We start from the raw sequence: 72,089 nt of genomic DNA on the forward strand, positions 1-72,089 counted from the left end.
AAATAATATGTGTTCTCTAATGACTATGCTTAAAGTTCTATATATTTCCATTGAATGAAGTTCATGAATTTTGTTCTCAAATTTTCTTCATACATAGTAAATTTTGCTTATTCAATCTGTCAATTACTGGAAAAAAAGTCAGCTTCCTATTATGATGATGAGCTCATCAATTTTGCCTTATCATTCTATCATTGTTGCTTTGTGTATTCAAAGGCTGCATAAATATCATAATTGTTTTATTGTCCTGCTTTATCATTCCATCATTATATAATTATCCTCTTTTATTCAATAAAAATGAAAACTGTATTGTCTGATATTAATATATTGTACTAGTTTTCTTATGATTGGCATTTTTATTGTATATATATTTTTTAATTTTAATTTCATTTTTCATTTACTTTTAAATCATTTTCAGTTCCTCTGTTTTACAAATAACTCTTCTAAATGGTATTTTGTTTTGTAGCCAAACTGAGAGTTTCTGTCTTTTAAGTGGCAGGTTTGGTACATTTATAATAATTTTATTTACTGGATATGCTTTAATTTATTTTTATTTCATGATATTTTCTACTTACTCTAAATTTTCTTTCTGTTTTCTTCTTTCCTGCCTTCCAATAGGTGGAGGCCTACCATCTAATGTCTATTCTCTTAGTGCTTACTCTTTATTTTGGAACATACATAACAATAACAATAAATCATATGTATATGTATATATACATATATGTGTTTATCTTCATCCTCACTAATAACAATATATTTTAACTTCACTTTCTGTCATCATTCATGTTACTATGTCTACATGTGACCATTTAGGATTAACCATTATTATTCTGGTTTCACAAAATAAAGCTATATCCTTTGTATATGAACAAAGCTGTAATGATTTATTTGCTCATGGTCATTTTTCTACATCTCTTTCCTGCCTTTTAGGTTTTATTCTTTAAGTCTCATTCTTTCTGAAGTACATTCTTCATCTAAAACTGCCTTGGCTTAACCTTCATTCTCAATGGTAGCGAGATAGAATTCTCAGTTACTTTCTTTCAGCTTTTGTAAATAGTATTCCATTGTCTTCTGGAGTCCATTGTTGCAGTTAAGGAAACTGCTGTAAATCTGTCATTCCTTTATAATGTCATTCCTTTAGCAATTGTCTTTTCGTTCCTGTTGCTATTATGATTATCTTTGTTTTTGAAACTCTACGGTCCCCTAATAGGAGGCTTTGTTGAAATAATGCTCAAGCTTCATTGTATTTCTGAATTGTATTTCTAAGATTTCTTGCCATTTATCAGGTAGTATTTTTATATCTCTTTAAATATTACCTCTGCCTGATCCCTTTATTCTGTGTTTCTGGAACTATCTGTCTGTCTACACACATATACACATATATAAATACACATGTGCATATGAAGTTCTGGTGTTTATGGTACACACACACATGGGTGTGCACACACACTTTTTTCATATATCTGTCTCTCTGTCCTGCTTTTCAGGAATTTTCTCATATCTTGCTTCCATTTCATTAATTTGTTCCTCAACTGCATTTAATTTGTTGCTTAAAAAATCCAATGATTTTATTTCCAATAACTATCATTTTATTCCAGAAATTATATTTGTTGTTTTTATTTGTTTATTCTTTTATCTTGAAATTTTAAAAATCTTTATTATTTATTTTCTTTCATACTGATGTTTAGTGTCTTAAATGCTTAGAAAGCTAGTAATCATTTTTTTAACCAAAGAATGCATGCTTTATTTCCAGTAAGCCAGAATGTAGGAGACTGCCATTTTCCTATAGCCCCATTTGCTCATGTGAAGTTTTTTCTAAGCCGTTTCATTTCTGTTAAGCAATGTCTTTTTTTAAATGGCCTTAAAATTAGGGTGATCCACCTTTCTCATTTCCTGATATTTTATATACTTAAACTTTCTGTTCTCCTCCTGTGGCTGTTTGATTTTACATTTAGATTATAAAATATTTCCAACTTGCCAGAAGTATTCAGTTATTCTTTTTTTTATTTGTTTTCTTTAGTTATACATGACATAGATTATTCTATGACATACTATGACACATTCCCTTTCCTCTACTGATCTTTCTGTTATTTACTTATAAAGTTTTTTTTTTAATTAGTGTCTTGTGGATGTATATGAGGGTGAGATTCACTGTGGTATATTCACATATACATATAGGATAGTTATGTCAGATTCATTCCACTGACTTTCCTTATCCCATCCCTTCTTGCTCCTTTTCATTATCCTTTATGCACTCCTATGATATTACTTCTATTCTTTCTTTATCCCCCCCACCCTTATTTTGGATTGACTTCTGAATATCAGAAAAAAACATTTAACTTTTGAATTTTGGAGGACTGACTTATTACATTACATGTAATATATACTACATAGCATGATAATCTCCAGATCTATCAATTTACCAACAAATACCATAAAGTCATTTTTCTTTATAGCTGTGTAATAGTCCATTGTGTATATTTACCACATTTTCTTTATCCACTCATCTGTTGAGGGGTACCTAGTTTGGCTCCATAACTTAGCTGTTGTGGATTGTACTGCTATAAACATTGGTGTGGCTGTGACACAGTAATATGCTTTGAATATATACCAAGGAGTGGAATAGCTGGGTCAAATGGTGATACCATTTCTAGTTTTTTGAAGAATCTCCATACTGCTCTCCAGAATGGTTCTACTAATTTGTAGTCCCACCAACAATGTATGAATGTATCCTTTTCCCCACATCCTTGCCAACATTTACTTGTTTTCTTGATAATTGCCATTCTGCCTGGAGTGAGATAAAATATCAGTGTAGTTTTAATTTGCATTTCTCTAATTGCTAGAGATGTTCAACATTTTTTCATACATTTGTTGACCATTCATATTTCTTCTTTTAAAAAGTGTCTGTTTAGTTCCTTTGCCCACTTATTGATTGGGTTATTTGGTTTTTTGGTGTTAAGTTTTTTGAGCTCTTTGCACTTTCTGGATACTAATGCCCTATCTAAGGAGCAGGTGACAAAGATTTTCTCCCATTCTGTAGGTTCTCTCTTCATGCTCTTGATTGTTTCCTTTGATATGAGGAAACTTTTAAATTTGATGCCATCCCATTTATTGATATTTAATTTTGCTTCTAGCATTTTAAGTGTCTTATTAAGAAAATCAGTTTCTGAACCAACATGTTAGAGTATTGGACCTACATTTTCTTCTAGCAAGTGCAGGGTTTTTGGTCTAATTCATAGATCTTTGGTCCACTTTGAGTTAAGTTTGTGCAGGATGAGAGATAGGAGTTAAATTTCATTCTACTACGTATGGATTTCCAGTTTTCACAGCACCATTTGTTAAAGAGGCTATCTTTTCTCCAACACATGATTTTGGCAACTTTGTCTAATAAATATAAATGTATTTATGTATATTTGTCTCTTGTGTTTTCTATTCTGTTCCTTTGGTATGCCTGTTTTGGTGCCAGTATCATGCTTAGTTCAGTAGTATAATTTGAGTCTCAATATTGAGATGCCTCCTGCTTCACTTTTCTCTCCAAAGATTGATTTGGATATTCTGAGTCTCTTATTATTCCAAATGAATTTCATGACTGCTTTTTCTATTTCTGTGAAGAACATCATTGGAATTTTGATGAGAATTGAATTGAATCTATATAGTGCTTTTGGTAGTATAGACATTTTGACAGTATTAATCTTGCCTATCCTAGAACATGGGAGGTCTTTCCATCTTCTAAGGTCTTCTTCAATTTATTTCTTTAGTAGTCTATAGTTTCCAGTGTAAAGATCTTTCACCCCTTTTGTTAGATTGATTCCCAAGTATTTTTTTATTGAGGCTATTGTTAATGAGATAGTTTTTCTAATTTATTTTTCAGCAGATTCATCATTGGAATAATAGAATGGTTTATGGGTGTTGATTTTGTATCCTGCTATTTTGCTGAATCCATTTGTGAGCTCTAAAAGTCTTCTAGTGGAATTTTTTTGTCTTCTAAATATAGGATCATGTCATTGATAAATAGAGATAATTTGAGCTCTTCTCCTATTTGCATCCCTTTAATTTCCTTCTCTTGACTAATTGGTCTGGCTAGAGTTTCGAGTTCTATGTTGAATAGGAGTGGTGAAAGTGGGCATCCTTGTCTTGTTCCTATTTTTAGCTTTAACAATATTGAGGTATGTTTCTTCTATCTCTAGTTTTTCCAACGTTTTAAGCATAAATGGGTACTGTGTCAAAATCTTTTTCTGCATTTATTGAAATAATCATGTAATTCTTATCTTTAAGTCTATTTATGTGATGTATTACATTTATTGATTTCCATATGAACCAACCTTGCATCCCTGGGATGAATCCCACTTGATCATGGTGCACTATTTTTATATGCGGTTTGCCAATATTTTATTATGAATTTTTGCATCTATGTTCATCAAGGATATTGGTCTGAAGTTTTCTTTCCTTGATGTGTCTTTGTCTGGTTTTGGTATCAGGGTGATACTGGCTTCATAGAATGAGTTTGGCAAAGTTCCCTCCTATTTGTTGGAATACTTTGTGGAGGATTGGTATTAGTTTTTCTTTAAAGGTCTGGTAGAACTTTTTAAGGTCTGGGTTGAGAAATCAATTGAAATCTGGATTGGTTTACCTCTAAATGTGAAAGAAAAGAAAAAGAAAGTTGTTTTTCTCGATCAACTTTTAAAAATCTATCCTTATTCTGTATGTTAGGCATTTTCAAAATAACGTGTCTTGGAGTAGATCTGTTGTGATTTTGTATACTTGGAGTTTCATATGCCTCCTGTATTTGAATTTCCATTTCATTCTTAAGGTTTGGAAATTTTTCTGATATTATTTCATTGATAAGATTGTGCATTTCTTTTTTTTTTTTTTTTGTAACTTTATTTTATTTATCTATTTCTATGTGGTGCTGAGGATCGAACCCAGGGCCTTGCATATACAAGGCAAGCACTCTACTGCCGAGCCATAACCCCAGCTCCAGATTGTGCATTTCTTTAGTTTTGTGTTTTAGAGCTTTCATCTATCCCAGTGAATCTTAAATTTGGCCTTTTAATGTTATCCCTGATTTCTTGAATATTCTATTCATGGTCTCTTAGCATCTTTTCTCTATGGTTGATCCTTATTTTCAAGATTATATACATTGTCTTTAAGGCCTAAAAATCTGTCCTCAAAGTGGTCCAATCTATTGATTATGCTTTCCATTGAATTTTTAATTTGATTTATTGATTCCTGCATTTTAAGGATTTCCATTTGATTGTTTTTCAAAATCTCTTTGTCTTTACTGAAGTGAGTTTTCACTTCCTATATTTTTCTCTGATATCACTCCTTACATTATCTTTTAGCTCATAAAACAGTTTAACTATAATTTTTTAAAATTTCATCTTTGACATTTCCTCCACTGTGGTGTCAAAGAAGTCTATTGTTAAAGCATTATGGATTGTTTGAAGTGGTTTGTTCCCTTGCTTTTTCATATTGTTTGTATGTCTATCCATCTATCAGTATAGTTCTGACTTCTTTAAGTGAAGGACTACTATGTGTGAGCTTCTTTTTCTTAAAAGTTCTGGGTTGGATGGATATCTATATAATGCTATTTTAATACAATATGTGACCTCTGCTGATCCCAATATCAGCTCCACTTTAAGAGATACCACTGAGCCCTATTTAGTGTAATCACTTATGAGCCAAGGGTCATACTATTCAACATCATAAGAACAAAAACTTGTTGTATTTGTTCTTCAAATTCAGGTATAAAACGGTAGTAAAGTTCTGGAACAGGTCAAAAAATTAGTAGCTGAATTTAGTAAACGCACTATGATCTTAAGTGAGTGCTAAAAGGAGGGAAGAAGAAAGTTTATGCAAATGGGGGAGAGAAAAAAGAAGGAAAGAAAAGAGAGAACAGGAGAGAGAAGCTATAAAGGGATCATTTATATCAAGGTAGAAAGGAGGAATCGATGAATGGATATTATTTGAGGTAGTAGCTAACAGTGCAGGAGGATGAGTAGGTGGTAAGAGAAGCAGGTAAAACTACAGCTAAGAAAGCAAAGATAAGAGGATTGATTTCCATTAATGCTTTAAGCCATTAGATGAAATACATTCAGATGGGTTGGAGGTACAATGTTGGCTATTGGGTTAACAATTATCAATCTAAGGAGTTATTTATATGATCAAAGCTTACATTAGAGTTGTTTTTAGTATCAGAGGGTGCAGTATTGTGAGTCAACTGATTCAAATGTTGCAGAAGTTCAGGATGCAGGCTCTGACGTGGCCCCTCTATTTGCTCCAGGTCACTAGTGTACCTGTTACCCTCTGCTAGATTCTTTCTGCAGTAATGAAGATCCTGGTAGCTGTCCATGTGCAGAACACCGGTTTTGAGTTTTCTGCAGGTGTTCTATGGTGCAGTGGTATTTCTCCTGCTGCCTCCACTCTCTGAGGTGCTATAGTGAAGAGAGTCTCAGATGGTTCACCAGGACTCTAGTTTTCACTGCCTGGCTTGTGAATGGTGGACATTGATTCCCTCTGCTTAGTAAGTCTGGTGCAAGACCCCACAAATATCCAAACAATGCCCTATCACTTGCCAATCGCAATCATAGTTCAGGCTACGCACCTGTTAAGGCTGGTATCTGGACCTTTCTGCTGCATAGCCTCTGGCAACTTCCCACTGGGCCTGTATGTCACTGGATATTCAGGCAACTTCCCTCTGGTACAATGGTGTGATCCTGGAGACTGTCCCTAGGCTTCCCACGGTGCTTCCCCAGGTGCCCATGGGCAGGGCCTGGTGACTCAACTTTCCTCTGTTCAAGACCAACACTGCTTCATTTTAGCCTGTGTCTGAGGCTACAACCCTTGCCTGGGTCGCCAAGACTGAGTGGAACTAGAACTGTCCCTCCCTGGCCCAGGTTCCCTCCAGCCCACTGAGATCCCCTTGTTTGTGGGGGACAGAGGCAGAAGAGGGGAGGTTCCAAGATTTATGGTTCATAGTGGTCCTTCTAGAAGCTCTTTCTGGATGGATTCTTAAGAGGGCCCACTGCAGGGGGCTTCCCTCTGTTTTAACCTGAAGCTCTTTGGGCATGGAAAGATGCTGTGCTGATTTAAGAGGGTGACTTGTTGGTGGGCTGCGGATTCCACAAGATGGCTGCGCCCCACCCCCCAGCTTTCTTTTCATGATTTGGTTTTAAGCAATTTGTGCTGTTTTAAGGAAGCTTCTGCATTTTAAATTTTGTCTTTTCAACAGTTTCTCAACAGTTTTTAAGTGGGTGAGCTTAAGAGAGTGTTCACTCCTCCTCTCTCTCTGTCTCCAATGCCCTCCCCGGCTCATTCACAGGTTCAGGTGAGGGCACTCTGGGTTTTGATTTCTACTTGGTAACCTATCTCCCAGTCTCTCTAGGTCTCCGACTATGTAGCATCAAGTCTTAGAGCATTTATTTTGTCACCGACCTCTCAAATCTGCTTTAATTTGCTGCCTCTTTTCTGTGATATGAGGAGATCAGACTAGCTGCCTAGTTTGCTTCCACCATCTTCAACAATCCTAATAATCTTTTTTATTGCAACTCCTAACTTTCTTTCAGAATAGATCATTCCTTCACTTATTTTATAATTATTATTGTGAGCTCTCTTGTTGCTTCATGCCAAGGTTTCATTCTTAAAATTCTGCCTTAAGCAAGGTCAAGACTTCCTTACCATTCTACTGTGGATGTTAGAGCTTATGTTCCCAAATTAACAGGACCAATTATCTGCTGTGTGCATGCACACATACACACTCACCCGCTATAACCTCACTCTGCTTTGGTTTTCAATTCTTTCTTCACTTTGGGTCTCTCTGGATTTCCCTTTTTCTTGAAAATTCAGCTACTAATTTGAGTTTTTAACTATTACACCTGGAGCAAGCATTCTAAGTGTTTTTATGTGGGAAGTTCTATGCATTCTTAATCTTCCCTCTTGCTGAAATGAACATATAGCATGTAACATTATTTAAACTCATCAAATGAATCATTCAATGAGTGGATCAGTGATAGGGAAACATCACTGCATATGTCATGTGAGAGGCAGCCTGCTTCACACAAATACCTGAGCCCTTCAAGTTCCATAGACGTTACTTTAAATTTTAGCTCTGCAAAGTTGAATACCTAAGTAACCCCAGATAACTTACAATCCCAGAGACTTGATCTTTTCACCTATAAAATGCACATTTTGACATTTCAAATTTCCTACAGATGTCAAATCTAAATGCATGCACTGAGATTTATTTGGGATGAAATATTTCAAATTTGTGTGACACAATTCCATGCCTTTTGCCAAAGAATGGGAATTACTTTGCCTTGTCTTGAAGACTCAGGGTCATCCCTTCCAGCCTCAATGACCATGCTGAGAAGGAAGAGGAGGATATATGCCAGGACCAGTGTGGCCTGTGGGATTTTCATCAGAAGCCTAAGACCCCAGTGCAGCATCCAGGACAGCCTCACAGTTGGCATCTACCCTTACGATGCTCATGATAAAGAGAAGTTCCCAGGAGACCTGTGGAAATGGAACAAGTACAAACCAGGTTCCACCAAGGCCTTCATCTACATCCTCTCAGGAATCTTCAGGACAGTGCTGAGAACTGACTACGTTATCCCCACTTTACATGTGAGGAAACATTATACAATGCCTGCCACCATACCAAGATAATTGAGGAAGCCTAGAATAAGAGCTTCATCACCCCACCTCCACCAGGCAGAATTAATCTCTCCCTCCTCAGCACTTGCAGAAGGTTTCCTGCTTTCTGGATACAGAACTTTATCTCACTGAACTCACTTTTTGGTCTAGTGTCTATTCTTGCCCTTAAAGTTTCTTGAGGGCATCAATTGTCTTGTATTCGTCTTTGAATCCCAAGCCACTGGACAAGGTGGATCAAATGGATAATTATTAAATGAATGAAACTCAGACCTCCTGCCTTCAAATTCAGTATGCTTTCCTCTGTCCCATGCTATCTCCTGGTCATCAGCACAGGAAGCACCAGAACCCACCCTCAAATGTTCCCAAATCCACATTCCTCCTCAATGATCAGGGTCTAGCTGGGGTTTTACCCCTGGGTAGCGGAGACTAAAGCCTTATCCATTCTTATTTCTCTGACTAGATGAGCACGGTGTCTGGCATGGGGCTGGACATATTTTAGATGCTCAGAAAGCCTGGGTGATTGAAACGGATGGGCATTTGATCTGAGGAGCCTCAGACATAGGACAGCACTGGCTCTGGGAATCACAGCTCAGGCAATGACATACATCAGGACCTCTTTAATGAGAAATTATGGAAATGCACTGCTGGGAGCTGTCTTGATTAACAACAACCTGATGGTGATTGCAGCTTTGTGGACTCCCCCTTCCGTCCTCCCCTCTCCTTTCCTCCTTGACACCTAGAGGCAGAATGAGCCACCTTTGACAAGGCTTTCTTTCTCCCAATAATGCTGCTGACAGACTCAGTTTGGTAAGAGCTGAGCTAGAGGGGTTGGCAGCCCTTCAGCAGGCATGTGGCTCCCTAATGGGCAACCTAAATCAGTGGTAATTGAGATCTTACGGCACCTGTCCTGCCCCAAGTTCTCAGGAAAGATGAGCTGAGCTTCTAAGTAAACAAAAGAAAATCAGGTTGGATATTCTTCCAACACCACTCTCTCCATCCTTCTCCCAAAGCCAGTTTGTCCGAGCAGCTATATCCTGACTAGAGAATAAAGATGGGCTCCCTGTACCCATTATCACCCCTGAGATCCAGCCTCCAACCTAAGAGCAAGCTGGACCTGAGTCCCCCAAGAGAAAGAGGGGTACATCCATTTTGTGTGCACAAGGACTTCTGAGCAGTATGCTCAAAAGGCACAAAAAAGAACTGGATTCCAGTTTTTGACTTCCCAAGCCAAAGCTCCATCCCCCAGCCCAGAGCCAGGCACAACCTGACAGCTTCCTGTCAGACTGTCCCTGGATTCCCCATCCCTGTGCTTACTTATCACATCTTCATTCAGCAAACATTTATTAATGTGTGTGAGGTCCTGAAAGTCTGTGTTTCCGAGTCCTTCCTTTCCTTCCCTCCTCTACACACACACATACACATACACACACATGCGCGCACGCACGCACACACACACACACACACCCCATAATAATTTTGAAGTTAAGTATTTTATGAAAAGATTTTTCAAAGAGGTTTTCTCACCTTGCATGACTCATCATTTTAGTTGGTAACTTTGGGTTTCTCTGGTCCCCAGCTTCTCCAGAGAATCATTAATAAAATGTAAACAAACATTTAAATCATTTGGGAGCTCACTATTTGAAAGCTCTAGGGGTGAGCTTCTTGTAATGACATGATCAGTGCTTGCATTGTCTGCGGAACAAATCCTCCTTAACTAGGAGGACTCTGAATAGAGCTCCTACTTGAGGGAACAGAGCTATTAAGCTTTACCTGGCAAACAAGATGGGGCAGATGGAATATCCATCCTCCTTAATAGAACTTAACTAGTTCACAGGGGTATCAGAAACCCTAAACCCAAAAAACAGCTCCTGGTGCTTGGCTCTGCTTCTCCTATCTAGCCCTTTTTCACCCAAATGAAAAATTCTCAGAATGTGACCCCAAAACCAGCAGCATCAACATCACTTGGAAACATGAAAGTACTAATTCTCAGACATCACCCCAGACCCACAAAAGCAGAAATCCTAAAGCCGTGCCAGCAATTTGTTTAATCCAGCTCTCCGGGTGATTCTGATGCCCCAGGTTTGAGAACCTGTGCCCTAGATAGAAGTGCACTCTTACTAAGATCTGCAAGGCCCACCACAGAGATACCACCAGCCCATCCAAGCTTTTGTGTATTATAAATAGGGCCTCCTCTGGGAGGACACAGCCACAGGCATGTACTTACAAAGCGGAACCAGAGCTGTATTTTAGCCTCACTGACTCCCAGTGTCACACCCTGTGCAGTGAAGTCACACAGCCACACATAGCAGCCTGCCCTCTGGCCCCCTCTCCAGCCTCTCATCCCCCCACTTGCCTCCTAGTATTCCAGCCATACCAAACATCTAACAATTCCCTGAGCACATCATGGCACTTCATGCCCTTATCTGAGCTGGTCTCTCCCTCTACCCAGAATGTTTTTTCTCCATTTTCCACCTGGAAAATGACTACAATCTTTACATGTCAGTTTGGTAGTCTCTCCTTCCAGAACATTTGTTGACTGCAGGAGAGTTGTATTCCACTCCTCTTAGCTTCCTTATCACATTGTGTTCATCTTTCATTTTGTCCTTACTTTGCTACATTTTTTAAGAGTTGGTTTCTTGTCTCCAACCCCCTCAAGGGCAGGATGTATGTCTGTTTCATCTTTGTATTGTAATGCCAGATTCATGGGACCCCAAAAGACCTCCAGGAGCTGAATCCGATGCAATCACACAAGAGTCTTTATTGCAAGCTCGAGCCTGGACTTAACAGCTGTTTCCAATGCAGCGGTCCCAGGGAGTGAGTCCCGGTCCAGGGAGTGAGTCTCCAGTGAGATTTTATAGGTTTTGGGGGGATACTCTGTGCATCACAACATCACACAGTAAATCATTTCACACCACAGGAAAAATCAAACAACAACTCTTAACATTGATTAGTACATTCACTGGCGGGAACAAGTTGGGTAGGGGTGATTGGTTAGTACAAGAGGGGGATTCCTTTGAACTGATTGGTTTAAGCCACGAGGGGTGCACGTGCTAAACTACATGGTTTCCCAACATGTTATCAACCACCACACTGGGGGGGTCATCTAGCATCCCAGGTATTTTCCCTGTCTCATGCTGACTGGTGGTTGCTAGGGGGTTGCTATGGGTCCTCACTTAGCCTGACTGAGTCAGGGACATTTGGCGCTGCAGATCTCTCCTGTTATTTGCAGACAAACAACACAGATGGCTATGTGCCTATGTGTTCTGTGTGTTTTTTCAAGGACAAGGGTCATGCTCCCTCCCTCTGGACAGGCCTTGAGGTAGAAGCTGTTTTCAAAAATGGAATCATATCAGTTTCTCAGTATCCCAATATCAGCACAGTCCCTGGCATTTTCATTCCGTGACAACATCTACAAAGTGTCAGTGCCGTACCAGGTTCTCAGCACCAGAGACATAGTAAAGATGGTGGCTGACAAATCAACCTTGTGAACTCCATTCACAGCTAAGTGAACAGCAGAAGGGGAGGGAAGAAAAAAAGGAAGAAGCAAGACCCTTGCAGAAGTACGGGATGTCATTCTTTTTACGATGATTTAGGATGATTTAGAAGCTTCCTCAAAAGCATAATGACTTCCTCCAGCTCTGAGAAGATGAATTTCTTTCCTGTAAACCCCTCTTCAGATTCATTCACAAAGCTGAAAAGTCAAGACGAGTCCCAAGCAGAAAATGAATCTCTAATCAAGAGGCCTCTCCTCCGGGGGGCTTGGCTCAGTCCCAGCCATTGAAGAGCCATCTTGCAGTCCAGAATATTCAGTGCCTTCCCCAAGGTGGTTGCTTCCTGGAGCATGAACAAGGACAAGAGCAGATTTAGGAGACTCGATGCTTCCCCTCCTTGTGAGGAAGGATCTAATCACTCTGTCAAGATCAAATCAGATTGGCATGCCCCTCCTCAATTAGAAGCTTATCTAATTATAAGTTGTGAATAGCAAGTTTCTGCTCACTTGCATAATGCAATAATAGGGCGGGGGAGGTCCTTGTGGAAGCCATTTGACTTTCTACACCCAGTGAGCCATGGAGGTTAATATAACAGATGTTTCCACCGACATGCAAAAAACATGGATTTTTCTCAAAATAAAAGAGCATGTTTGAATGTGGAAGGAAAGATGAAGCCAAAGAGGTTGTGACAATCAACCAGAGGAGAGATGGTGATGCCTGCACCAGGGCAGAGGCAGAGAGGATGGAATGGTCATTCTAGGACATAAACAATGTTTGGGATATAGAACTAGATGTCTAGGAGAGAACAAGAGGAATCAGGAGAAAGATGGAGTTAAGTCTAGTCTTGGTCCTGAAGATGCTGCAGAAATAGCTAGAACAGATCTTCTGATAGGATAGACTTCACTAGCATGCTCTCCAGCCTGAGCCTAGACACACACACACACACACACACACACACACATACACACACAATCATCACAACAAACATTGACAGATACACATAAATACATTTACTCACTTAAAACAACATTTTGAAATAATTATTCAGAAAATGAAAGCAAAAAAATACTTCAGTGATAATTTTCAGAAAAAAAATAGGTTATTTTATTGCAATGTCTTACCTGTGATAATGAACCCCCTACAGGTATAAAATATATTAGATTTGCATGGTACATCTTACTTTTCAAAGAAAATTCACAAATGTTATGTAACTAAAACCTCATAGGATTTTTTAGTTTGGTTTTGTTTTGTTTTACTTTTTCTTGTTGTTGTTTTGTTGTTTTGGTTCCTTTTCTTCTTCTGTTTTGTTTTGTTTTTTCATTTCCAAATGCATTTTGTGGTGGGCACTATCTGTTAGCTCCCAGAACTATCCCAGTCCTTCTGAGGTTTCACGTGACCAGGAGCCAGAATTAAAAGATTGTATTTTCCAGAGTCTGTTTTCAGAAGTCTCTTCTGAGTCCACCAATAAGAGACATTCTCATGAGATGAGGAAGGTCAAAGAGTAACAGGCCATTATTGGTCCTCAGACATTGATAGACAGGAGGTTGGACAAAGGCTTCCCTAAGTCCTCCTGGGAATCATCCATCACCTTAGTGCTTCTGGAAGATGAGATCATTATGATGCTTTTTGTTATGATTTTGGATGTGAGATGTCCCCCAAAAGCTCACATGTGAGACAACACAAGAAAATTCAAAAGAGAAACAATTGGATTGTAAGAGTCTTAACCCAATCAGTGAGTTAATCTCTTGATAGGGATTAACTGAGTGGTAACTGAAGTGATAGAGTGCGGCTGGAGGAGGTTGGCATTGGGGTGTGGCTTTGGGATATAACTCTCTCTGCTTTCTGATCAACATGTGAGCTGATTCCCTCTGCCACATTCTTCCACCATGATTTTCTGCCTCACCTCAAGCTCCGAGGAATGGAGTTCACCTTCTATAGACTAAGACTTCTAAACTGTGAGCCCCTAAATAAACCTCTTCTCCTCTACAATTGCTCTGGTCAGATCTTTTAGTCACAGCAGCCAAAAAGCTGACTAAAATAGTTTTTTTGTAATTTTTATAATTCCCTGATTTTCTGAAACCATCTACAGTTTGTCTCAACCTTTGCTCTTCCAACTCTTTCAAATACTTTGTAAACATAAAGTTCCCTCTATTAATTCCTTTCTGCATGTGATATCTTGGGCATTTTTCCTGACTCATACACTTTCATACATTACACACACTTAAACATCTATGAATATTTTAAACTAACAGTTAAACAACATCACAACATCTACACAAATAAACTAATAGTAACACTTCACTTTTCTACAGTGTCATCAGATTTGTGTATTTGTTTACACTGTCTGTATTTGTTTGCTAGGACTACTGTAATAAAGTAACACAGATAGAGCAGTTTAAATCTGTTGTTTCATAGTTCTGGAGGCTAGAAACCCAAGATCACACTGTTATCAGGGTTGTTTCCTTCTAAGGGTGTGAGGGAGAAGTGCCAGGCCCTTTCCTAGCTCCTGGTGGTTTGCTGGCAATCTTTAGCACTCTTTGGATTCTGTTGCATCACATAGATCTCTGTCTTCATCTACCACAGCATTCTCCTTCTGTGTATGTCTCTCTCTGTTCAGATTATCCCAGTCACATTTGGAGGTACTAGAATTGGACTTCAACATATCATTTTGGGGACTCAGAGTACAACCTATAACACTCTCCAATTCTGGATGGAAATGCCGAGCAGAAGTCAATTGGATGTAAAGCTGAGGAATGTAGGGGGGATTTTGGATAGAGATTTGGATATCCAAATCTTGAGAGTATTGGCAAAAAGCGGTTGTAGAAGTCACTAGAAAGTTCATTCAGAGAAAATGAGTAAAAAAAGAAGAGGTCTGAAAGCAGAATCTCAGGACACACTGGCATGTAATTTAGGGGGCTGAGGAACAGGAGGCTAAGAAAAAACAGTTGAAGAGGCAGAAGAAAAGCCTTCCTGGGAAGGGCTCTAACTCATTCAGCTTGCACCATAGGCACCCACCTGGATCAAGCCCAGGGCCATTGGTCAAATAGTCCAGATTTGCAGTCAAAATTTGAGGACTGGGGTAGGCTGAGACTGGAGGATCATGAGTTCAAAGACAGCCTCAGCAATGGCAAGCCGCTAAGTAACTACCCTATCTCTAAATAAAATATAAAATAGGGATGGGGATGTGGCTCAGTGGTCACATGCCCCTGAGTTCAATCCCCGGTACCAAAAATAAAAAAGATGAGGAGTGGGGGAAACGCTGAGCAGAAGAAGAAAATAGACATGCCACTCGTTAGTTTTGCCAATTGTTTGTTGAGTTGAATTTCAGTAGCTCATCATCCATGTGCCATCAAGAAAGTCACTTTACCTTTTGCTCACTTGTCTGACAAGTGGAGATGACCATGACTGTAATGAGAATGAGACAATACATGTAATCACTGTAGCTTGTGTAGAATTAGCATATAGTAAATATTCACAAAAGATAGTACATAGTTACTTTTTATTATCTGGACACTGCTATAAGAAAATATAATTCTTTATCTCAAACTTATGAGTCAATTTTCAAAGCATGAATGAGAAGCAGAATCCATCTGAGGGTAATTTTATTTACTCCAGGTTCAAAAACTCATAAACTCACCTATGCATTTTCCTGAAGCCCAGAGAAGTTAATAACTCCCCCACACACACACACACACACCCACAACTAAGAGCCTACAAGGAGAAGAGATAAGCAGAGACAGGGCTAGAATCAAGAATCCTTAACTCTAATACTAGTCCTGGGTGCCCCCAAACCAGCTGCCACTCTACCCTGCCACTGTCTCCATTTGAACCCCCACCTGACCTTGAGCTCATCCTGGCCCAGGATGCAGCCTGTCCTTTTTCCTTCCAGGCTGTCTGGTCAAGCATGGGCTGCTGAGCAAGCATGGCTATCGTGGAATTGAAACCTAAAGGGGCATCTGGAAGGCAAGTGGGATGTCTGGAAGTAATAAGCTTGTGACTGCTTGTTCATTTGGCACCCAGTGGGGGTAGCACAGATTCCTCTAATCTCTCTTTCTTAAGAATCAATAAAAAATTAGTGATGCATTCAGCTGAAATTAAATAAATGAAATTAGGTTCCTTTTTTAACCTTTTATGGGACTGTTATTACTTTGGTCACATTCCTTAAAGTCACTCTGGGGCAATCTGACATATCATTTTGGTAACTGAAGTACAAATTTTAAAAACTGAGTCTTGATATCCTGAGAAGAAAAGTATTTGGTTGGCCACAGGAGGTGGGAGCAACCAGAAGAAAATAGCTGATTTGATCTGAGCACAGAAGGATCACTAAGTAAGGCTGGGTGTCCCCGGCAGGAAGGACCAGCGTGAGCACAGATGTGGAGGGAAGAAACACAGCATGTGGGAATTCAGACATCATTGTAGTGAGCATCAGAGATTGACGGGGGTTGGAGTGAGGCTGGTCGCAGAGGTTCCTGCACTGCCCGTGGCCTAAACAGAAGCAGTGGGGTTACCAAGGAGGGCATCTTGACCAACATATTTCACTGCTTGAAACAACAGAATTGGAGGGCAAACTTGTCTTTTCTGACCCTAACTCAGAAGTGGGAGAGGAGACCTACCTGATTTCAAATCCCACCACTGCCATTCCTATCATGTGAGATTTTTATGGCAATTATTTAACTCATGACAAATCTGTTTTCTCAAGTACTGGAGATAATAATAATGCTCCCCTTAGAGGATTCAAACTCAATTCCCACATGGTCAGGCAAGTGAAATCCATAACTGCCTAGGCATAGTAGATCAAGGAGAAGTAGAAATTCCATTCAACTCCTAATGCTAAACGTAGTCAAACTCAAAATATTTTACAACATTGTATGTGCTGAACAAAACATACTTGGCCAACTTGTAGTCAGCGTGTGAATGTTTGACTATCTCATAAGTCAAATATTGATTGATATAAGATTGTTTCAAGAATTAAGTGAGACAATGCATATGAAATGCTTCATACAATAGAGAATCCATACAAAAGGAGTACATATATTCTAATCCATTTATATGAAGTTCAACATTAGGCAAACCAATCTACAATGAGAGAGACCCAAACAGGGTATACCTGGGCAGGGGATGGGTATCAATAGTGAAGGAGCATAAGGGAGTATTAAGAAATAAAAGGAGCATGTTGGAAATGTCCTAGTCTGGTTCTAAGTTGTTATCTGTGTAGAAACATACATTAAAAATTCATTTATCTGGTTGGCGAGGATGTAGGGGAAAAGGCACACTCATACATTGCTGGTGGGACTTCAAATTGGTGCAATTATTATGGAAAACAGTATGGAGATTCCTCAGAAAACTTGGAATGGAACCACCAGCTATTTCACTCCTTAGTTTATCCCCAAAGGACTTAAAATCAGCATACCACAGTGACACAACCACATCAATGTTTATAGCACCTCAATTCACAATAACCAGCTATGGAACCAACTTAGATGCCCTTCAACAGATGAATGGATAAAGAAAATGTGGTATATATACACAATAGAATATTACTCAGCCTTTAAGAATAATGAAATTATGGCATTTGCCAATAAAATGGATAGAGATGGAGAATATCATGCTAAGTGAAATAAGTCAATCCCAAAAACCCAAAGGCCGAATGTTTTCTCTGATATGCAGATGCTAATTCACAATAAGGTTGGGGGACCTAGGGAAGAATAGAGGTACTTTGGATTAGGCAGAGGGGAGTGAAGGGAGGGGAGTGGGTATGGGGATAGAAAGGACAGTAGAATACATTGAACATCATTACCCTATGTACATATATGATTACACAACCAGTGTGATTCTACATTATGTACAGCCAGAAGTATGAGAAGTTATACAACGTATATGTATGATGTGTCAAAATGCATTCTATTGTCATGTATAACTACTTAGAACAAAATTTTAATATTCATTTATCTGTACACTTCCACCCTGTGAACTTTATTGTATACAAGTTACACATTAATCAAAAAGAATATATTAAAAGAAGTCCTTCATAGTATAATAAGTGTTTAATAAATTGCTGTTGTAGCTGTTATTATCATTACCATTTTTATTGTTATTGTTATTGTTAAGCCTCAAGGTCAATATACCAGCAAAATGACAAATAAGCATTCACCTAAGACTCACTCTGTTCTGGGAACATATGTCAGATTATATTTTCTAAAAATAAATGTATGTATGTTGAGCGTATCACTCCCACATGCTCTTGCTACATCATGAATTTCATTCCTTCCACCAAGAAGTAACATCAATGTTGAAAGAACGAACAAGGCTCATTGTAGGAGAAAATGCCCTTTTTATTGAGGAACAGCTCTGTATATTTATAGAGCCAGGGGTTTTTTTTGACAGTTATGACAGTTTAATGGTTAAACAGTTTGACAGTTGGCATGGGGTGCTTTCTGATTGGTGAGTAACGATCATGTGAGCCAGCAGGGCTAGTTTGATTGGTGGGTAAGGATCACATGAGCCAGCAGGGCTCACCATTGGATGGCTCTTCTCGGGGGATGGGGAAGTTAGTCTTTGGAGCCCTGGCGACTCCCAACAAATGTCCCATCCTCTTGAATCCAGTCTAGGCTTATAAAACTACTCTCATCAATAGAGCATGGAAAACATGTCATGTGGCTTCTGAGATTAGGTTATAAAAAAGCACATGGCTTCCATCTGGCTCTCTCTTGAGACACATGTCTGAGAGGTTCTTCTTCTCCTCAAGATGTAAGTCTGACTACCCTGAAGTTGCCATGTTGGAGGAATCACCTACACTGCCTTGAGAAAGATGTCTAAGAAGCCTTGGCTGTTCCAGCCTTGATTGTTAATGTCCCAGTAGCCCAGGCACTAAACACATGAGTCAAGAAGCCTTTTAGATGACTCCAGATACCACCTAATTCAACCTCATAAGAGACCCTGAGCCAGAACCAATCTGAAAATCTTCTTCTGAATTCATGACCCAGAGAAGCCACAAGAGATAGTAAATGATTATTGCTTTAAACCAATAAGCAAGCGTTCAGGTGACCTTGTAGGCAATAATGGATAACACAGAGTTTGCTACCTGGGAGGGGTGATGCTATATCCACAACAAAAGAAAACTAAAAGTGGAGTGATGACCTTGAGGGCAGAGGTGGAATCTAATGGCCTTCAAGGAGGCTATCCATAAGAGCTTAATGGAAAGATAAAATTAAATGATGGAGAAAAGAGAGATCTTTGTTATATAGAATATTAGCCTCTTCAGGCTGATATATATATATATATATATATATATATATATATATACTGAAGCAATAGAAATTTATTTGCCTACAGTTCTGGAGGCCAAGAAATCCAAATCAAGGTGGTGTCTAGTTAGATTATTTGGGAGAGTCCTCTTCCTGAATTGCAGATGGCTACCTTCTTACATGGAGGAGAGAGAGTTGGATCCTCCTCCCCAGCACTATAAGGATTAAGGTTACCCTAACGATCTCATTTAACCTTTATCACCTTTCCATAGGCCATACTTCCAAACACAGTCACATTGGGGGTTAGGGCTTTAATATATAAAATTGGGAGAAACACATATTCAGCCTAAAACATATAGTGAGGACAAATTTAGAAATACTATTTTTTGTGCTAAAAGGGAAAGCAGAAAAATATAGCTAATACATTAACTGATTTAGCAAAGGAGATTTCCAAGTAGAATATTGAAGGTGCCACTTGGCTTCTGATTGCTTATAATAAAAGGTGAAAAGAGGGAAGACATGTTAAAATAATTTTTTTAAAATGAGCATAAAAGAGCCAAGACTTGCTGAGTTTGAAAATAAAGATATCTGATGCCTAGACTCTCCATTCAGGAAATGATACTAAAAGTTTAAAATGGCCTCCAGGCAAAAATCAAATCCAGAGTGCTGTCAAGGAAATGCAGTCTAAAGATAAAACTGGGGGAATGAACATGAAGCCTTTTATTAAGATCTCGGAAATACGTAAGGTGGTGCTTCTGACAGGAAAGCAAAGAATGGGGCTTTTGGTGATGTTGATGCGGTGTCCCACAGCCACCTCAGAGGAAACCCGAGACAAAAGGAGCTCATCTTGTGAATATTTGTGGTTGTGACTTGTATCTACTGGAGTGAATGCCAACAAGAACCACAGAGTCTCGTGGTGACTGTAAGCTGATTGCTGTGTCTGCAACACTGTGTACTTGGAACAAGAAGGACCACAAAAATGGGTATTTGGATCTCCAAACCGCTACACAAATACAGGCTGAGAAAAGCCCCAGTTGCGAACACTGTTTCTAATGGAAAAGAATGGATGACCCAGGTGCCTTCTGTCTCTGAGCTCAGAGGGTGGAACCAAGAGCCACGGAACTATTCACAGCCATGGGACTGAGTTCTAATCCAGAAATTGCCAACATGCCCAGCAGAATTTCAGGATTGCTAAGGAGCCCTGGGTGCTCACCATTTCCCTTTTCTCCCTTTAGCAGGAAGAACTCTCATGGTTATCCTATTGCTACCTCACCCTGTGGATTAGGCAAAGGGAAGATAGCATGTTTCCTTTGTTCAAGGACTTATATATTAAAAGGAACTGTATAGGAGTTACTGTATTTGAAGAATACACCCAAGGAACCTCATTACACATCAAGGGTCAGGACCTCATGATGAAACTGTCATATGATGAGACTTTGGGGGATTTGGAAGGAGTGAGTGGGAAGGATGTGAATCACCAGGAGCCAGCAGGTAGATGAGGCAGCCCGCCCCTCGGGAACCCTGACTCTGTGGTGTAATCCCCTCTCACATAGAATCAGGCCTGGCTCTGGGTGACCAATCTAAATCAAAGAAGAAATCAAATGAGACTGGGTCACATCAGGGCTTGTGGCTTCTGCCTGGACTCTCAGACCTCATGCCAGCTTCTATGATGTGAGACATTCATGCTGCTCCATGGAGAGGAACCAAGCCCTCCCCAACCAATAGCCACTGGCCCTGGGAGTCAACTTCCTTGAGAGCAGATCCTCCAGCCCTCAGTGACACCTGACTGCAAACCCATGAGAAACACTGGGGCAGACCACTCAAATGTGCAGCTCCAGAATTTCTTTTCCAAAGAAATCTTGAAGAGCAGCTCAGTTTGCGTAATCTTTGCCTGCCGGTTCACCTCACCAAGCCATATCATTCATAGACCAACCTGGTAGCTTCTTCTCTGCCCAATGGTGACTGAGGGAACTAGGTGACTGTAGTATTTGGTGCACAGTAGGGCGATGAAGGCAAAGGAAAAGTAGTGGATCTGCTGGCCCAGGATGCCAACATTGTGTGCCACTGCCAGGGAGGGAATAATGCTGGCCATACAGTTGTTATAGATTCTGTGAAATGTGATTTTCATCTTTTACCCAGTGGGATAATTAATCCAAATGTTACTGCATGCATTGTAAATGCTGTGGTAATTCATCTACCTGGATTGTTTGAAGAAGCATAGAAAAAATGTTCAAAAAGGAAGAGGTCTAGAAGGCTGAGGAAAGAGGCTTATCATATCTGACAGAGCTCGTATTGTATTTGATTTTCATCAAGCAGCTGATAGGATCCAGGAACAATAGAAAAAAGAACAAGCAGGAAAAAATTTGGGTGCCACAAAAAAAAGGGCATTGGCCCAGTTTATTCTTCCAAAGCTGCTCAGAGTGGACTGCAGATGTGGGATCCTGTTTCTGACTTTGAAGGCTTCTCTGGGAGCTTCAAAGTTCTAGCTAACCAGTACAAATCTATCTACCGTACTTTGGAAATAGCCATTGAAGGTGAATTACAAAAACTCAAGGGTTATATGGAAAGGATTAAACCAATGCTGAAAGATGGAGTTTATTCCCTATAGGAGGTCCTACATGGACCACCAAAGAAAATCTTGGTAGAGGTGCAAATACAACATTGTAAGATATTGATTTTGGGACTTACCCTTTTGAAGCTTCTTCAAACTGTACTGTTGGAGGTGTCTGTACAGGTTTGTTTATGCTGCCTCACAATGTTGGTGAAGTGTATGGAGTTGTGAAAGCTTCTACCACTAGAGTTGGTATTGGTGCCTTTTGTACACAGCAAGACAATGAAATTGGAGAATTATTACAACAGAGGGTAGGGAGTTTGGCCTGACTACAGGAAGGAAAAGAAGATGTGGCTGATTGGATCTTGTTTTACTCAAATATTCTCATGTGATCGATGAATTTCCTGCACTGGCCCTTACCAAGTGGAATATTTTGGACATGTTTATGGAAATCAAAGTTGGAGTTGCTTACCAGTTAGATGGTGAAATCATACCTCATTTCCCAGCAAACCAAGAAGTCTTAAATAAAGTTGAAGTTCAATATAAGACTCTCAGGAGGGAATACAGACATATCAACTGTGAGGATATTTAAAGAACTACTTGTTAATGCACAAAATTATGTTTGATTTATTGAAGATGAGCTTCAAATTCCAGTTAAATGGATTGGTATAGGTCAATCCAGAGAATCCATGATTCAACCGTTTTTAAAATTTCCAGAAATACTCCCTGAGAGGGAGGGGAAAGATTTTCTTAAATATTTCTTTAAGACCTGCAAATTCAAGGATATTGATGTGAGTTTTAAGCCCCACAGTCGTTTCGAGTCTTTTAGGAAGAATGGCTATTGTGGAGATAGACTTTGGCATATTCCAGTGTCACTCCCCTCAGCTGGAATAATTGCTTTATCACATGTTGCTCCTGCTGCTCAAGGTGCCACGTTTTCTTACTATAGTAAATCTTACTATAGTAAATCCATGTTGTTTGAAATCTAAAATAGTTACTTTCAACGTAGTTTTTATTCATTACTGTCATTATGTGTTCTTAGGTTTTACCATGGTAAGAACAATTAATGCAGTTTTGCGCAAATATTTTACATACTGATCATTCACTGTAATCTTTGCTAGAAATTCTTTGTTAGAAAAGGATGAAGAGAGAGGGTTCTGTAAACTGTTGCAATGCTAAAAATTCAGTTTAAATTGTGAACTGTTTATTTTCTGCTGAAACCATTGCAAAATTGAGCTTTTGGCGGGGGGAGGGAGCTTATTCAGAGGTCCTTTAATTTGTTCAGAATACAACTTATTTCTCTCTATAAATTATTTAATACATTGAACATTTAATTAAATGTGCAGAGAAAAAAAATATTCCCCAAAACAACAATCTTAATGTTAAAAAAAGTAAAACGTATGTTGTGATATTTGATAGATATTTTTCTTGAGTTTCAGACATTAACTGAAATGTATCTTTCCTTTTATTTTAACACACCATTATTTCTATGTCTAGTGGATTGATTTTTCAACATTGTGCCTACAAATATATGTACAAAATCATCTACAAATGTCTAAATGAACCCAAATTGTTGGCCATAATTTTGATCATGACTTCATTTCTCCTTTCTTGGGAAAAAAAAGGGGGGGTGTTATTTTGACAATTAGACTTAGCATATTATGTTGTAGCTTTTCCTTCAATGAAATATTAAATGTTTAAATTAGGTGCCACTTTATTTTATTATACCATCAATAGTTGATTAAAAAGAACCAAATATTTCTAGTAAAAAAGAAAGGAAGGAAGGAAGAAAACTTGAATGGGTGTTATGGTTTGGATGTGAGGTGTCCCCCAGAAGCTCACATGTGAGATCATGCAATAAGGTTCAGAGAACTGATTGGGTTGTGAGAGTCTCAACCCAGTCAATGGATTAATCCCCTAATGAGATTAACTGAGTGGTAACTGAAGGCAGGTAGGGTATGGCTGGAGGAGGTGGGGCATTGGAGGCATGGCTTTGGGATATATATTTGTATCTGGCAAGTGGAGATTTCTCTCTCTGCTTTCTGATCATCATGTGAGCTGCTTCCCTCTGCCACAATCTTCTGCTATGATGTTCAGTCTCACCTTGAGGAATGGAGCCAGCTATCTATAGATTGAGACCTCTGAAACCATGAGCCCCCAAATAAACTTTTCCTCCTCTATAAGTGTTCTGGTCAGGTCTTTTAGTCACAGCAGCGAAAAAGCTAACTAAAACAATGGGAAACAATGATTACTGTTGTTTAAAGCTATAAGTTTGGGGGCAATTTGTATCACAGCAGTAGATAACTAACACGACTCTACAGGGCATACAAATACAATCAGCTGTAATCATGGCCACAAAGAACTTGCAGTAGAGTGGAAAAAAAAAATGTGGAGACACTGGTGAACACATTGTTTAGTGCCGTAGTCTGGCTGGGCCCAAAATAACCGAGCTACCACAAAGCCTTATAGGTTCAAAAAGCAACTCTTTATTCCCGAACTCTCACCGGCACTCTACACACACTTCCCGGGAACACACTCCCTCCACCGGGCTCCGCGCTCCAATTCTCCAGGAAGCCCGAGAGAACTCTCAACGGGAACTCCAAAGTAGCGGGCGACCGAGGGCAACAGGATCCGCCCTAATCCCAGAGCCGCCCTATTCCCGGAGCAGGGTCACCTTTCTACCATTCCCGCTGGCAAAATGCCAGGCGTCATTCCACTAAACTGTGGCTCTCAACAGTTTAGGCCAGCATGAGGTTCCCTTGGCCAGAATGTTAAAGGGCAATTCTTTCTTCTGCTGAGAAGGTGAGGTGCCTGGGGCAGTGAGATATTGGGAGACAATTTCAAGAAGAGACTAGTGCTTTAGACAGGAGAATTTCCATTCAACATGAAACTATCAAGTCCTGGCTTTGTTGTTGCAAAAGAGAGCTTTCCATTTACTGAGGTGCTTGCTTTTGCTGTCACCATGTGACAGAGGCAGGTGGGGATTATTGCCCTTGTAACATAAAGGACAAAACTAAGGCCCAGGCCCAGGGCACTACCTGCTCCAACAGCTCTCCATAACAGTTGCCTTCCACTGCCCAAAGACCCGAAAATCAAAATGTCTCAAAGCTCAGTCATAAACACACTTTAAGGAACAACATGGAAGGGAAATGCAGGCCAATTGCTCTGATGGGGACCCTCAATAGGTAATAACAGACTTTGGCTCCCTTAAAACAATCTTTCATACCTATTAAAATCTGTTCCTTAGGCTGCTGAAGTTGAACTAATACTCTAGCCAAGATTGTATCTCTAGGTACTATGTGACCTCAGGTCTTTCTGGGTCTCGGGGCCTCATCAACATTATGTGGGGTTATACCGTCTGTTCCCTAAGGCTCTGTCATTGTAGGATTTGTAAGGAATTAGTGTGGCCTTCAGTGTGCCTTCAACCCTGATGTTGGCATAATAACACCCAGCCATTCCCATCTTGAGTTTCCAATCTACAAGATCAATGCCAAACAGGAAATTGCAGGCGGTAATTTATTCTGAATTCTCCCACCATGGAGTCTGTTTAATATATATTGCTACATGAACTCTAATAAAACATTAAACAGACAAAGAAGGTTTCTGACAGCCCTCCTGGCCCCCTGACATATGCTCCCCTTTCTGCCAGAGCCCCCTGGAGAGGGGACCTCCCTGAGATCGCAGCTGTGATCAAGAATAACTGCAGAGAGCCAGACAGGAGGGTGATTGCAAAAACAGCCAAGCCCATAAACTTAAATGACATAAGAAAAAAATAAAACATTGTAAAAATAATAATAAAAAGGCCACACTTTATTAATATCAGAAGACTTCTAATCAATACCTACCATTGGTCTGAATATCTACAGGAGGAGTATCTGCCTATCCATCCCTGTACAATTGACTTAGTCCTACTGTATTAGTCTGGGTCCCCCAGAGAAACAGAACCAGGAGGGGATAGTGAGGGAAGGAGAGATTGATTTACTATAAGGAATTGGCTCACACAATTATAGAGGCTGAGAAGTCCAAGATATTTAACAGCATCAAGTGGAAGACCCAGGAGAGCCAATGGTATAAATTTCAGTTCAAGCCCAAGGCCAGAGACAGAAGACTGAAGTTCCAGTTCGAAGGCAGAAAGAATCCTTTCCTACTCAGCCTTTTGCTATATTCAGATCTCCGGTGTATGTGTGAGAAAGGCCATCTGCTTTGCTCACACTACCAATCCAAATGTTAATCTCATCCAAAAACATCCTTAAAGACACACCCAGAATAATGTTAACCCAAATACTTGGGCACCTTTGTGGCCCAGTCAAGTTGATACATAAAATTAATCATCACATTCACCCAGGCCCCCAGTATTGGGGGTCATCCTAAAATATAGTAAGATTAAGTTAGATCTGAAAACTGACCACTTTCAAATCTGGGGCCTGGTCTGCAGGGCTTGGCTCCAGGGACCCAACTTAGCATAGAGCTGAGCCATTATCCTTTCATTTGAGAGAAGAGTAAACTGTCATCTTTCCTTATTTCATCAATCTCTGCATTAGCATACAGAATCACAAATAGCTAGAAATCCATCAACACAGTAATGAAAATTCAGTAGTATGAAGGCTAAATTTTGATTCCCCCAAAGCAAGATGCCTGAGAGCTTTGGGCAACTGTTGTGTCCATGCTGAACAAAGAAATGACCAATGCGTCCAAGTCATAGACTGGCATGGGAAGCAGAAATGGTCCAGCAAAATATGCAGACCCAGGACAAGGCAGGTAACAGGGAATGGATGGTGCTTAAGTAGCTTCTGTGTAAAGAGGTCAATTTTACCCTGGGGAGTCAGGGTTGGCAGTTAGCATACAGCCCACTCTGAAGTGTGCCTCCTATTGTGTGTGGCTGACTTAAATACAATTATGACTAGGGTAACTGTTGAGTAAACAAAATACACCATCTCACTTCTTTGTTAACCTATTTTTTTTTTTTTTTTGGTACCAGGAATTGAACTCAGTAGCACTCGACCACTGGGCCACATCCTCAGCCCTATTTTGTATTTTATTTAGAGTTGCTTAGCACCTCACTTTTGCTGAAGCTGGCTTTGAACTCGTGATCCTTCTCTCAGCCTCCTGAGCCACTGGGATAACAGGCATGCACCACCACACTTGGCTTTTGCTGACCTTTTTGTTAGAGTGACACATTCCTAAATAAAGAGCATATTCTAATACCATTAAGGCAGAATGATTTAATTGCAAGAGCACATTCAGTGTGTGCAGTGACCACCACAATATGCAGCAGGGACAGACTCAGGAAGCAAGTCCCTTGTTCCTCCCACACACAAGAGGACAGACAGAGCCTCTCCCAGCTGAAGTGGGTGAGCCCCTCCTTACCCTGTAGTGAGGCAGAGGTCTCATGTGTCTTGACTCCTAGCCCAGCACTGTTTCTGCTATGCTGTGAAGAAGCAAAACTCCAGCCTGACTCAGAAAAAAAAACCCAACTGTCTGTCAGGAAAAAGTGGAATATCAAGCACCAGGAATCCCGTCTCCTGTCTTGGCTCCATATTCCTCCCAATTCCTCCACTTCAGGGCATCACACACACACACAGTGCACACACACACACATACACACACACACATACATGAACACTCATACACATTCACATGCACATGCACAGAAGCCCACTCACTGTCAGGCATCAGCATCCAAGGTGGGTGTGCTGTGGTGAAGATATGAGAACAAAGCTTTTTGACTGTCCTGGTCACAAGAAACTCAGGGCTGCAGAGGACATGCAGCCCAAGCATTGGCTTGGCTGCAGGATGGCACAGCAGACACTTTGCTCTTTCCCAGTGATGCAGACGACCCATCCCCATGATGGGTGGTGTGACCCATAAAAATTCATGTGGCCCATAATTGGCCTTTCTTATCACAAACCTGCTTCCTCTTTGACTTCAGTCTCTGCCACCCACTTGTCCCCAAACTGCCCCCAGACTACAACCCTGGAGACTTGACCTGCACAAGGACTCTTTGACCCCAGAGCCTCCCAAAGACTCTTAGGACACCTCACAGGTTCTCCAACTCCAGCCCTGAATGCACCAACCCAAGTCCTAGCTTCTCGCCCAGTGTCTGCTCAGGCCTAGCTGTCCTAGGCAGACTAAAGACAATATCAGGACTTTCCCTCCATTCCAAATCTGCGTCCAGGACACTAGGGGATGCAATCTGAGTAGACATGTTTCCAAAGAAGACATACATATGGCCATCCAATAAGCACATGAAAAGATGCTCAACATCAAAAGTCGTTAAGGAAATGCAAATCAAAACCACAATAACATACTGCTTCATACCCATTTGGATGGCTACTATAAAAACAGAAGAAAAATAGTAAGCTTTGTCAAAGATGTGGAGAAAACAAAACCTCATGTATTGTTGGTGGAAATGTAAAATCACTGTGGAAAATAATTTGGCACAGAATTTCCATATCACTCCCAGATGCATGCCCAAAAGAATTGAAAGCAAGCACTCAAACAGATATTTGTATAGCAGTGTTCATGGCAATAATATTCACAATAGCCAGAGGTAGAAAAAAGCCAAGTGTCCATTAATGGATAAATAACAAAATGTGGTACCTACATTCAATGGATCCTATTTAACTATAAAAGGAAATTAAATTCTGACACATGTTATAACATGAATGAACCTAGAAACCTTTATGCTGAGTCAAATAAGCCAAACACAAAAGTACAGATAGTGCAACTAATTTTACTTATAGGAGGCACCTAGAGTAGGCAAGGTCATTGAGACAGAAAGCCAAATAGCAAATACCATAGCCTGGGTGGAAAGAGAGCATGGAAAGTTACTATCTTATGGGTATGGTTTGTTCAGGATGATGAAAAGCTTCTGGAAATAGAAAATGATGTTGGCTACTCAACATTGTGAATGTATATAATCCAATTGATTTGTACACTTAAAAATGGTAACTTTTGTGTTACACATATTTTAACACAATAAAAAAAAAGAAATTAAAAAAAAAAAACAACAATCAGGGACTGGGGTTGTGGCTCAGTAGTAGAGCACTTGCCTAGTGGCATCTGAGGCCCTGGGTTCGAACCTCAGCACCACATAAAAATAAATAAATAAAACAAAGGTATTTAAAAAAACTAATTAATGTGCTTTACCATTTAAATGGAAGATGGGAAAAAAACATAGTTGACTCTTTTTTTTTTTTTTAAGTATCGGGGATTTAACCACTGGGCCACATTCCCAGCCCTTTTTTATATTTTATTTTTAGAAAGGGTCTCACTGAGTTGCTTAGGACCTCACTAAATTACGAGGCTGGCTTTGAACTCTCAATCCTCCTGCTTCAACCTCCCGAGCCACTGGGATTATAGGTGTGTACCACCACACCCAGCAGGTTGACTCCCTTTTGATGTCCACTGCTTAAAAGAATTTTGAGCAGGACAAACCTTGGAGACTTATCTTACTCCCAGGCTAGGTCTCAAGCACTTATGGGATTAATTAAGAGGTTCTCCCAGGAATGCCCAGGACAGGACAAAGGCTCCAAGGTAGATCATGGCAAGCCATTGCTCTCATCTAGGTGGTGATGGGGTCCACAGGCAGGAAGGCCAAGTGGCTTTTGGGATGAGATGGGGTCAGAGAGGCCACAAGCTTACTGCATCTTTAAATTAAGGCTTATGAACTTCCTCTAAGTTTCTGAGCAACGGGTATAGTACCTTAAATTAACCAACTTCCAGAAGAACAAATAAGCTCTACCTGCTTGCCCAGAGGAGGTGGTAGTACATTGTAGGAAGAACTCAAGCTTTGGCATCCCACGAACCTGAGTTCAAGTTCTGACATTTAGCAAGTACATGGCCTTAGACAAGTGGCTTAACCTTTAAAGGACTTAGTAAGGGCGGTAATACCTACATCCCAGGAATAGTGCAAGACTAATAATCAAACACTTATTACATGCCAGATGCAGTCCTCAGCAACCCCATAAAGCAGATATTTATTTATTAATGAAGACTTTACTAATTTAGAATTTATTAATGAAGAAACAAAACAACTTCATTTCTCACTCATCACACTTTTTTCTATGTCTTCCACTTTTCTAGGCCTTAGGGAAATGGCAGCAAACCAGACAGACACATCCTGGCCTCCAACAGTATCCTTCCCAGCAGAGAAGAGAGGTAGGTAACAAGCTCAGGTGACTTCTGTGTGTGTCCTGAATGTAAGGATCAGGATGTGCCAAAGGCTTTGGGAGCAGCAACGGGGGTCTGGTCCAGAACATCAGGAAGACGCTCCCAGAGACATTAACAATAAAGTTGAGACATGAAGATGGAGAGGAATTGGTCAGAGAAAAATGAACAGAAGAAAGGAAAGCAGGGATAAGGGACCCACCAGGTACACAGGTAGAGCTGAAATCAGGAGGCCTGAATACAGCCTGTGTGTGGCACCCAGATGGAGGTCATCGCTGCCCTCCACCAAACTTCAGAGATAACAAAGAACACAGGGTTGCAATTCAAAGACCTGGCATCCAGTTCCAGCTCTGGCCCTCCTTGAGCAATTCTCATCCCAACTCTGGATCTCAATCTCCCAAATGTGAAGAAGCAATTTATAACATTTGGCCTCTGAAGATTGGTCTCACTTCATTCATTCATTCAGCCAACAATGACCAACTCCCTCTTACCTGGCCAGCACTTTTCCAGAATATGAGAATATATCACTGAACAAGAGAAAGACCCTTGCCCTAGAATAGAGCTTGTATTCTAGAGGAGTGAAGACAGCAATAAATATACCAAATACATAGCAAATAAAGGAATAATATAATTTTTTAGAAAGAGTTGGGTGCTGTGAATAAAAAGAAAAGCAGAGCCAGCATTGGATTTCATTCTAGATGGGGTGCTTAGAGTGGGCTGCACTGAGGAGGCATATTGAACTGGTGAAGATCGAAGGAGGTAGATTTCAGAACTATTGGAGGAGGGGGCAAAGGAAATAGTAAAGGCTCCATGCAGAGGGCGCACACCAGGTTAGAGAAACAAGGAAGCCAGCTGTTGCAGCATAGCATGCAAGGGAATAGCAATAAAAAATGGATCCCAAAGGGTGAAGGGAGAAGACCAAGCAGATCACTTGATAGGCCACTGTGAGGACTCAGGGTTCTGTAAATTGCTCCAGAGCCCCCAGCCTCCTGGTCAGTGGCAATCCCTTTGACATACTTGGGTCCCTGGCAGGAATTTCAGGATAGTGATGCCAGCTCAGACTCTTCCTCCAGCTGAGGGTTGTGGCACCCTCTCAGTAATGGCCTCCCTGTGCCTTGGCAATGAACTTGGCAGCCTGGACTCAGACATGCAGTGTGGGCCTCACACAGGCCACATACCCAGGGATCTCCTAGCCCATTACTCAGCAAAGCTCACTCTTTCTGGCTCAGCCTTTCCCCTCATTGCTGGACACAAAGGAGATAGAAAAGAAAACTGTGTTCTGGATTGTTGATGGTTTGGTTTTTTTCCCCCAGCCGATGCTTTTACTGCTAATTGATCTTTATTGCTCACTTCCATCATTTGGAAACCCATTTCAGCCTCCAATTGCTCTTTGTGCCTCTGAAAAGTAAAAAATCACTAGGCTTCTAACTGAACAGTAATTATCCTGGTATTGCAAGGCCAACCAGGCCCCTTACCCTAGTCCATTACCACTCTTCTCTTTCCAAGTTGGGAAAAAAAATATATGAATCAATGCAAGGCAGTCATTTATTCTCCACTTTACGGGCTGCACACCAAATAGGTTGTCAAGATCTTTTAAAAACCACTTTCCTCCCTCACATTCTGCTCAGCAAGTTGCTTTGTCTTCCTCTCAGCCATTGATTTTCACATCTTGTTAGGGTTGTTCTATGCTCCTAAGGAATTAATAACAAATTAGCCAAAGTCCATGAACTGCAGCTCAGCTCGCTGGGCTTACCTGGACAGCCAGCCTGGGCTCTACTTCCCTTCTCCTTCATACAAGTGAATGGGTGCCCTCTAGGATGGAGCCTGGGCTGGAGCAGCCTTGGGATTCTTGGTCTTACCCTGCATTGCCAAGAAAGAGTAGGAGACTGCTCTGCATTTGAACTTGGCATCCTGAGAACTGAGTATTGGAAAAGGGAGGAGACCACAAGAGAGTGGTAGAAGGATATCTTTTGGAGCCAGACAGACCTGAGTTTGAATCCAATCCTAACCACTCACTGCCTGTGTAGTCTTGTGTCACTGGCTCAAGTGTCCTAGTATTTGAGTCACTGAAGATCGCCATGAGTATTGTCATATGGGTATCAGAACTGTGAGCATCCAGCTGCAAATCATGCTGAGTGTCAGCAATGGGGAGGGGCCAAGGAAATATGATAGAAGAAGCAGGGAAAGTGCAAGCCTGGAGCTGGGTGGCCGCCTGGCCAAAAAAGCAGACCTTTGAATGACAAAATCAGGAATCCAGATCTCAGTGTCCAGATCACTAAATATCCAGGTTCATTCCAGGTTGGCATCAGTGTTCAAGAAGTAGATGCTTGAGTCCAGGGGGGACATTGCACTATTGGCAAAGCAAGAAACAGAGCACTATGGCTAAGAGCAAAGACCAGGAGCCAGAGTTCTTCAGTCCAAATCCTGATTCTGCCACTTACTAGTTTGCAAATTCCTTTCTTTCTTTCTTTCTTTCTTTCTTTTTTTTTTTTGGAGGGAGGGGAGGGAGAGGGGGTTGTTAGATATTAAACTCAGGGGCACTCAGCCACTGAGCCACATCCCCAGCCCTATTTTGTATTTTATTTAGAGACAGGGTCTCACTGAGTTGCTTAGCACCTCACTTTTGCTGGCTTTGAATTCACAATCCTCCTGCCTCAGCCTCCCAAGCTGCTGGGATTACAAGCATGCACCACCGTACCCGGCTAATTAGCAAATTTCTTAACTTTGGGGCCTTGGTTTCCTTATCTGTAAAATAGAGCAAATCACTGTACCTCAAGGAGTTATTGTTAATATTAATGAGTTAATATAGGTAAATGGCTCAGAAAAGTGCCTGGCACCTAGGAAATGCTATATAGGGTGAACTTTATAAACAAAGAAAAATGAGGAAGGACTATCACAGAAAATTTAATAGCAATTTCCCTTTCTGTCCACTTGTAGTATGAGTAAAAACTATTCATGGCTTTATGAAGCCAGGTGTTAAGTTCAATGCTTCCCTCTCCCCCACCACCAACTCAATCAATCCCCTTGTCTTCCTGCCCCTCTACCAAGACTCAGCCATGCCACCATCACCCCTGGCCCCAATACTGCCTAAGCTCACCTCCTAAGTGTTCCCTATTCTCCCTGCCTCTAGTCTCACTTTTTCTAATCCATTCATCACACCACCAGCAAAGCGGTCATTATAACTCATGCATCAAATTGAATTATCCATATTAAGCCATTCCACGGGGCTCCTTCCAGGGTCTACAAGAGTCCTTAAAACTCCTTAGCATTCAGGGTCCTACCCTGTTCCCTACAGAGTCCTGTGACCTGTTTACTGTCCTCTGCCCCTACTCTTTATATTCCTGTAACACTGAACTTCCTGTTGTCACACATACTTGTGCACATGTACACACACACACATGAATATATGACACTCCTTAACACACACACACATACACACACACACACTTACATTCCATGCTTCATTTGTTCTGTTCTCTCTGCCCAAAATCTCCTCCCTGCTTTTACCACCCCCTCCCCATCTCAACACCATCACCATCCCTACCCATTGCTTGACCAGCTGCTAAACCCAGCTAACCTAAGACCTAGGAGTCACTTCTTCCTGGAATCCTTCCCTAAAGTCACTAGTTGGATTACACCCCTGTTTCCAATAGAATGATTCCAGATAATAAATTCCTCATTTTCAATGGTTTAAATCAATGGAAGTTCATTTCTTACTCCAGGGCAGTCTAATGAAGGTATTTGTGGTCAGCAAGCAGCTTTCCCTTAGATGGAAGTTTATGGATGCACCTTTTGGATCTATGATCCCTAGGGTCTCAGATCCTTCAGTATTCAGATAATGGAAAAGAAAAGATGGAAAGGAAGAAGCACACCCACTTCTTAAAATCCTTGGCCAGAAATAGTATACCCTGCTTTCACTCTCATTCGTTGGTGAGGACTAGTCACAGAGTCACTCCTAGGTGTAAGGAAGACTAGGAAATGTCGTCCCTGTGCCTTCCAGCTCTACCAGGTAGAAAATGGGAGTGTGTCATTTGGTGGACAATTGGCCCTTGTAGCCACAGGGCTCTTTTTTGTTCCTTTGACCAATAGAGTTACCACACTGTGTGGCTGTGATCCCTTTCCATGCCTACATCTCCCACAGGATTATGAGCTCCTTGAGGGCAAGGGTCTCACTCTCTAGTATCTGGCACCAGGCACCAGTGCTTAGGCCTGTTGGATGAATGGGACATGAGTCATTACCAGCTCAGGAACTGTGAGAGTTTGATCATGTGGGTAGAAGATCCTCCCTGCAGCAGCTGAGCCAGCTGGGGAGGGCAGAAACACCAGAACAGATCATGAAGGGAGATTTTTTTAGTCACCTTTTTCATCTCTGTGACCAAAAGTCCTGTCGAGAACAATATAGAGGGTAGGTTTATTTGGGACTCAAAGTTTAAGAGGTCTCAGTTCGTAGATAGCCAACTCCACAACTCTGGGCCCTAGGTGAGAAAGAACATCATGGCAGAAGAGCATGTCAGAGGAAAGTCGCTCAGGATGTGGCCACCAGTGAGCAGAGAGAGCTCTGCTCACCAGAGACAAAATATACATCCCAGAGGCACACCCCCAGTGACCCACCTCCTCCAGCAACACCCTACCTGTCTACAGTTACCACACAGTTAATTCATATCAGACAATTAATCTACTGATTAGATTAAAATTATCATAATCCAGTGATTTCACCTCTGAAGTTTCTTGCATTTTCTTACAATGAGGTTTTGTGGGGACAGCATGTATCTAAACCACAACAGAGATCTTTCCAGAAAATAAAATAAAATACAGGAGAGAATGTTTAAGCCTCTTTGAGAAGTTCACATCTTCATCTTCATGGTATTTCTTAGGCCCAAAACTGCTCCAGATCCTTAGGGTCTCAGATCCTTCAGTGTTGAGAGTTCCAAAACATAGACTCTTCTTGGTTAACACATGTAGCCCATACTCTACACCAAGAACTACCCATGAATCCTCACAATCACCCCATTCAAGATGAGAAAATTGAGGCTCAGAAAGGTTAAATTGTATGATACTGTCTCTACCCATGGACTCCTCTTCCTTCTCTGGAGCTCCTAAAAGTGCTGGAAAGGGACAGTTTCATCCCATCTTCCATCATTTCTGTCAGTAAGAATTAGGTTTTGGGGGACAGCAGATGTTGCTAAAGGGAAAAGCAGACATTTGGCGCTTTCTAACCCCTGAGTGTACTCTAGGACTCATGCTACATAAATATTATTAAGGTAACAGGCCTGCAACAGGAAAACAAACTACAAGATTACTCTTCACTTTGAGTTCGAAGCATTTTTCAAGCCTAGAAAGACTGAACTTTTCATTGTTGTTTACATCTTACCACATCTTTTGGTCAAATTAGAAAACAGTCAGGGTGGAAGCCAAATAATAAATTGCAAGACCTCAAGCCCATCTCAACATGACACCGTGCAGAATTAACAGTGATAATATTATGACAGGAAGCTGATCTTCTCTCTGCATTCAATGCCAGGGCGGTGAATACCCAGAGGCTAGCGGTGCGGAAACGCAGCTCTACTCAGCCATGCTTCACATCCCCTGCACCAGGCATTTCCATAATCTTAACTGGATAACAACCACAGCCCCTCCTGGGAAATCACTGCTTCAGAAATGTTTTCATACCGATGACAAGAGAAACAGCTGTAATTTGTCATTATAGAAATATCCAATTATCAGGCCACTGAGTGATGCCTCCAGCCTCCTGTCCTCGCTGCCATCAGTCTGGGCTCTGAGTTGCACACCTGTCAGGGCCAGGGCCTGCCAGGCAACCATCATGGAAGAGACTGGCTTCCACCTCCCATCACCTCCAGGAAACTTCAGCAGCCCCCATCTCTGGGGGAAGCCAGTGCCTCCGAGGCTTCCTGCTGATGCCACCTTTTGATGCAAGTGCAGGAAGAACAGATTATGAGCGGCTCAATGCCCACCAGCACTGCTGCCTCCTCTGAGAGGGCTACTGTCAAATTCTGGCAAAAATTGCTCTTTCTCTCCAGTTTTTCCACACAAGAAGATGAAGTGGCCTGCAACAAGTTAAAGCATTCAAACGTCAAAGCCAGGAAGGCCAGGTTTCCTAGCTATGTGACCCGTGGGGTATACTTGGGACAGAATTTACCATGGGTAGAATACACTGGGGAAAAACAAATCAATGAAAAATAGCTAAATCTGATACAATGATATAGCCAACATGTATAGTTACTGCATGCTATGTAAATATTAACTCATTTTATCTTCACAACAATCCTGCCAGTAGATGTTATTATTGTGCCTATTTCACAGATGAGGAGACTGAGGACAAGAAGGTTAAAGAATTTACCAAGGGTGCCTGGCTATGAGTGGTAGACATGAGATTTATTCCAGATAGTCTGGTTCAGGGGTTGTACCCCTAACATTTTCTGTTCCTTTAAACAAGTGTTACTATTGTCTGTGTCACAGGCACTTTTGTTAAGTTCTTGACCCATGAAATGTCATTTAATCTCCACAAAACATTATCCCAGATGTACAGATGAATTAACTGAGGCACAGAAAGATTAAGTAATTTTCCAGGGTTCACACAGCTCCTAAGTGACAGAGCCAGGACTCAAACCCAGGTGTTCTGGTACAGTCTGCAAACTGAGCCACTGTCTATATATACGTGTGATAGTTCCTTGACTACATTATACATTCTTGCATTTAATTAATCCTCCCAACAAACCCTTGAGAAAGGCACTATTATCACCCTCATTTATAAACTTGAAACTAAAGCTTATAAAATCTAAACAAATTACAGTTAGTAATTAAGGACTCGGGATTCAAATTCAGTCGTTATCTGGAAACTTCTATTTAAAACTTATGCTACAGCAGCATTTTACCCTAACCTCATGTGTGTTCATTCATAGGACTTGTGAATTTGAGTTTAACTGACCTAAAACACAAATGATCTCCTCAGCACTTGGCTCTAATGCCACCACTTCCACAATGGCTCCCTGCATCGCTGACAGAAGTCACCTCTTGTTCCTCTGTTTAACCTTTGAGCCAGGCTGGTTCTTGATCCCTGCTGTGGACAGTACTGCCATGCTTGAGCACAATCCCCTAGTGTGTGGTGGCCTGCCCCAGTCCTCACTGTGGAGATGCCTGAGAGCAGGGCTGGTGGGACCAGGGACTGCAGCATAAGAGAGCAGTGGCCACAGCCTGACCAGAAGCCTGGTGATAAACAAGAACCACAAGGGCAGGCATGGAAAAGATCACAACAGCAAAATTTGGAGAAATAGCAAGCAATTGGAAAGTGGTCACTAGCTTGGCAGAGCCGAGGAAGCTAAATCCTATATCAATAGTGGAGAACACTAAGAATTAAGGCAATGGTAAAATGCAGAGAATTTGGCAGCACTGGTGCTCCTAGGTCTGGGGATGAAGGAGGTAAAGGAAGTTAGACTGGTGAAGAATTATTTAAGAAACACTTATAACCCTGAATCCCTTCCCTAACTCTGTGCCTCAGGCACCTGTCCTGCCCCATTCCAGGGAAGACAGGAGGTCTATACTCTGAACAGAACAAGATGAGAGAGTTTGCACTAAAGAACCACAGAACCAGACAGAGGCCAACATGCCGTATTGAATGAAGAGAGAATGCTGAGATTCTCATCTTGCTTCCTGATGTAGGCTCCCAGAACAAAAGCACCCACTTTTGCCCTCCAGGGAACAGAGTGGAAGGATCTATAAGAAGAATATGATTGGCTTGAAATTGCTTTTTTAAAACAACATTGCCCTGACAAATGTCATAACTAGATCACCCTAGAGAAAAATCCCCACTTGACAAACACTACCTATAGGCCTTTTAGTCCCCAACTCTTAAACATGAGCAGACATCTGAAGATTACCTCAGAGACCTCTTGTTCCAACTGAAGAACAAGACCAAAGGAAACCAGGGTGGGTCAGGGACAGCAACCTGAAGGAAACCAAGAAGGACAACATTAAAAAATAACTTTAACATTCTCAGAGAAATAAAAGAGCATGTTATATCTGTGAAACAAGAATAGGGTGCTATAAAAAGAGGAGTGACACATTCAGAAAATAAAGAGGAGCTTCAGGAAATTAAAAATATGAGAACAGAAATGAGAAACACAATAGAACAGCTGAAGGGCTGAGGAGATCACCCAAAATAGTCAAAAATGAAGAACATAAGGTAAGATCATTAAAGAACTAATTCAGTAAGTGCAACATCTTACTAGTAAATATTGTAGTAGTTGAAATTGCAGAATGAGAAATTCAAGATTTTCCATATCTATAGACAACTAATTTCCAGATTGAAAGAATCACTGAGTGCCCAGAAAAATAGATTTTTTTAAAATACCCAACCCAAAGCACAGCAACAGGAATTTTCAAAGCATAAAGGACTTAAAAAAAATTCTATACAAGTTTTCAAAGGAGGTAAAGAAGAAATAGGTCACATATACAACTTAGGCATTAGAATAGTTTCAGGCTTCTCAAAAATAATTTCAGAAGATCAACAAATATATGAAAAAATATTCAACATTCTCTAGTAATTAGAGAAATACAAATCAAAACTACTCTATGATTTCATCTAACTCCAGTCCAAATGGCAGCTATTAAGAATACAAACAACAATGGCAAGGATGTAGGGGAAAAGGCACACTCCTACATTGCTGGTGGGACTGCAAATTGGAGCAATCAATATGGAAATCAATATGGAGATTCCTTGGAAAACTTGGAATGGAACCACCATTTGACCCAGCTATCCCACTCCTCCATTTATACCCAAAGGACTTAAAAACTGCGTACTACAAGAACACAGTCACATCAATGTTTACATCAGCACAATTCACAATAGCTAAATTGTGGAACCAACCTAGATACCCTTCAGTAGATGAATGGATAAAGAAAATGTAGTATATATACACAATGGAATATTAGTCAGCATTAAAAGAGAATAAACCATGGCATTTGCAGGTAAATGGATGGAGTTGGAGAATATCATGCTAAATGAAGTAAGCCAATCCCAAAACACCAAAGGCTGAATGTTTTCTCTGATATTTGGATGCTGATCCATAATGGGGATGGGACAAGACCAAAGGAAACCAGGGTGGGTCAGGAACAGCAACCTGAAGGAAATCAAGAAGGACAACATTAAAAAATAACTTTGGGTAAGCATGGGAGGAGTGGAGGAACTATATATAGGGCAAAGGGGAGGGAAGGGAAGGGAGGGGGCAGGGGGGTAGAAAAGATGGAGGAATGAGATGGATATCATTACCCACACGTGTAAGACATGAATGATGAGACTCTACTTTGTGAACAACTAGAGACTTGAAAAATTGTGCTCTATATGTGTACTATGAATTGAAATGCATTCTCTGTCGTGTATAACAAATTAGAATAAATATTTGTTCTAAAAATAATTTAAAACAAAAAATAATAATCCCAGATACTACAAAGCAGTAGAATAATGCCTTCAAAATTCCAAGAGAAAATTATTTGGTAAAAACCGTAGCCAAACTGTCAATGGAGAGTGAACATCCTAAAATATATCTTCAGGATATGAAATTTTCAAAACAAAACAAAAGAAAAAAGAAAAATGGGTATCTCGTACCTCCATCCTCAGGAAGCTTCTAAAGCATATACACCAAAGAACAGAGGAAGAATGGGTTATGAAAAATAGGGATCCAACACAGGAGAGAGGTGAAGGAATCCCTAAGGTGGTGATGAAGGAATGTCTCCGGTGGCACTTGTGCAGCAGGAATGATAACCAGCAGTTTATAAGACTATGAAAAAACTAGACCAAAAAGATGAATTGATAGCAAATCTGATGTGAATGAAAGGAAATGTACACAACCTTTGGAGAGTTTAGGACTGAACTGGTAGCAAGCACGTGGAATATCCAACACACACACACACACACACACACACACACACACACAAAAGGTGATTAACTCCAAAGAAATGAAAAGTTGTTTGGAGAAGGAAAAGTAATCAAAGTTTACCATGAGGGCTCCACTCAGACCTGAATATATTCAGTGATTATATTAGGCACTCAGGGCCTAATATAATCACTGAATATAGTTCTAATTATAATTATGTTGAAAGGATGGAGAGATGGGAAGGGAGCATGTATTTGGTGGAAGAAAATGGACCCAGATCTTCATTTTCCATGGTAGTCAATACATAATACCTAAAACAAAACAAAACAAAACAAAAATCAAGGGGCTGGGGATGTGGCTCAAGTGGTAGCACACTCATCTAGTATGCGTAAGGCACTGGATTCGATTCTCAGCACCACATAAGAATAAAATAAAGATATTGAAAAAAAAATCAAGAATTGTCCATACTGTTGGAGACAAGACACATTGTCTTAGCTTTTTTTCTGCTGTGCCTTAACAACCCCACCAGAACAATTGTAGAGGAGGAAAAAGTTTATTTAAGGGCTCACAGTTTCAGAGGTCTCAATTCATAAACAGCAGGCTCCATTCCTTGGGGCTGAAGACCAGTTAGGACATCATGGCGGAAGAGCGTAGTGGAGGAAAGCAGCTCCCATGATGATCAGGAAAGAGAGAGAGAGAGAGAGAGAGAGAGAGAGAGAGAGAGACTGACTCCACTATCCAGATACAAAATGTATACCCTAAAGTCACACCCCCAATGAACCATTTCCTCACCTGCCTCCAGTCACCACTCAGTTAATCCCATAGGGATTAATTCGCTGATTAGTTTAAGGCTATGTCCCAACCATTTCTCCTCCAAACCTTCTTGCATTATCTCACACATGAGCTTTTGGGGGACACCTCACATCCAAATCATAACACACATTTAGAAAAGGTGAAAGTAGTTGCCTCTGTTGTGGGGGAGAGAAAATAAGACAACAGGGGTTGTTTGCATCTTAGAATAGACCTTGTAGAAAGTGATTGAATCTTTAAACTATGTGCATGTAAAATTAGACAAAAAAAATTTTAACTTAAAAAAGTTTTCCCGAGACTACCATTGGAGCCGAGACCCAGCCCAGACCACCCACACCAGCCCGCACGGTTCCCAGGCTCACCACCCCTCCACCAGTGGGGCAGACACCCACCAGAGCCTAGCCTCTGGCACAAGACCACCTATTCCGACCAGCAGACTACCACCGGAGTCAGGCCTGGCCCAGATCTGTCCACACCGACCTGCGCAGGACCCAGTCCAGGATGGAATGCCCTGTTATGCCAGATTCGTGGGACCCCAATAGACCTCCAGGAACCGAATCCGATGCAATCACACAAGAGTCTTTATTGCAAGCTTGAGCCTGGACTCATAACCGTTTCCAATGCAGTGGTCCCAGGGAGTGAATCCTGGTTCTTTGTTCAGTGAGATTTTATAGGTTTTGGTGGATACTCTACGCATCACAACATCACACAGCAAATCATTCCATACTGCAGGAAAATCAAACAACAACTCTTAACATTGATTAGCACATTCAATGGCAGGAACAAGTTGGATAGGGGTGATTGGTTAGTACAATAGGGGGATTCATTTGAACTGATTGGTTTAGGCCACAAGGGGTGTACATGCCAAACTACATGGTTTCCCTACATGTTATCAACCACCATAAACTACTTGGGAGTCATCTGGCATTCCAGGTATTTTCCCTGTCTCATGCTGATTGGTGGTTGCTAGGGGGGTTGCTATGGGTCCTCACCTAGCCTAACTGAGTCAGGGACACCTGGCGCCACAGATCTCTCCTGTTATTTACAGACAAACAACTTAGCAGGATGGGTATGTGCTTAGGAGTGCTCTGTGGGTTTTTCCAAGGACAAGGGTCATGCCCCCTTCCTTAGGACAGGCCTTGAGGTAGAAGCTGCTGTTATTTATTTATTTTTAAAAATGGAGTCACATTAGTTTCTCAGCCCCAAACAACAATGCACACTATGCCCACTCAAACAAAAGGCAATCAATATCTCAAACTGGAGGGAAAGGGGAAATACTGGGGAATGATACTGGCTAAATTATATTGTTATCCTGTATGTACATATGAATATGTAACAACAAATCCCACCATTATATACAACTATAATACACCAATAAAAAAATATATGGGAAAAAATCCAGACTGAATGCCATACCTGTGCTAATCTTGCACTTGTTCTCCACGGTGGTCATGGCAGGGGCAGATACTGAAGGTGCTGCAGATGGGCAGGTACTGTTCTTTCCTTTAACCATTAGTCACTGTTACCCCTCCAGCCATTCCAGCTAAAAGGTCATCACTACTCTTGGTCTGGAAGCAACAGGAAATAAAAACAAACTGACTAGGTAGGAAAAAAAAAGTTTTCCCTGGCTTTAGAATGGGAACTGAAGAGAACAGGGGAGTGTTCTCTGACAGAACCCAGACCGTTTCAAGCTTTGGCAAGAGGATCAGGGCAAAGAAACAAATAGCTATCATCATACTACTGCACCTTTGTACCACTCATAGTTTATTCATTCATTTATTCAACAAATATTGATCGAGCTCCTGCTGTGGGATAGCAGTTTCACATCTATTACCTCAGATGATCAGATTTTTAGGTATTAGAGTAAAATCATGTGACTGGGAGCTCCTTCTCTTATTAAGTGGGAACAGGGACCACTGGCTCCCCTGGGGAAGAGAGGGTGAGTGCCAGTCCTGGGCTGCTGGGGGTAAAAGAGAAAAAAGAGGGTCTCCCCCTGGGCTCAGCACATGCTCCTCTTGCGTGTCTAACATCAGTCATCTCACCACCCAAACTAATTCTCTCACAAGATCAACTTACATTTCCCCTATTAATAGAGTACATGAGGGAAGGGGGAGGGATGAGGAAATGCATATATGTTCTCCCTGTGGTGGAATATTTGTTAGCTACAAAAGCATGTGGTTGAAGTTCTACCCCTTCACTAATGAGTGGGGAGGCATCTCCACAGCACACAAAGTCTGGTCATCTGATATGTGCCCTCCCTGAGCATGTCCTCCTCACTGTAAGTCAGCAGAAGACCTCCTGTGCCTTCTTTGGGAAGTCTGCCACCTCTTCTACTTGGGAAGCAGCTCTGACGACCTTGGAATTGCCACATGAGAAGCATCTGAGATGTATTCCAAGGGCTCAACTGAGACTGCCTGAAGGTCATGATGTGAGAAGGCAAGGTCAATGGCACCCATGCTAAGAAGGAAGGGTCAGTAGGCACCCACCTACTCAATGGAGTCAGCCATTCTATTCTACCACAGAGAGACAAGAGGAAGGAAGAAAGGGAAGGAGGCAGGGACAAAAGTGGAAATACTTAGGAGCTCCCCCTTAGAGTTTATGCAATATCACACTCAGTATCAATCACACACCTTAAACCCCCAGAATACAGCCAAGTCAAGGGCGACTAGCCCACTCGAAGATTATTTGGTGCACTTGCCCATTGCAAGAGCTTATTTCAGATGCAAAAGATGAACTAACATTGTGCTTCAGTGTCGGTAGTAAAAAGCAAATAATTTTGGGCACAAGAACCAAGAAATAAGAACAGAGCTCTAATGCTTCCATAGAGAAGCAAATATTTGCACTTATTAATATCCTGAAACCCATGTTACCATGAATAGTTCCTTTTCCTTTTATCCCACGCCTTTTGTCTAACACAGTGATATATTGCCACCCTTTCAAAATCCTGACACAGATGACATTGAAGCAAATTATGTACCTCGGCCAGATTTCGCAGTTGAAATGGAGATAGCTGATGTGTACATTTTTCCATCTAATTAACATTCCATGGTTTGAATAGCTGTTATCATGCCCTGGGTCCCATATGAATGGGTGAATAGATAGAAAGATTCATAAACAGCTTGGCTTGCACAGAATGAGATTTTTCCCCAGACAAAGAGGAAATGGAATGAATCATTGTTATTTGGATGGTAGCAGTCATGAGAAGCTAGTGCAAGCACTGTCCCCTGGGTGCACAGCACAAGTGTGTTGCCTGGCACCAACAACCACTTCAAGAGGACTTTTGCCCACTTCACATCTCTGCATTTAGCCATGCAATTTTTTCTGCCCAGGTCTTTGTATCATATGTCAGTTTCAAAAATATGTTCCACTTTTTTTGATACTCCTCCACTCAAGAGGGATAGATTAATTCTCTTCCTCTTGTATTTAGTGATTTGCTTCCAGTAAAAATGCCCCTCTCCTCTCTTTTCTTCTCCCTTCCCCTCTCTCTCTTCCTCCCTACCTCCCTCTCTCCCTCTCCCTCTTTTGTCTGTCACTGGGAAAATAAGCTGGCCACTCATGTGACTTACCTAACTCTTATTATTATATTTGTGGAAATAATTTATATTTTTCTCCTGAATATTCAAAAGTCAAGATGACAGCTGTCTCCACAGCAAGATGACAACTACTTGTACTTTGAAGTAAGTGTGAGGTTACCAGAAGGTTGGTCAGGGCTTCCGCAAGCTAACCACTTTTCTGAGAATTGCACATCCTACTGGGAAGGAAGAAAGAGAAACGTGAAGGGAAAATGTCAAGGGCATACCTTGGGCTCCTCACTACTCTCCTCATTCCCTTCTTCCTCCGTGCATCTTCAACAAGCTGACTTGCCTCTCATGGAATTCCCATGTCATGCTGCCCCTTGCACCAGGGTATTCATGCTGCCAACCCCTGCCTAACTCCCTGAAGCATGCAGCTGGCTACCCTGATGCTCATTCCTGCAAACTCCAGCCATACCAGCTACTGAGCCAAGCCAGCCAGAAAGCACAGTGTCAGAGGAACTTCAGTGCTTTCACAACAAGCTAGAAACCTCCATAAGCAGAGTAACTACAAATTAACAGAGTGGTTTAAAGTTCTCAGTTTGAAATCAAACCTCAGACATAGGTTTGATTCCAAAATCTACTATTGACTAACTGGTTGACCTTTGGAAAGTTAAATAGTTAATCCTTAGGTTCTTTCTCTGTTTATTGGGAGCATAGTACCACCTCTCTTCTACAGGATTTATCTTAAACCTATGTAGTCACTTAATGAAAGACCTGATACCTTACTCCATAAACCTTGCTGCTGGTGGTAGGAGTAGAAGGTTAATACTGCAAGCTTAGAATCCCTTGCTAGCCCTATCCAGTTACTTCACTCACCCTCACTGAAAATTCTGCTGAGTCCTCATACCTCATGTGGCCTGGTGCCCTGTGGCCTGTTTGGGGTTTTTCCCTCCACAGTGCCCACTCTTCTCTTAATCAGCCCCAATCCTGCCTTCTGTCCCTTACCCTAACTCCCAGCTCACTATCAGGTCCTGATCCCACTCTTCCCTTGCTGGTATCCACTCACATCCACACATGAACACCTCTCAGTACAGGATATGAAGAAAAGCCACCACACTGCCATGACATGTTCCTAAACATCTTCTAAAGGTTTCCTGGGTATTTTGTCCTTAGGTGGAAAGAGCAAACCAGGTCACCTTCTTTCCTGCAGGGAACTGCCTTTTCTGGGGAAAACCAGCTGAGGTAATTTATGTACCCTGCTTAATTACTTCACGACCAGACTCCTTGCTAAGTTGCCCTGGCAACACCTAGCAACCAGCCACTGTCACCAGCTGCTTCTATAAGAGAGTTCATCTGTTTTATATTTTTCTGTTTCATAAACAGCCTTTATTTGGTAGTCTTGGTCTAGAACAGAAGAAGTTAAATAGGAGTCTGGACAAAATGCACCTAGTTTCATGTCATTACCTTTGCTTGATTTTGCCTCCACTTTCCTGCAGAGGCTAGTGGCATTCCTCCAGGCCTGAGAACTCCGGTGCAGGCATGACTGCAGACAGTGGGGGTAGGTGGGCACGTTTCCAAACACATCTCTTTAGAGAGAGATGGACATTCTAGCTGTGTGACATTGGAAATACTATTTCCCCTTGCCATGCCTCCGTTTATTCATTTGTAAAATGGAGGTAATACTATTTGTGATATACACACATCCCCCTTATGGGTTTAGCACGAGGATAAGCTAAGTGAATATACAGTGCCTGGTACCTAGTACAGATTCACAATTATGAATAATCTGAGAAAGCAGCAGCCATCTTCCCCAAAGGACACTGCAATGGAGTCCGCCAATCTGGTAAATTCAGGTGATTGCAGTCTGCCTCTGGGGTTATTTGCACCCCTCACCCTCCTTCCTGGTGCCCTGAACTGTCTCCCATCCCTTGTTCCTACTCCACCACAATGTAAGCTCCATGAGGCAAGTGTTTTTGTCTGTAGAAGGCCAGCTGGCTGCAAAATAACCGGGGGGTGACGAACGACTTGTGTTGATTGATACAGCAGGAGTGGGAGCCGTTTATTGCAGGACAGGAGCAGTATTTATACATTCCACACAGCTTATCTAATTAACATAAACTAGATACATCAGTCAACCAATAAGGAATCTCCACACTTAATGGCTAGCTTTTGTTACTTCTCAAACCACACCCTCTGGCATTTTGCCAGGCACCATCTAGACTTGTTTATGAACTTTAACATTCCCCTGGCAAAATGCCAGGTGTTATTTTTGACTTGTTTACAGACTCTAACATTTCCCCCTTTTGTTTAATTTAAATAAGGACCATAGTGGTTTTTACAGAAACACCATAAATAACCTGCTACAAACAGAAAGGGAGGATACAAAATGCCATAATACCAAGCCAATTGATGGCTCCATGCAAGAAGCCCTTGGAAAAATTATACCAGCAATGACACTGTTAGCAAAGATACCGAGTTACAATTTGTTGTAGATTACAGTTTGTTGTTTCAGTCCAGGTAAAGCAGTGTCTCAATAGATTAACTCACAGTCCAGGTAAATCACAGTCCAGGTAAGTTCTGCAGGCAGCTAGCTTAAATCATAGTCCAGGTAAGTTCTGCAGACAGCTAGCTTAAATCACAGTTCAGGTAAGTTCTGCAGGCAGCTAGCCTAAGCTGTAGTAGCAGAAACAGCAACAGCTCCGAAGTCTCGTCCATTTCTCAGCCGAAGTTTCGTCCGGTTTTCAGCAACACTGGAAATTCTTCCACCCCTGTTTTCACCGGCACTGGGACGAAGGCAGGAACTCCGGCAATGATGGCTAAAGAAAATCCTGTAGCATTCTACTAAAAAAACAACCTTCTGAACAATTTAGTACATTATCTCAAGGTTTTTTACATTTGAAATAAGCATTAATAGTGCTCATTACTCATCAGCTTCCAGGTGTGGGAGAACCATTGTAGCTTAGTTATTGGCATTGAAAATGACCAAACATCAGGGACACCAGTAGCGTCTTCTGCTGGCTGTAGTGCCTGGGCAGCCCCAGATGGCCCTGGGGAGTGTCCCGGACTCAAACTGCTACTGGGCACAGGGAGCAAGAGCCTGCGAGACTGTGCCTCCAGGTCAGGTCTAGATTTGGGGTCCGCGCAGTGGCGTCCCGCTCCCCGGGCGGGAGGCGGGGAAGGGCCAGTCGCAGCCGCCTCTTGGAAAATCCTTGCTGCGCTGTGACGGGCTTGCACACTCGGCAGCCGCCTCTCCGCTTCACACACCCTCCGGTAACGAAAAGTATTTAATAATAGCCTTTTGCTGCAACTTTTTTCCTGATAATCTTTCTTCTTCTGAACTTTCTTTTTCTTTCTGACTAGAGTTCCTGGGCTCTTATCAACACATGCCCTAACTATTCTTGGTTCCACTGGGGTGCTTCCTTCCCTTAGTAATTTACTTTTTACCCCTTCCATATTTTCAGCACAAAAACAATACAATACACTGAGACAAAACAAGACACAAACATACTGTATCAATCTTCTCCATTTTCTGGAAATGGTCATTTTTCCTCTCGCCCTATCTGCCTAGGGACGAGCAGATTTGCTCCCGTCCTATCTATGGACGGGTAGCTTTTTTCGTCACTTACCCCCGAGTGTCCCGGGGCTCCCCGTAACGGGCCACCATCTGTAGAATCGCCAGCTGGCTGCAAAATAACCGGGGGGTGACGAACGACTTGTGTTGATTGATACAGCAGGAGTGGGAGCCGTTTATTGCAGGACAGGAGCAGTATTTATACATTCCACACAGCTTATCTAATTAACATAAACTAGATACATCAGTCAACCAATAAGGAATCTCCACACTTAATGGCTCGCTTTTGTTACTTCTCAAACCACTCCCTCTGGCATTTTGCCAGGCACCATCTAGACTTGTTTATGAACTTTAACATTCCCCTGGCAAAATGCCAGGTGTTATTTTTGACTTGTTTACAGACTCTAACATTTGTCTATTTTGTTCCTCACTATAATCCAACACCTAGAACCGTGGTGGACATGATATCACTAGGACCAAATCATGAACACCCTGCTCTGAGGAACCAGGAATGTCCTTGGTGCCTTGGTGCACTTCTCTTCTCCAGACCCTCCAGGGGTAGCTAGGAAAATGAGGAAAACTGAAGATTAAATACCCAAAGACTTGGTTTAGTGCCACGCACTACCTTTCCCTTGGCCTCTCTGGCCTGCAGTAGGGGTAACTGCAAATAAGAAATAATGCTAAGGGACCTCGGGATAGTGTTAGGAGGACTCAGAAAATGCTTTGTATACTCAAAAGTAATAAACTTCTGGGGGCTATTTTCTTCCCCAAACTTTTCTGTATTTTCTACATTATCTGCAATGTTGACTTTAAGGAAAGAACAATTTATATTTAACTTTAAAAAAGAAAAAGCTTAAAGAAATAGTAGCCTTTGTCAAACTGGCAAAGCTTTCATTTTCTACTCTGACATGAAAGAACACAGTGAGAAGGGCGTTATCATGCACTGCTAGGGGGAGGATGATTTGGACAACACTTTTTGGAAAATTATTTGGCACAGACATTGAGAACCTTTTTTTGTATGTTTTAACCCTGTAATTCTTAGCACCTATGCAAAGAAAATAGTTAAAAATCCATGTAGTTAAAAATAATCAATAAAGCAGTTTATAATAGACTTTTCTGACATATACACCAAAACTAGAAACAACATGTCTTCGTATGAGAAATAAATAATTTATAGTATCCCTCATAATGAAATATCAAGAAGCCCCTACAGCTAACTTCTCAAAGAATACTTAATCGGCTGAGTAAATATTCATAACATAATGTAAAGTAAAATAACTAGAATATTAAACTGTATTTATAAAATACAGAGACACATAGAGAAATACAAAAGGAAAAAAATCCATAAAAATAGAAACAATTGTACCTTTGGATAATGAGATTATGGGTCTTATTCACTTCTTTATTTTTCTGTATTTTAAAACTAATTAAATGAGCTTATGTTCTTTTACAACCTAAAAATGCTATTAAAAATAAATATGTAAATACATATTTAAAGTTACAGGGGGTTTTCATTCCATTTTTTACCATTATAACATTTTTGTAAGACTATACTTTCAGGGATTATTTCTATAATTTGTAGCATTTTGTTCCTCATTAAGTATAATTGTATAAAAATTGTGTATTTTTAATGTATACGGCCTCATGTTTTGATACAGGTATATATTGTAAAATAATCATCACAGTCAAACTAAATAACATATCCCACATCTCACACACTTACCTTTTTTTGTGTGTGTTTGGTAAGGATACTTAAGATCTACTCTATTAGCAGTTTTCATGTATACGATACATTGTTATGAACTATAGACACCATGGTGTACAATGGATTTCTGTAACTTACTCATTCTGTATAACTGAAATTTTGTACCCTTAGACTAATATCTCCTCATTTCCCGCAACACACACACACTCCAGCCCTGACAACCACCAGTCTACCCAGTGCTTTTCTGAGTTCAACTTTTTCAGATTCTACATAAAAGTGAGATCATGCAGGATCTGTGCCTTGCTTAACAGCCCCTAGGTTGATCCATGTTGTCCTAAATAAGTCTGAGTAATATTGCATTGTGCATACAACATATGGATACTTTATATGTATGTATTTTTTATCAATTTATCTCTTGATAGAATTTGATTCCATATCTTGGCTATATGAATAATGCTGTAATCAACATGGAGTGCAAAATATCTATTTGACATACTGATTTTATTTCCCTTGTATATATATCCAGAAGTGAGATTGCTGGATCATATAGTAGTTCTATTTTTAATATTTTGAGAAATTTCCTTACTGTTTCCAAAATGGCTATACTAGTTTACCTTCCCACCAACAGTCTGCAAATGTTCCATTTTCTCTGTATCCCCACCAACACCTGTTATCTTTTGTCTTTTGTCGTTCTAAAATGTGTGAGGTGATAGCTCATTGTGGTTTAAATTTGCATGTCCCTGATTATTAATGTTGTTGAGCATTTTTCATATGCCGCTTAGCCATTTGTAGGTCTTCTTTTGTAACACTGTTTTTTTTCATGAACAAAATAATTTCATTATTGCATTTCTAGTCATTGAATCCAAGTACCACTGTTTTTATTACCATAACTTTATAGAATATTTTGAAATCAGGTTGAATGATGCCTCCAGCTTTGCTCTTTTTTTTAATTTATTTTTTAGTTGTAATTGGACACAATACCTTTATTTTATTTATTTATTTTTATATGGTACTGAGGATTGAACCCAGGGCCTTGCACATGCTAGGCAAGCGCTCTACCGCTGAGCCACAACCCCAGCCCCCAGCTTTGTTCTTTTTGCTCAAAATTTCTTTGACTCTTTGGTGTCTCTTATGGTTCCATACAAATTGTAGGATTTTTTTTCTATTTCTGTGAAAAATGTCATTGGAATTTTGATGGAGGTGGTATTAAATAGCATTTTTAGCAAGATTATTCCAATCCATAACATAGAATATCTGCATTTGTGTGTGTTGTCTTTTCTTTCCTTTTTCTTTCTTTTTCATGCTTACTTGCTCTGGCTGGCACAGAAGTGCTGTAGCTAGAGTGGCATCTTTTTCTTATTATTGATCTTAGAAGAAAAACTTTCAGCTTTTCACCATTGTCTGTGCTGTTACCTGTAGGCATATGTGGCCTTTGTTGTGTTGAAGTACATGTTTTTTGTCATTTTGTTGAGAGAGTTTACCATGAAATTTATGTTGAATTTTTTCAAATGCTTTTTCTGCATCTGTTTTTCTGTGATAATATGGTTTTTATGCTTCCTTGTGTTACTGAGATATTATCATTTAAGGAAGTGCATGTGTTGAACCATCCTTGTGCCCCAGGGAAACATCCTTCTTGCTCCTAGTATATATCCTCTGAATGTGCTGTTGAATTCAATTTGCTAGAATTTTGCATCTTTGTTTATCAAGGATATTAACCTGAAATTTTCTTTTTCTTTCTTTCTATTTATTTATTTATTTTTGGTGGCATCTTTGTATAGCTTTGATATCAGGATAATGCCTTCCCTTAGTGAAATGAGTTTGGATGTGTTCCTTCTCCAAATTTTTCAGAGTCTGAGCAGGATTGGCATTGATACTTCTTTAAATGTTTAGTAGAATTCACCCGTGAAGCCATCTGGTCCTGGGCTTTTCCTCGTTAGAAAATTTTGGCTAGTGATTCCGTTTCCTTGCTCATATTTGGTCTGTTCAGAGTTTCTATTTCCTCCTGGTTCCATCTTGGCAGATTGCAGGTATCTAGGAATTTATCCATTTCTCCTAATTTTTCCATTTTGTTGGCATATAATTGTTCATAGTATTCTTTTAAGATCCTTTGCATTTCTGTGGTGTTCATCATAATGTATCCTCTTTCACTCATAAGTTTATTTGCTTGCATCTTTTTTTTTCCTTCATCTAGCTAATAGTCTGTCAATTTTGACTATCTTTCCAAAAGAACAACTCTCAAATCCATGGATCTTATTTCTGCTCTATTATTATTATTTCCTTCCTTCTGTTAACTTAACGCTTAGTTTATTCTTTTTCTAGTTCCTTAAGGTGTGCAGTCAGTTTATTTAAGATTTTTCTATTTTTATTTTTTTATTCTTTTTTTTATTATTAGTTGTTCAAAACATTACAAAGCTCTTGACATATCATATTTATAAGATTTTTCTATTTTTAAATATTGATACTTACTGCTAGAAATTTTTCTCTGAAAACTGTTTTTGCTGTATCCCATAAGTTTTGGTAAATTATGTTTCCATATTATTTAATAGTATTTCTGATTTCTTCGTTTACTCATTGGTTGTTCAGAAGTGTGTCACTTAATTTTCACATACTTGCTAACTTTCTGGTTTAATCTAGTTATTGATTTCTAGTTTCATTCTAATGTGTTCAAAAAACATACTCACTATGACTCCGGTCTATGGCCCAATATATAATCTATCCTGAAGAATGCTCTGTGCATATTTGAGAAAAAGGGCATTCTTCTGCTTTTGGAAGGAATGTTTTGTACATGTTTGGAAGATTCACCTGGTCTATATGAGTTGTCTAAATTAACCATTTCCTTATTATTTTTCTGGATGATCAATCCATTGTTGAAAGCATTTTGGACTCTTTCAAAATTGTTCTGTTACTATTTCTACCTTCAGTTCCTGTAATGTTTGCTTTATATATTTATATATTCCAACATTGTATGTTTGTATGTTTAGAATTATTAAATCCTCTTTATTAATTGACCCCTTTATCATTATATTATGATCTTTACCTCTTGTGACAATTATTGTCTTAAAGTCTATTTTGTCTGATGTAAGTAGAGCTACCCTAGCTTTCTTTTGGTTACCATTTGCATACAATATCTTTTTCCATCCTTTCATTTTCAGCCTATGTGGGTCCTTAATCTTAAAGAGTTTCTGGTGAGCAGCAAATAGTTTGAGCTCATTTTTTAATGCATTTAATTACACGATGTCTTTTAATTGAGAATTTAGTCCATATACATTTAAAGTGATTACTGAGGAATAAGGGCTTATTATTGACATTTTGTTAATTGTTTTCTTCCTGTTTTATAGTTCTAGTCTTTCAGCTTCCTCTGTGATTTGATCATTGTAGTGGCATGTTTTCATTACTTTTTTTTTTTTTTTTTTGAGGGGGAGTTGAACCCAAGGGCACTGAGTCACATCCCCAGCCCTTTTCATTTTTTGTTTTGAGACAGGGTCTCACTAAATTGCCTAGCTTGGCCTTGAACTTGAAATCCTCCTGCCTCAACCTCCCAAGTCGCTGATATTACAAGCATGCACTGCCACACCTAACTGTGTTACTACTTTCTCTTGGTCTTTTGTATATATATTTCACATTTCTTTCTTTTTGATGGCCATGAGTCTTACATAAAACATTTCATAGTTGAAAGTCTATGATAAGTTAATTACAACTTAATTTTGATCACAGACAAAAAGTGTACACTTTTATTTCTCACACACACATTTCATATTATCAAGGTTGCAGTTTACATCTTTTTATATTGTGCATCCATTAACAAGTTATTGTAGCTTTAGTTATTTTTTAAACTTTCGTCTTTTCACTTTTAAACTAGATTAAAAGTGATTTATACATCATCATTAGAGTACTATAGCATTCTGATTTTGACTCTGTATCTGTAACAGTGAGATTTACCTTCGTATGTTTTCCTGTTGCTAATTAGGGTTCTTTAATTTCAACTTAAATGATTTCCTTTAGCATTTCTTATAAGGCACGTCTAGTGGGGATGATGTTTCTCCAGAAAAATTTCTCTCTTTTCTTAATTTCTAAAGGATCACTTTGCTGACTACAATATTCTTGCCTGTCAGTTTTCTTCTTCTAGTACTTTAAATGTATCACCTCATCCTTTTCTGATTCATTTTTTATGTCATTTGGAGAAATTTATGAATCATTTTTATAGAAAGGGTTCTTGGCTGGTAACTTAGCATTTGGAGATCAAAAAACACCACCATTGTTGTTGTGTATTAATGGCAACCGGCAGGGTAAAAATTCTCTATCACATGCTTTTTCTTTTAAATTTCTATAGATATTCTACTGCTGCCTTCTAGAAATTATTATTTCAGAGAATAATTCTAAAGTTAGTCATATTTCAAGTCCTCTAAAGTATTCTTATTTTGGGGGGGTTATTTGTTTATAGTACTCTTACATACTTGAAATTAAATTATGCTACAATTATTATTGATCCTGGAACCAGTAGTTGGAGCAATAGCTAAAGGTCAAATCACAACAGTAGATTTGAGTTGAAACCTTTCTCTTCGTTGCACAATTATCTATATTCCATTCCAAGTTCAGATCTACCTCTTCACACCAAAATAGTCTCTTTCCTATCCTCCACTTACCTTTCTCCCTTGCCCCAACTACCAGCAAAATCAAGAAAAACTGGTACATGTCTCACACGCTTTTATCCTCTATCACACGTATAAACTCATGTCATCGTATATATTCATAATTTTGGGATTTGGGCACAAAAATATTTTACACATACAACAAATATAATTTTACTGTATACCCTTGTCTACATCATGTTTTCCTCACCCATCTGAAAATCTCTCCAGTTCAATTGGTATAGGTATAACTTATTTTTTTCTAATGACGACATAACGATTCAAATTATGAATGTTAAAATTCATTCAACAATCCTTGTATTGATATTTAGTTTTCTTTCGGTATTCTTCCATGTATCTTTGTTCTGTTAGTATTATTTTTGTTTATTTTTTGCTACAATTAAAATGCTGGAATAAACACATTTGTAGATATATCCTTATTTCTTGGTCCCCTAATTTCCACCAAATAGATAACCAGAAATTGAAATGTTGCATCATGAACATTTTTCTCTTTCCATAAATTCTGTAACAATTCACATTTCCACCAGTAATGTGCAATGGTGCCTTTTTCTCAACAAAAAACTCTAAGTAGTATTATCTTTGTCTAATTTTTTTCCAACATGATATGTGAGATGTATTATGTCATTGTCCCTTTGATTTATACATCCCTAACATCTTTTCTCATAGTGTTTGGATTTCCACTTGAAAACTGTCTACTCATACACTTTGCCTATTTTCCAACTGACATGTCTTTATTAGTTTGCAGAGGTATTTAAATATTTTAAACATTAATGCTTTATCTGTTTTATATGCTGGAACTTTTACCTCAGTTACCATTTATCTTTTGTCTTCATTTATAAATTTTTTTCATATAACATAAAGTTTATATAAGCAAATATAACTATCCATTTCCTCTACAGCCTCTATGTTTATTGTCTTGGTCAAAAAGATTTCCCACACAATTGGGTAATATGCATGTTCTCTGAATTTTTCTCTTGTCCATTTTTTACATTTAAATCTTTAACCCATCTGGAATGTATTTTAGTATGTTGGAGGAATTAAAAGTCTTTTCATTTTCTTTTAGATAGATAGAGTCATTGGAGAGCATGACCTAATACATAAGCCATCCTTTTTCCCACCAGAGCTGGCTTGTATTAGATGTATTACACTGTGTAGTCACAGGGAGCCCCACCCTCAGAGGGGACCTCTGTGTTTGGTTTTGTGCTCTGTTGTTGCCATCTTGAAATTCCACATAATTAATTCTTTCTACTTGTACTTTGTAAGTGAATTCCAATGGGACACTGAGCACCTCAGGGCTAGGCACCTCAGCATGGCCCCACCTTCCCCTGTCTCTCTGCCTCCCTGAGAAAAGTTCTCCCCTTCCAGCTCTCCAATCCCCAGCACCCTGTCCCTGGCTGGCTGCCCCCTTCCCACTCCTCTTCAGAACTTTTCAGACATATATTTCACCAAAACAAAAGGATAAAATGAGAGAGAAATAATCAACTCCAGAAGCCAAGATCCAACTAAGAGAGAGAAGGGGGATTTAATTAAGACAGTTGGTCGTGAGGCCTAGAGATCAATTCAAAGTGGAACAGACCAGAGTGCGAGGAGGTGAATATTCAGGGATAGAAATGGAACAGCGAGATTCCTTGGCATGCTAGCTGGACTTAATCAACAGGATTTTTTACAGTTCTATGAATATTCAGGAAAAAACTAAGGATACGTTTATTTTTTTAAAAATCACTAGCAACTGAAAAAAATAAGGCAATCATTAACTCCAAGAAAAACAAAATGCCATAAAAGAAAGGAAATATAATCATAGTTTTTTTTTTTTTTTGGGGGGGGTGGCTAGCTATGAGGTAACTAAATGATCACAAGAAGGTAAGTATTAAATGTTGATCTCACTAAAAATTACAGTATAACTATATTGGGAGAAGGATGAAAAAGGGAATTTGAGGAGGGAGGGTGAAAAGCAGTAAGAGAACTAAAAGATATATTTATTTTCCATGATAGGAAGTTAATAGGGATGACCTAAAATTGAAAGTTTAAGAAATGGAGGTATAAACATGCACTTAGAAATATGTACATAAACAGTAGAAATAGGCAAAGAATTAAGTGTCTCTGTGGTACTGAAAATCTGGCAAGGAAGTGGATAAGAGAATGAGCCATTAAACTGTTACTTTTTATTATAATCTTTATAGTACTCTTTGATTTTTTTAAATTAGATACTTGTGGCACTTTTATAGAATAAAATTAGATTTTTAAGAAGTAACAGGCAATGGAAATTCAGGATGTGTCTCCCTTAACATGAGTGAGGCTGGCTCTGGTCTGTAAAGTCATTGCCAGTCTCTGATTTGAATGCTGACACTTAGGTATTGATTTAAGCAGATCAGTTTTGCTTTCACTCCAAGGAACCATCAAAGAACTGGATGACTCACAAAGAGTTAGTCTTTAATTTCAGGACTTCTTAAATTAATAAGATGTAAAATAGGTCCATTTTTCATTATAGTTTCTGATCTGTTTCCTAGTCTTTGAGTTTTCAGATCTATTATTGTCTTTTCCATCTCTTTCTCTAAGTATTTCCTTTAAATTCTGGAAGTGCTTTTCAAATTTGACCTCTGCCCCCAAGGTGGAATTTTCCTCTAAGCCCTCAGTGCTTTACCAGTTTCTCAGAATAGACCCAGGACTTTTCAACAGTGGAAGTAAGGGTGAAAGGAAATTCAGAGTTTTCCCTAAATGAAGAATAAAGAAAATCAGGATCAAAAAAGTAATCAATTGTTATTGAAATCTAGCACAAGAGAATTTCCACATTGTACCTAGGTTGTACATTTATTGAGATGTTAATTCTGAATTGTTATAACTTGGGATATACTTAGCAACTATTCAGTTTATTTTAATACAAGATTTTGATGCAGGTAGGGTAAGGGACTAGACCAGTGACTTTCAATTGCCTGGGAATCTTTTAAATATCCTAATGCCTCCGTCTCACTCCCAGAGACTAATTTAACTGATCTGGGTGCAGCATGGACATAGGAATTATTTTTTAAACTCCCATGTTATTCTGACATGCAGCAAAAATTAGGTACCACTGGACTAGATCATAAGTGTTCTCTCTCAAAATACCTGATAGAAATCTAACTCAGTAACCACAGTCCAGGCACTAAATTCAACCTACTGCAAAGTGTCCTTGTGATACATGAATTCTTGAACGAAACAAGTGGCTCATGCCAAAACCTTGAAGCAGCAGCACCTGTCACACAGCCATCCGTAAACCTCCTCCTTAGTTGGCAATAGGTTCCCAAGATGGCCTGCCAAGGGTCGCATGGGTGGCAGGTGTCTTTCCCTTAATCATGGCTTTTCTCTTCAGAGATTGTTTGTTTCTCGTCAGGCAGATTATTCGAACTGCATATTTTAGGGCCACCCTTTTTGCCCAGACAACCAGATTCCCTGAACTTTTTAATCAAGGAACTGGATGGCCCCCATCATGGTTAATTCCTTCTGTTCTGATTGCTGGAACATGGAATGAACAAAGGTTTTACAGAGCTCATTTCCTGTATGGAATTGGAAGATGCTTTGTGAGCATATGTGAAATGGCTCTCCAGTGGTAATGGTGTCTGGCCCCCTTGGCTAAGCATGCTTTTGGAGACTATGAATCAAGTCCCACAGCTGAGACCTGAGTTGGTGATGGCAGTTAGCAGTTGGTGCCCAATTCATGAAGCAGGTAAGGGGGCCATAGAAAGGGGGGCCCGATGAACTGAAAGCCACAGTTGAGACTAAGCTGGGGAGAGCATTTTTGAACTGCAGATGGGGTGCCAGTGTTGATCTACAGTCCCAGTGGAAAAGGGAACTAGGCTGACAGGGAGCCATGCTGGCCTGAATCCCAGAAAAAAAATCACTGCTGGATCTCCAGGAATGGAGGGCTGAGTGTGGTAAGCAGCCAAGGGGGACCAGAGAATGAATAGTGTGTCCTGATCGCCCTCCTACAGATGATCAATGCTCTAGTCCAAGGATTGGGGAGAAGAGTGCAGAGAGATAATACAGGAAGCATCATTGGAGCCACTATATCTCAGGGTCTGAGGTCCCCAAGAGCAAAAAGATGCCTTTGTGAAATTCTCTGACTTAACGCACTGCCAACTACCCCAACTGCAGTGTCCATTTCCTGCTGCTGTGCACACCTGGATGGCATGTTCCTTCTGCTGCCTGGCTAGTTTGTGTAGTTAGGCCATTGTGCATGAGCTCAGTTCAGACCTGAGCCACAGGGAAACAGAAAGGCCTCCTGAGCCTGGCCTGGCAGAGGCAGGAAAGCATTAGTGGGTAATGACTGCAATCATAACATAAGTGGAAACAGAAGGGTACGCCTAGTCAGCCCTTTCAAGGCTGGACCATATTCTAATATTCCTAGTTATTCTGAAAAACCTACAGTTTTGAGCTAATGTATGAGAGGGAGCATGGATGCACACTGTACCTAAGTTATTAATGAGAAATACAAATCATCCTCCTCCCCACGATTAAAATGACTATGCTCTACATATATTGGAAAGTCAGACCCAGTCCTCCCAAATCATTGCCTTTATGACCACAGACCTTGGAAGAAGGCTAAAAAGCTCCATAAAAGAGAATTTTTTTTCAAAACTACGGTCAGATTTGTAAACCACCACTCTAAGTAACCCAAAAAAAGTACTTGAATTTGTTTTTAAAATAAAGAGAATATATTGACCCTGTTAAGTAGAATTCAGAGATAGGGCATATTCCAGGATGTTCACTGATCCAGTGGTTCTTTGAAGTCATCAAAGACCCAGCATCTTTCTGACCTTTTGTTGTGTCAGTCAGAGGGTCATTTTAAAGCTGGCCCTCCTCATGGTCACAGAAAGGTTGCCAACAGCATTGAAGGTAATGTGCTCTCTTATTTCAGATCTGGCCAGAGAAAGAAAGGTAAACTCTTTCAGTCATACAGCAGAAGTTCCCCATAGTCAAGAGAAAGTCATGTGCTAATTGACCAATTAACGGCAGCCTAGAAAACTAATTCAAGACCAAACAGTGATCTCTGCTCTGTAGGTGCCTTTTGCTCTGAGGCTTAGGGCCCTTGTAAATTGGGACACACAATGTGACCAGGATACAATTAGAGAGGACATCTGTGTTGGACCCGGGGGAAGAGGGCAGGTGAGAATGGTGTTGGTCTAAGGACAATAATTATATTGGATTAGGGCCACCCTGATAATCTCAACTTGACTACATTTGTTGTTTTTTTTTTTTTTTTTAAATAAGCACTCTACTGACTAAGCTATATTCTCAGCCCTGATCTGTAATCTTTTTTTTTTTAAATATTTTATTTACATTTTAGTTTTCGGCAGACACAACATCTTTGTTTGTATGTGGTGCTGAGGATCAAACCCGGGCCGCACGCATGCCAGGGGAGCGCGCTACCTCTTGAGCCACATCCCCAGCCCCTTGACTACATTTGTAAAGACCTTGTTTCCAAATAAAGTTCATTTGCAGGTACCAAGGTTTAGGACTTCAATTTATCTTTTGGGGGAAACAATCCATAGCAGGCCCCTTTCATTAGTAGTTCCCCTCTGGTGCTTTTGGTAATAGCTAAGGCACAACTGCGGTTCTTTTCCATAAAGGACAATGTGTATTTCCCATTCTAGCCGCCCTTAATGAATCTGGAAGGTAAAGCCAGAGAGATGGCCTGTTGGCTGGTCCTTCAAGGATATAACCCACTGGCTCACCCATGGGAGCAGAGTTGACAGTTTTTCTGAAACATCAGCCTGTCCCTGTACAAAACACCAACTATGATTAAGTTTCCTGAACCAGGGAGATGCACCAAAAGTGCAATTAGGCTCTGGCAATACAAACCTAGCCCCACTCCCCTCCTTAGTTTCCCATCTCTAAAGTTCAGAGAGACTTCTAGTATCTGACAGTGACTGAAGTGGGCACATCTGTCCCAAATCCGATATACATCCAAACTGCGAATTAGTACATGGTTTAGTGGGAATCCCTAGAGACCTGCAGGAAGGCTCATTAGAGCTATTAAAGACCCTCCCCAGGGACAGTGTGCATTTTAATATGCAGATTCCAAATTGAGATAATAAAGCCGCCCGCTGCTGTTCTTGTCTTCCTGGGAGCCAGAGTTTTGTATTCGCAGCATCTCGACACCCACGTAGACATCCTTTACCACATCAGAATCTGTACTTGAACAGGACAACGTGTCAGAACTACAGGAGAGCTGGGCTAGTTTTATGCGCAGAATCACTCAGCAGTCTGTGTTCTGTTGGCTTCAGGTTGGCAACTGCAAAAAAGCTGAAGAGCTTTCCTCACAAAAGAAAGGAGAAGAATCTGTAACCTATCAGGACAGAGATTGCGGCAACACACAGAGGCACGCAGGGGTTAGCAGGGCCAGCCAAGGACTGCAACCAAAAGCCACGGGGTCCATTGGGGCAACCATGTTGAACCCAGCAATGAGTAATGAGCTCACTCAGTAAAGTATTGCTGAGGTCTGGAGATGGAGAGAACAGGCCCAAACTTTCCAAGGAAGAAACCCCATGAGGACCAGGCACAGAATCAGGATACAATCACTCAGGCTGATTCATAACCAGGGCAGGGCTCCTGGCCCAGCTTGGAATCTCCCCACCCAGCAAAGAATGTGATGGAGTAAATGTTAACTGAGTGAAAAAAAAAAAAAGGCAGAGGTCAAAGGTCAACTTGGGAGAGGTGGGGAGAAAAGGAAAAAGAAACAGAAGAAAGAAGAACAACAACATATATGAATATATCATAACAAATCCTACTGTTATGTATAATTATGATGCACCAATAAAAAGGAAAGAAAAAAGAAGAAAAAGAACAAGAGGAGTAAGAGAAGGAGGGTTAAGAGGAGGAAGGTGAGGAGTAAGAAATAGGAGGGGAAGAAAGGAAGGATGAGTGGTGGAGAGGAGGGAAGGAGAAAGAGTAAGCCGCGAGGAGATTCTCAGCCTTGACGAGCTCTGAAGGCCCAGGGCTCCCCTAGACATGTGAAATGTCAAGCTCCTGATTGGCAATTCGAGACCCATCCACTGGTGGGCCAAAGTCCCCAGTGGTCTCTTTGCCCCTGGAACAGGGGAACTCAGAGTCCTAGCAGGGCTAGAGAATGTAACAGACTGTGCACTTGTCAACCTGTCCCTCTGTGTTCCCCAGAGAGGGCCCTACCCACCTCTAACCAATCTTCCCCACACCCAGTTGCAACCCAACAAGCTCATCTATTCAGGCAGTGCAGTAAGAGAACAAGGTCTAGATTCAGATGCTGGGCTTGAGTCCTAAGCCTGCAATTCACCAGCCTAATACTGGGCAAATTATGCAACCCAACTGAGCCACTATTTCTTTATCTATACAGTGGAGGAAATAATAATGCCTGTTTCCCAGGGTTGTTGTGAAGATAAGAGATGTAAGTGGTATTAGCATAGTGCCTGGCAGGCAATAAGCCGTGTGTGTGTGTGTGTGTGTTTCCAGGACTCTAACACAAAAACAAGGAGGCTCATGGGCAAAGTGAGTCTGCAGGACAGAACTCAGAGTCAGTCTTTTAAGCCTCTGAATTTGACAGCAAAAATTTCATGGCACGGATGCCTCTGGAGCCCCAGAAACACTGTTTCCAAATCTGGAAATTGGAAATTCAGATTACAAGAAGCATCTTTTTACTAGTCAAAGGAGGCTGCTCATCCTAGTAAAACAGAAGAACACCAGCTAGGAAAAAGGCACCCTCTCACCGCCTGCCCACATGTCCCTGACTAATTAGACAGAATCCCCTGGCTTCTGCCCCAGGACACTGATTAACATTCCTTCTCCTCACTGGGAGATCCCGGGACAGGGGCCTGCCAGTCAGGGAGCCTCCTGCTCGCACCCCTTTACCCCTGCTGGAAACAGAAGGAGATACCCAAGGAGCTGGTGCTGCTCTGGGGCATGTGCTCAGACGCCCAGTGTGGCTTCCTCGTGGGCTGAGGGAAGCAGCATCTGTTGGCTCAGAACAACCTCCTTACTGTCCTGATACACCCAGAGCTCTGCAAAGGCTCCCACTGGGCAATCTGTCTGTGCATCTTGCCTTTGCCCATTCTGGCTTTCCTGGAGGCCCAGGTCTGTTCACAGGGTTTCCACAGATTGGCCTAAAGAGGTGGTCTGTAATCTCTGTTGCACCAGAATCACATGGGAAACTGGACTCCACATCAGAATAACTGAACCGGAACCTCTGGAGGAGGAACTTAAGGATCTGGGCCTTTCAAAAGCTCCCGGAGTGATTCTGAGGCCAGTGAGGGTTAGGAACCTCAGTACTGGACATCTGTCCACAGGTTGCTGGGCCCTTCTGCAGGAAAGGAGCTGCTACTTAGAAAACTGCTCCCACCCAGACTCTTGTGCACATGCGTGCGCACACACTGAGAGCCTAGGAGAGATATAACTGAGTCACTGGGCTTCCAGAGCCATAACTACCACCTATACATATCTCTACTATTCTCCAAGCCTGCTTCAGAAATATGAGGCTTTCATTTCTAAACTACCTGAGAAATGGGGATTGTTATTCTCATTTTACAGATGGGAACTTGAGGTCCACTATAGGCAGTACAGTAACCTCTACAAAGAAATCTGGTGGGTCAGAAAACTGACATAGTCCTTTGAAAATCATTTTTCTATAAAAAGCCTTTGATTGAATAACTCCACATATGAGGATCTATCCCAAGGAAAAATTTATAAACCCAAATGCAAAACTCCTATGACCAAAAATGTTTACAACAGAGTTATTTATACTAAATTTTTTTAAAACTTAAATTTCCAAAAATAAGAAAAATCTTAAGTGAAATATGACATCTTCTCGCAATGGAATATTGTGTAGTCAACAAAAATGTATGCTCAGACTATGTACCAACATAGAATATAGATTATAATACTTAATGAAAAAACAGAATTTCAAATTGTATAAATAGTATGGCTTGTAACTACACAAAAACCACTCATTTTTTAAAGAAAAATAGTAGAAAATATTCACTAGGTTGATCTTCGTGAAGCAGTTTCATGAATTATATTTTTATTCTTTTTGTTTATCTGAACTATATTTTATTGAGTTAGTTTTAATTTAAATTCAAATTTAATTAAAATTAAGATTAGCTTAACTAACTTTATTAAGTAAATATTTTGGTAGATTCTCTCCCAAAGGTGTCCACATTCCTAATTCCCAGTGCCTAAAAACTGTACATAGCAAAAAGGACTGAGGAGAGAACCTGGATTATCCAAGTGGGACCAGAGAGAGGCAGAGGAGATGAGTGACCAGAGCAGAGATCAGAGTGATGTATCCATTAGTAAAGGATCGGAGGCTGTCTTAGAAAGCTATAGTCTCCTGCAGAACACAGCCTTTGGTTTTCACCACAGAAGACCCATTTCAGACTTCTGGCCAAGGTGGTTTTGGTAATTTGTTATAGCAGCCGTAAGAAACTAATACCAGATACAAAAGGCAAAACTCAAGGTGACTGGAGTTGTTGAAACCAAATCCTCTTCTCCTTCCACCCTAGCACTCCACTAGGAGCCCAAAGCCCAGACTGTAGGGGGAAAGGGGACAGCTCCCTTAGGAATGCACCCTCCTGTGGCTATGGACTGAATATAGCTGTCAGTTCCAGCTATAAGTCTCCACCTCTTCCTCTTTAGCCTCCTTCTTAGGGATACCAAGGGGTTGTACCAAAACAAACAAACAAAAAGATCATTTTCCTTTAGGATACTCTGCTCCCAGGCCAACAACATTTTTATCAAATCACTGATACCAACAAGTTCTGAAATTCTAAAACAGATGAAAGATGACAATAGATAGCTAAAATAGTATGTTTTACCATTTTTAAGCCGTCTACAAGTATAGAAAGGGTTAAATCTTTTTTATTGTTGTTTTTTTAAGAAATATTATTCATCAAAGTGTAGCATTTTAGGGTGGCAAACTTTAGTTGTATGTCTATTACTATTTATATATTTGGATGTGCTACCATATTTCAGAAGGATTTAATATGCTAAAACTGCAAATGTCTTTCTGAGCAGGGCTGTGCTGTGGATTCTGAGGTGAGAGCTATATGCACAGACTTTGGGCTCCAGTTCTCAGCTCTGTGGCTGACTTGGGTGTGATCTTAGTTGACTCAGTTCCCTCCAGGCGGCTAGAGTGGGAGACAGTTCAGAGAGAGCTTGAGTCAGACACTGCATACAATAAAAACAACTCTGGTTAAGTTAAGCATAAGGAAATTCATTGTAAAGCTACTGAAGGGCCAAAGGATGAGAAAATTAAAACCCTAAGCTCAGGACCTTGTAGAACCCAAAGTACTCAAACTACAGGAAGCTAAGTAACATACTAATAGCCCAACCAGCCCTATGGGCAAGAGGCTGCTATTGCTCCTAACAATCTATATCAGCCTTGCAACGTTTGGTCCAGACTCAAAAAAAATCATTGGCTGAGTCAAGGTTAGGGCCCACCCCTTAGCTATACCCAGGCATCCAGTGAGGAGATGGACTTTTTCTGGCTTTGGATTTTTCGAAAGGAGAGAATAATAAGAGACCACATGCAGACCATGATTCCTTTATCTTGTGGTTCTCCTGGCTGGCAGCATCAGCAGCATCTGAAGACTTAGAAATGCTCCACCCCACACCTGTTGTATCAGTGTGGGGAAGGAGACAGCCATCTGTTTTAACTAGCCCTCCTGATGATTCCACGCACACCAGTTTGAGAACCACCACCCTTCAGGAAATCCAAATGCTACAAAAAAGGCTGAATATCAAAACATATCAGTTTTCCACTGTGTAGGTTAAATGAAAGTATGGAATTACATTGGCAATAAAAATAATAAGGTAAAACATTGGGGATAAGGTTCTGTTTAGAAAAACAAAATTTCTCATAGATGTGTGGTATACTGTGCTTGCTGTGCAGACAAATCCGCAATCCCTCTTTCCAAGCACATTGCAGTCTCTGTCCCCTTCCTGTTTCTCAGCCCCAACTCCAGTTCCTAACTATCCTCCCTCAAGTTACTCAACACTACCCCACAATGAAGGGGATCTTCCACTCTGCAAACAAAACCTTCCTGTTTCCCTTCCTTCACAGGATCCTAACCCCCCACCCCACCCCAGAGAGAACCTTCAGTGTCTGTCCACTGGGACTCCCAGAAACAAATAGTTGCCATCCTCTGCAGGAGAAACAGCCATCTGTCCCATCTTCCTTTTGGGGCTATACTGACCTCCCTGCCCCAGCAGACAGAAGCTGATTCCATGACTTTGTGTTCCTCCTGATTCCTTCAGCTCTAACTAGCCCACTAGCCAGTGCTGCTCAGTTCAGTAGAAACTGGCAGAGATGGTAGTCGAACCGTTTAGACTGAGCTGGAGGGACACCATGTGGCCATAGCTAGTATGACACATCAGGCCAGGGACTTGTTCTGTTTCCATAAAGACTGAAACAGTGATTTTTGAGAATTAAAAAAAAAGCTAAAATTCACCTACAATTATGTTAACAAGAGTATTTTTATGTCAGTTCCTTCTCTTAAGTGTTTTCTGATAATTACCACCACAGCGCCCACTCCACAGACCACCCCTTTCTTTTCAGTGGAAATCTGATCCTCAGAATTTTCCATGTTCATTCAAGGTTTTTGCGATCATTAACCTCAGTGACAGTCAACACTAGATGCTTAGTCCATGCTAGTGCAATGAAACAGGAAGAAGAGGCCTTAGACTGTTTGGGAGAGCTCCATCTCTGGAGTAACACAGGCAGGGGTTCAAAGTCCAGCTCTGTTGCTTACTAGATGTGTGGGATCTTCGGCATATTTCTTAACTATCTATATCTGGGTTTCCTCAATAATGGGAGGAGAGGGGAATATTACCTACAGTATAGGGTTGTTATGAGAAGTCAAAGAGATAGTGTGTGAGGAAACAACTTAGCACAGTGCCTGGCCCTACCCCAACACCAGCATCATTATTAGCATTCATAAATACGTCCCCATTGGAACTATCACAATATGGGCCAACTGGAGACCTCGATGGGATCCCTGAAACTGTGCAAATGTATGAGCTGAATAAAGACTGGGGGAAAAACATAAAATAAGATAGTTTAAACAGGTGATTCTTTAAAGACTAGAAACTTCGAACTGACAAAGAGGATCTCAGTCCTATTCCTCTTGTCCCTGCTCTTGAGAAGTCACTATGTGTTCTATGTCTCTGATTTGGGTTCCTCCCAGCTACCACCACCTCCAGCTCAAATATAATATGCTGAGAAATGTGGGAACCGGCTTAGGATCCCCTCCAAACATCATCCCACTAGGTGCTTCAAGGGCAACACGACACATCTGCCTGGATCTGTAGTATACTCTGCCCAGAAACTTCTGTCTATGGGAAATTATCTCACTGCCAAGTAAGCCCTAAAGAACAAAAGAAAAGAGAGAAGCAAGACATCCTCGAGGAGTATGTAAGGGGATTCTCTCTCACTGGCTTCTTCCAGAGAGCCAGACAGAGATCCCATATATATGTTAGGATAGAGGATAAAAGATAAATTAGCCCCGTCTCTGCCCTCAAGAATGCTTCTTTTTGTAGGAGGCAGGCATAGGGGAGACATAGGCCCATAAACCAACAACTACCATACAGTGCTAGAATACAGGAGTGTTCCTGTCAGTGCAGTGGGAAAATGAGCCTTCAGTTCTGTTCTGGATAGTGGGGAAGGTTTCACAGAGGAGTCAGCTCCGGGTGGGCTGATTGAAGAAGGGTCAGATTACAGGAAAGATCCAGGTGAAAGCTGTTTCTTACAGTACAGAGAGCCCTGGGATAGAGTGGAGAGAAAGGGTGCATCAGAACTCTCTGGGAGGTAAGTTAAAATACAAATTCCCAGGAAGTTAAAACTCAGATGCCCAGAGACCCAAATCTAGTAAGTCTGAGAAGGGGCCCCAAAATCTGATTATTTAGTAAGCCTTCCCCTCAGTGATTCTGCTACAGGTAACCCACATGCTCAACACTGACCAACCCCACAATTGACCTAGTCACCCCTCCTTCTTAAAACTTCTGTGGGCTTTGCTTGGAAGGATCTGTGCCCACTTAGGAAATACCTTCTCCTTCCTCAAACACTAATAGAAAAACCTTTTCAGAGTGCTTGCTTTCTGCTCATAACCACTTTATATAGATAATTTCATTTAATCCCCCAAATGAGCCTAGAGAGTAGGTTTCCTAATAAACCCCATGCTACTTCAGGAAACTGAAGCACCAAGCAGCCACACAGCCACACTGCTGGATGTGTGTTATCTGTCTCTCCTTTAGATTGCTCCCAGCATAAGGGGCCCTGGAGCCCCGGGGCGGTGTCCAGGGCATTATAGCTGCTTAGTAAATATTTGTGGAAATAAGTAAAAGAATAAACACGCCTTCCTTGCATCTGTGACCTTCACCCAGTGCCTAGGCAACAAATCCGCCCCCTCCCTCTGGGCTCCTCCTAGGTTCCCACTGCCCCTCCTCCTTTCCTACCCCTGGGGCCTGGGAGCCCCGCCCTCAGGGTCCTGTGAGCCCCGCCCTCAGGGTCCTGCCACTGAAGGGTTACAGCCCCAGGGCCCTTACTGGCCCTGCTGTTGACCAGGGACCCCAGGGCCTAGGAATGTGCTTTCCGGGTTTGTAGAGCCTTTCCATTTGGCAATCCGGAGAGGGAGCTCTCTCTCCAGACACCTCCTCAAAGTCTCCTCTTTGTTGGGGCTCCTGCCAGCTGCTCCCTCCCTCCCAGTCCCTCTGGATCCATTTCGGGATCCCTCCTTCCTTTTTCCTCTCCTCCCTACAGTCTTTCTTCCCCGTTCCCTTACCGCTGGGTCTCCGGCAAACACTCCCTAGATGTTCTTCCCTCTTTCCTTCTCCTCCCCTTCTCTCTCCCAGCTCCTTCCTTCTCTCCTCCCCACCCCTATCCCTTTTGGCTTTTAGCTAGTCAGCCTCTCCCCCTTCCCCTACCTCCCTGCCTCCCTTCCCTCCTCCCTCCCCAGGTTTGGACTCCCTACTCCTCCCCTCCGCCCCCGGGCCTCTCCCACACTCCCCGAAGGAGGTCAGTTGGCAACCCCGGCTCCCTCCTCCTTGCGTCAGAGCCTCGGGGCCCAGAGGCCTCCCGGCCCTTCCCTCCAGCCTCGGAGACCCGCTCGCCCCGGCTCCTTCCCCCAGAGTCCTCATTACCGCCTGCTCCGCTCCCGCGGCCCCGCCCTGCCTGGCTCCCGGGGCCCCCTGAAGGCGTCCTCTCCCAAACGGCCCCCGCACCTCTGCTGCCCCCAGCTCCCCGCAGCCGGGGAGGGGTGGAGGAAGGTCTCGGTGTTCTCGTAGGGGGCCCTCGGGCCCTGCCGTTCCTGGCTGGACGTCCCTCCCTCCCCACCTGCCTCCCTAGGACAAACAGCAGAAATCTTGCAGCTCCCGAAGGGCCCGGTCCAATCTGGAAGCGACTCGAGCGAGAGACGCAGAGCCCGCACCTCCGCGGGCATCGCCAGCCGCCTGCCCGCAGCGCAGTCGGGACGAGCCCTGGCTCGTGGGCCCGGGCCACCTACCCCCTAACGCTGGCGCAGCGAGGTCGGGGGTTTCCTGCCCGTTTCCCGGCAGGGGGAGCCACGGGGACGCACCTGAGCCCCCAGCCCCGCTCCCCCAGGACGTCGAGATCTGCAATGAGTTAGGACAGTCCCCGGCCGCCTTTTGGGCCGCCACGGCTGCCTGCTGAAGCCATTTGTGCCCGGCAGCAGCTGAGCGGCACGTTCCAAACAGGCTTACAGGTGACGGGCCGAGAGGCTTCGCGAGGGAGGAAAGTTCTCAGTCCTGCCCAAGGCTTCAAGCGGAACCCTAGCCGAGTTCGCTCTGTGCCTTTCTTCAATAAACCAGTAAATACTTAACTGCCAGCCGCTGTGTGCCAAGCGGTGGATACCGCAGATAGATGAAATGTGTTCTCTGCCCTCCAGGAGCTAGTGGGAAAGAAACCCTCCTAAGTAGCAAATACAGTCAAAATAAAGGAAATCACAGAAATGGAAAATTAGGAAAGAAGTCATCTATTCTGCACTTATTGTATGCTCAAAACTGCTCTAAGCATTTCACATGCGTCATTTTGCTTCAGTCTTCAACTGTTTCTAAGGTATTCCTATCCCTGTTTGACAGATGAGGAAACCAAGTCTTATTTGTTTAATTGAATTGTTCAGGTCACACAACTAATAAGTAGTGGAGCTAGGGTTTTTAAACTGCCTAATTGACTCTCAAACCTACTGCTTTCTACTGAGAGAAGATACTCCGGTATGCTACACTTTGTGAGTACAAATGAGCCTAAAGCTTCAAAGACAAGGTGAAGCCTGAATGTTTTTTTTTTGTTTGTTTGTTTGTTTTTGTTTTTGTTTTTTGAGGGATGTTTAATAGAAGCTCCTTAAGTAGCCAGAGATGTTTTTCTTGGATTTGTTGTGAATTTTTTTTCTTTAATGAACTTTTTTTAATCTGAAATAATTTCTGAGCAAATAATTTAGCTAATACTCAACTCAGAATTCTCTGAAAGCACCAAGATGATATGGCTTATTAAAAAAATGAGTATGTAACACTAATATTCAAGTCAACTTTTAAAAGGGGAGGGGGAGTTCTGTGATATCACTATCCGCCCCCACCTGTTTTAATCACTCTTTCCTCCCAGTTCTTGTCAGTTCACAGAACTTACCTGGGTGGGATGGAAGGCAGTTCCATACTGGACCCAGTGAGCCATAGAGGGCTTAATGGGATTTACAAATGCTCTGAGTGGCTGTTTCCATCAGTAACGTGTCTGTCTGAATCACAGTACTTACGTAGGAGAAAAAATCCAATATCTCCATAAAAATCACTCATTTCTCACTTTCCCAGGCAGACACACCCAATATAGTTTTTACAGAGGAGACAGCCTCCTTACCTGGTGCCCATGGCCCAAATCTTCCTCCCAAATGAGACTCTTGCTCCTCAAATACTTCACTCACCTCAAATGCCCCTGCCCTATCCAGGGTTCTAACAATGTTCCAGGTACACTCCCATCTCCAGGGCCTGCTTGTATCCTTCCCCCTTGCTCCAGTGTCTGCCCTCTTCCCTAATTTCCTCAGATTTTTTCAAACACCATTCTTTCAGATCCAAATAAATTCCTAACTTGTCGATCAAGCTTTCTCAGCATCCTAGAGATTTTTCCTGCCTCCAGTTCTTCCTACATATACCACTCATTGCTTTATATTGTTGCATCACTTACAAGCATGTTCTGTCTCCCAGACTTGAAGATCTTAAAGGTAAGGACTACGTTCAACTTCTCCACTTCTGTCTGCTCTCAGTGGACACTTTTCAAATGTGCATTAATTATAATGGTACTGGCCATCAGTGCTTCAAAACACTATAATTTCCACTCATAAGAAAGAATATGGCCAGGTATGGTGGCACATGCCTGTAATCCCAGCACTTCAGGAGACTGAGGCAGGAGGATCCCAAGTTCAAAGCCAGCCTCAGCAATGGCGAGGCATTCAGCAACTCAGTGAGACCCTGTATCTAAATAAAATAAAAAATAGGACTAAGGATGTGGCTCAGTGGTTGACTGCCCCTGAGTTCAATCCCTGGTACAAAAAGAAAGAAAAGAAAAGAATATGGACTCAGAAGTCAGATTGAGCCTGATTCAAATCCTAGTGCATCCACTTACTGATGATGTGACCTTGGGAAAGTTTCTGGACCTCTCTGAGCCTTAGTTTTCTTGTCCATAAAACAGGAATGGTAATAGGGCTATTGTGGAACTCTAGTGTGGTAATGCTTAGCACAGGGTAAGAGGGCTTAGTGTGTCATACACACTGAATAAATAGCTGGTGATATTATATTTATTATTACTGATAATAATGATGAAAAAACAAAAGACGGGTGTGCTAATAGATTTCAAAGAGTACTTGTTTAATAAAAGTCATTGTCCTCCAACATGATAAAATTATCTGTCAAAGAATTTCACATTAGAGAAATTGTACAAGTGAGTAGTTCTGGGGACTTTGCACTTGAGTGAAACTTCACAGCTCTGAGATTTTGCCACCCAATACCAAATGTCTGGGACCTCTACACAAAGTTCCCAAGTATATAATCATCTAAACATTCACTGCTTATTTCCAGAATTTGGGATGACAAAGCTAATTCAGTCTTCTAGAACTCCGGAGCTGAGAGTAACGCCAAGGACAGCCCTTATTCTGTTCACAGGGAAGCAGCAGGCCTCATACAGTCACCTGATACAACGAAGTCACCTGGCAGGGAAGTGGCAGAGCTAGAATTAGCAACCAAAATATCCTGACCTCTAGTTCAGAGCTCAACACCACCAACACCTCATTGGCTCCTCAGAGAAAGAGTGGCACTGGGCAGCTTGTGCCCCGCATACCAGCAACACTGGGGTTTGATCTCCTCCAGCTGTATTTGTTCCCAGGAAGTCCACTGAGCAGTCAGAGTTATAGACTGCAGGAAGAAGAGAGTGACTTGTCCCATGGTTATTAAAATGTAAACTGGCAACTCTGTTGCTAAAACCTCCTGGCTCCTCCAGGAGCTGCTATCTAAATACTCCATATTCTGAGTGAGAATAGTTAATGCTCAAAGATGCTAGCAACTGCTGTAGTCTGCATCTCTTCTTGAGTGTTCACACTCTGCATTTGAATCCTGCTTCTATCCAAGTGACCTCACAGTTTTCAAAGGTAGCTCTGGGGAATATTAAAAAGTCACAGAACCTCCAGGAATTCATATACAGAGGCGCTTGTATATATAGAAGCAGACAGGGTGAAAAGGTTGTATAGAACATGTCATCCTTCTGACACACTGTGGGCCTAAATATAGTCTCTTGCAGTGATGGTTTCACCTGGAAGAAAAGCAAAGAAGAGAAATAAATGTTTGTAAAGTGAAT

The 72,089-nt window shown here is 41.2% G+C and overlaps 2 long non-coding RNA genes and 1 pseudogene across 3 annotated transcripts in view; 1 reads left to right on the plus strand and 2 right to left on the minus strand.

Moving 5' to 3' along the window:
- Nucleotides 1-11,506: 11,506 nt before the first annotated feature.
- Nucleotides 11,507-42,368, minus strand: LOC139706878 (uncharacterized). Its single transcript, XR_011708558.1, has 4 exons — nt 42,221-42,368; nt 40,787-41,530; nt 40,564-40,610; nt 11,507-12,483 (listed from the first exon to the last, which is right to left on the minus strand). It is a non-coding gene; the product is annotated as an uncharacterized lncRNA (long non-coding RNA).
- On the plus strand, nt 16,063-22,924 carry LOC114098155 (adenylosuccinate synthetase isozyme 2-like; annotated as a pseudogene).
- A 28,651-nt stretch (nt 42,369-71,019) lies between the features above and the next one.
- Nucleotides 71,020-72,089, minus strand: part of LOC114098215 (uncharacterized) — a 59,951-nt gene continuing 58,881 nt past the window's right edge. For both annotated transcript variants that reach the window (XR_003583701.3, XR_011708559.1), the window contains exon 4: nt 71,020-72,044. This is a non-coding gene — a long non-coding RNA (uncharacterized lncRNA). The remainder of the gene's footprint in view (nt 72,045-72,089) is intronic.

The sequence above is a fragment of the Marmota flaviventris genome, chromosome 9 (assembly GCF_047511675.1).
Source record: "Marmota flaviventris isolate mMarFla1 chromosome 9, mMarFla1.hap1, whole genome shotgun sequence".
Classification (NCBI taxonomy): Eukaryota; Metazoa; Chordata; class Mammalia; order Rodentia; family Sciuridae; genus Marmota; species Marmota flaviventris.